A 72089-nucleotide genomic window follows, 5' to 3' on the forward strand; every position below is an offset into this window, starting at 1 on the left:
ATAAAAAAGAGTGGATGAAAATAATATTTCTTTTTTTTGGCTTGAAGACAAAAGTAGTTGAGAGTTAAAACTATCAAGAAATGCTTTTAGACAGATGTTTATATGCTTGCGAGTAACATTTTAAAATGTTATAAACATAGCTTTAAATGTTTAGATATTAGCAGTGAAAATAGAAGTTAGACAATATTGAAAGGTTTTTTTCTGTTAAACTACTTGGGGGACGCGCTCGGATATGATAGCTCGGGGTACCAGAACATTTCTCTTTTTTTTAATGTCAATTGTGATAATATATTATTAAGGTGGTCTGTATTTTTTTTCTCAAAACCCAATAGTATGAAGTTCGTTTGAACCACCTAATAAATACATAATTAGTAAAAGTAAAAAAAAATACATATGATGCTAACTTTTCTTTTTATGATATTCACTATTACCAACCCTATATATTAATTCCTACTAATTAAGTTGACTAAAGCCACTAAGCTGTAAGCTTCTATATTTTCGAACTTGAGAAAATGAAACATATTTCCAATATATAGGTTCTTAAAGAATCACTCAGACGTCTTAGTTATGAAAATAAAATAAAGAAATAATTAATGACCATTACTACGAAAAAAAGTGCATCTTAAAAAGGATATGGCAGCCAAATATATATATTATTATTCTATTCATATGCATCTTCTGGAACGGTTTCGTATATAATGTAAAATGTGTGAGGCTATGGTACCATGTATAGCACATTTTGGTGCGTACTACATATCTATATCTTTATTTTTAAAGTCTGAATAGTTGATCTGAACAATTCTTCATGATCTCTACTGAAATTTTTAAATATACCATTATTCAAAAAATAATAAACCAAAACACAATTTTTTAGTCAAAATTATAAAAATGACATGGCCGCATCCCCTAGAAGCGGTCACTTTTTACGTGGTCGCATCTAGGCAAAGTGGGCAGATTTTTGAGCCGCTTCTAGGGGCTGCGGCCACCCATTTTTTTTTTCTTTTTCTAGAATGTATTTTTTTATTTTGTTTTTGTTTTGATTTATTGTGTTTTTGGTTTTGATTTATTTGTTGTTTTTTGTTGTTTTAAAAATAGTTGTAATTGTTTTTTTTTGTCTGTTATTTTGAAAAGATTTTACTTTTGTCAGAAGAAATTAACATGTCGTTACGTTTAAATTTTACTGTGACGAAAAAATGATAAAAGATAAAAGCGAAATAGTACGATAAATAAACTGTATATGACAAAATAAGCATTCTGATATAACAAATCACAGTATCTGACATCACTATAGTAAAAAAAATATGAATACTACAACCTAATTGTCAGAAGGAGTGAACGGCTGATAACCAAATGGTATTGTGATAAAAAATGAAACCAGCGGCCACTATTTATAGGGTTGAGGGGTGGTCGCATCCCCTAGAAGTGGCCATGGCCGCAGCCCATAAAAGCGGCCCAAAAAAGTGGCCGATTTCTGTAGATGTGGCCACCAAAACAGTGGCCGCTTTGCCTAGATGCGGCCATGACATTTTTATAATTTTGACAAAAAAATGGTGTTTTGGTTTATTATTTTTTGAAGAATGATATATTTAAAAATTTCGGTGATCTCTATATGAAATGTTCTTGAAAACCAAATTTTATATTTTTTTAGAATTTTTTTACTATTTTATTATTAGATAGAAAATCACTTCTTTCGAATGGTCTAGAATCTTTAGATCAAGTGAATATATTTGTACATATTTAAAAATAATAAAATTTGGCATCCAAGTACATTTTCATAAGAAGATCATGTTGATAAAAAACTGATCAACTATTGAACTTTGAAAATAAAAATATGAATACATAGTACGGAACAAATTACGCAATGCATATTACCATTACCTCACTCATGTTTAATTTATATTTGGTAAGTGCATTAGTGCCAGGGGCGGAACCAGGGGGGTGCAAGGAGGGGCCAGGCACCCCCCAACTGAGGCGGAAGTGCTTACTGGAGTGGTTATTTTTATGTGGTTTTTTACAGCTGCATACCGATTGGCACCCCCCATGCAGTTGTTCTTTCGTCTTTCGGCAGCTCGCCCCCCTCCCCCAAGTTCAAGTCCTGGTTCCGCCCCTGATTAGTGCATTCAGCATGGTATAATATGAATAATTAACTTTTTTGTACCGGAATAATTATTTTGGTAAATTTCCTGTGGATTTATTACCAGAAAAAAAAAACTGTGAACGCCTAATTAATTAACAATAAGATGTCATATCAAAAGAGCCCATAAAAGTAGCTAGTCACACAAGAAGGAAACAAATTGAAATACAATCCTTGGCCTAATTAAAGTCTTGATGCAGTTGTTTCTCTCTCTCGCAAACCCTATAATAAAGCAACAGTTAACAAGAAAAGGGAAAAAAAAGGAAAGAAAAAACAAAAAAATAAGGCAGTTATTCTTCAAAATCCATAAGCCGGGTATATTGTTTTTATATATATATCCACAGAAGCAGATCAAGACCATTAGAGAAGAGAAGACGGTGGTTATAGAGAGACGAAACATGGGTCTGAAGGTTCATGGAATTTTCTTATTTGTTTTTGTGTTGTGGGTATCGGTAGTTGTTTCAAGTAGAAGCGTAACATATGATGGAAGAGCTTTGATCATAGATGGAACAAGGAGAGTTCTCTTCTCTGGTTCAATCCATTACCCTAGAAGCACTCCTGAGGTTCCTTCTCTCTCCCTCTCTCTCTTTCTCATGAAGTGATGTCATTGCTCTTTTTTTATATCTATAATACATTTGCTTGTAATTATACAACATTTTTACTTCCTAAAAGAAAATGGACGTTTCATTTTATATATATACTAACTCTCAAAGAGGTATTAAATTTGTAATATATGTATATATATATATAGGAGGTTGATTTGGGTGAGCCATGACTCACCAAGCGTTTGTACTCCACGCCGTATTTTCATTTTGAAAGTCCAAACGACCAATCCGAACTGTTAGATGTGATCTCTATATTGAAATGTGCCTGGAGACCAAATTTTATATTTTTTTGAATTTTTTTTACTATTTATTAAGCATTTTTGAAAATTGTTGTTTTGCTGTGAACAGTAAAAAACAGTAAAATTTTCTGGACCATCGGATCATTAATTTTAAAAAATGCTTAATAAATAATAAAACAATTCCAAAAAATGTAAAATTTGGTCTCCAAGTACATTTCAATATGAAGAACAAGATGAACGGTTCGGATCGATTGTTTGAATTTTCAAAATGGCTAAAATGAGCCATGGCTCACCCGTTGGTGAACCATGGCTTGCCTATTTGTTGATGGGAGGAAGTATATCATGCATCTTCTCGTATATACATGATTTTTTTTTTTTGAGAAGATATATATACAGGAATTGGAATGAAAATATAGTTTTTTCCTCATATTATATATCATTTTATTTTTTTCTATAGAATGAACATACTGCAACTTGTGTAACGAAGGGGCAATGCAATATATATATATATATATATAGAGTACTACTTCTCATATTGTCATATTGCCTAACATGTATAATACCAAAACTTGATTTGAACGAGGAGAGTTTACAATGTCGCCATGCAACCATGCACAATGCCAGTTAAGAGAAACTTTTGCATTGTCATGCATGATGCATCCATAATGCCTGGTAAGAGAGAGAAACATTAATTGCATCCGATCATGCATCCACAATTTTCATGATAACAAAAAAACATGAAGGTTCTCATAAAGATTCCTCAAAACAAAATTTAAATCGCCTCCATAGCAGATATGGAGACAACCTTGAATTACGACATTAAATGTAAACCCATATATTGATGTTATTGTCTCATTATTAATCATTAATTTGTGTCCGCTCAAATATGTGACTAGGGATATCTCCATTTCACAGATAAAGGAGATATATTAAAGAGAACATATATGCATCAAGAAGTAACAAAAGGGGCCGGGCCAGCAATTAATATTAGCTGATAATTTCTAATAATGACGTTTTCTATGATTAGACCAAGTCTAGTACATCATAGATACGTAAGTCAGCTTCTGGGCCCACAGATTCAGTGACTGTGTGGTGCATGTCAGACAGTGGAGAGGGACTCAACTTGCAAAACCGTCTCTACTTTTCATATCTATAAGAACGTTAAAATAAATAAAATAAACATTCTTAGATACTAGATAATGACTTGAAATGAATCTTCATCTATCATTTTTTTTATTGCACTAGCTATTAATTATTGAAAGTTTTTATTTCCACAGGTTCAATTTTTGGCATTATATTAATGCAGCAACTGTAATTGTCATGATAACTAAGGAAAATGATCTTGTAATGTAAAGTATTTTGTTAGAAAAATTTGGAGATAGATTGACAAAATTGAAAATTCTGACAGATGTGGCCATCGCTCATAGCTAAAGCAAAGGAAGGAGGCATAGATGTGATTCAAACCTATGTTTTCTGGAATGGTCATGAACCCATTCAAGGCCAAGTGAGTGTACACATTAAAAGTTTTGTTCTCAATTCTGAATCATACTTTTAAAAAAAAAAGTTTAACATTAATTATTTCAAAATTTTATCAGTTTAATTTTGGAGGGAGGTTTGATCTGGTGAGGTTCATAAGGGAAGTACAGGCTCAAGGGCTCTATTTAAGCCTTAGAATAGGTCCCTTTGTTGAAGCAGAGTGGCAATATGGGTAAATTGTTTTGCTTCTTAATTTAGAAATAATTTCTTTTATATGTAATAATTAGAGTGGCTTAACAATCTACTCTCTTTTTTGTCTGCACAAAATTTATGAATATCCTTTAATTTCATGTAGAGGCTTCCCATTTTGGTTGCATGATATTCCTGGCATGACATTCAGATGTAACAATGAACCATTCAAGGTAAAAATATCTCATACCCGTTTTGGCAAGAAATTCCCAACAATTATATCATATAATGTTCATGTCCAATCTTATTTTTTTGCAAAACACAATAATAAAAAAATGGATCATGAAGGATGTATGTCTTAACATCTCTTGCAGTTTTATATGGAAAAATTTGTGACAAAGATCGTTAACATGATGAAAACAGAGAGACTTTTTTATCCACAAGGAGGTCCAATCATCATTTCTCAGGTACAAGCCTTTGAAAATAAAATTTTCAATAGATTTTATTTAACAGTCCATTATAGATCCAAAATAAGCAGAACAACATAGTTTGCACCATTCTTTAATTAAAAAAATTGCACTATGCAGATAGAGAACGAGTATATGAATGTAGAGCAGGCATTCCATGAACTTGGGCCTCCATATGTCAGATGGGCCGCATCCATGGCTTTGGGCCTAAAGACCGGGGTTCCTTGGATGATGTGTAAACAGGATGATGCGCCGGACCTAGTGGTCAGTCATTCCCTTCATCCCTTTATTATGTATTTATTGACCCTTAAATCTTAATTTACCCCCTACAAAATATTAGCATATATCATGAATGCACCAGCAAAGATGAAAGAATCACATTTGCACATAATACTTGTTTTTGTAGGGGTATACATGATAATTAATTTTGAAGGATGGTGTTTGATACTTCGTCACTTTGAATAGTGTGCATGGAAATTGCATGCTTTTAAACAAAAGAAAATAAATATACAAAGGATGGTTTACATGATGGACCTTGTTAGTTAAATATTAAAATTTAAGATCAATACAACATTACAATTTTTAGAAAAGCATTTGGATAAACATGCTCCCAAACTAATTAATCCAAATGAACTGCTTAAGGGTTACAATTAGCAGCTTTCTACATGCTATCATTTTATGCTCTGTAATGGAAAAAAATTTGCACATATTATATATAGTATGCTAAGTTATGCATAACTTTAGGAAATATGAAATTTATGAACAGATCAATGCGTGCAATGGACTGAGCTGTGGCGAAACATGGTCAGGACCAAACTCGCGAAACAAGCCTTCACTCTGGACCGAGAACTGGACCAATAAGTAAGTGAAAATTCGTTACTAATTATTTTGGCATGCTTGACATATATTTCATGAGTGAGGCTATTGTACTATGCATAGCACACTTTGGTCCATACCATGGATATATACAAGGGCGAACCCACATTCAATAAATAGGGGTCAATTATTTACCCCATTCATTTTCATTTTTTTTTAATTTATATCATGTTTTTAATATAGTTTAAACTGAAATGTTACGGATAGTGTGAAATTGACCCCATTCGTAGTAGAATTTTTTTATATATTTGATCCTCATTCATATTTGACTCTTATAGTTTAAAAATCTGACTCCGCTCTTAGATATATATCTCCATTTTCAAAGTCCAAACACTCCATGCATGCCGCTCAGCATGATCTCCGTATGGAATTGTGCTTGAATTCTGAATTTTACATTTTCTAAAACTTTTTACTATATTTTTAAATAGGTACAAAATCACTTGATCTAAATACTGTGGACCATCCAAAATTAGTGATTTTCTACCTATCTAAAAAAATAGTAAAAATTCTAAAAAATGTATCTTTTGGCCTCCAAGTACATTTTCATATGGATCATGATGAACAGTTTGAATTGACTATTTAGACTTTGAAAATAAAAGTATGGATCTGTAATACGGACCAAAGTGCGCTATGCATAGTACTTTAGCCTCACTCTTATCTTCATTGAGTCTAAAAAATGTGTTCTTCATGGCAAGCATTATGTGAAGATGTGATTTCATAAAAGATGTTCTTATTGCATTTTCCTTGTTAATGTGCCTAAAAGATAACGGGAGTGTTGTTTCTATATGCAGTTATAGCTTTCAGAAATATGGAACAGAGCGAAAAATCAGAGCGGCTCAAGATCTTGCATTCACTGCAGCCCTTTTTATTGCAAAAAAGAATGGAAGTTATGTTAACTATTACATGGTATGAAAAATATATTACAAACATTATGTACCTACAATAGAAAGCAGATTATTCAGCTTGAAAATTTTAGAACTAGGAACTGATGAAAAGGACCTATGTGCAATATATTTGCAGTACCATGGTGGGACTAACTTTGGGAGATCTGCATCTCCATATCAGACTACAAGCTACTATGACATGGCCCCGCTTGATGAATACGGTAAATTATCAAATAACAATTAAAGAATTATATATACAATTATCAAAAGTCTGAAGAACAATGAAAAGCTATTTGAAATGTTTAATATGTATATTGTTTTTAGGGCTTGTTTGGCAACCAACATGGGCACATCTTAAGGAATTGCATGCCGCTGTTAAGCAGTCGGCACAGCCACTACTTTATGGAAGATACTCTACCTTGTCGCTTGGCAACTTAACCGAGGTAAAAGTTGCTTACCAGAAAAAATCGCCTTTTTATTGAAGAAAATGGGGGTCTAACCCACATTTATATCATTAACTGGGTCCGTTACAAAAGGGTGGTAACCACCAATTAAAAGAGATTAAAAGAGGGTCTTGCTCAAAACATTTGAGCTTGATCCGATAAGTAAATTGAGAAGCAAAAGCAGTAAAAGAAAATTCAGTAAATTATGCAGAAAATAAGCTAAAAAGGTTGAAAGTTCGGTATTGGTAAGATTCATCTCTTCCTCCTACTATGTCAGTATCCAGTAACTCGTACCAGTAATGGTACCAGCTGCTGGTACCGGTTCTGCAGGTGTCAGATTGCTGCTGGTACCATTAAAAAATCGCCTTTTTAATGATTCATTTCTTTATATATTTATATTTCATGCAGCTTGTCTTAAAAATGTCATTGTTTTTTAAAAAAAAAGGAAGCAAACTTATAATAGTATGATGTATGTTGCAGGCACACGTATTCCAAACAGGATCAAATTGCGTTGCATTTCTGGTGAATGCCAATCTGCGTGGAAAAGTAGATATCCAGTTTCGTAATAATAAATTTGAACTGCCAGCTAGATCAGTTATTATTTTGTCTCAATGCAATAAGATAATCTTCAATACTGCAGAGGTAAACTGTTGTTTTAGATTCTGTCATGTTAATTGACCATTCACTTAACATATATTACTATTATTACAAATAGGGACTAAACTTTCTATCTTTTATAAGGTGACTGCTCAAAGTTATACAAGATCATCAAAAGTATTGCAATCCCTTAATGATGCTAGTAAATGGTCATGGATTTCTGAAAGAATCCCTGATTTAACCGGAGCTAAATTTGCAAATAAGTTACTTGATCAATTGTCGACAACTAAAGACGCAACTGATTATCTTTGGTACATAACTAGGTACAACATAAAGCATGCAAATATAAAATTAGATAAATCTTATGCTCTAAACTGATCTGGTATGGTATGAGCATGTACCTGTACCAGGTGGCATGGCAATTACTGATTTTCTGAAGGAATACAATATTTTAAATGCAGATACAATAGCACGTCAGCAGGTGGCAACCAAGTACTTCATGTTGAATCAGATGCACATGTCATACATGCATTTGTTAACAACATGCTTGTAGGCAAGTATTCTATTTGATAAAGAAATACATATATACTTCCCATTGAGACTATAAAGAGATGCACCTAGCACTATAAAATTTAACCGAATTACTGTCTTATTTTAACTTGATTAGACTAATGGAAGATGTAATATATAAAAATAAAACCCAATACTTAAAATATATAACAAAAAGGACTTAAAAGGAAGAATTAGACATAATTACTTTTGCTTAATATTCCCCAACAATTTTTTCGGAATTATGAAACACATTTCTCATGATAATTTACAGGCAGTGCACACGGAAATGATCAAAATCCAAGCGCAACTCTAGATGCAAAATTTGTGCCAAACAAAGGAGAAAATACTATATCATTGCTAAGTGTTATGGTGGGCTCGCCGGTATGAATAGTTACTCACTTGTACCATTTATAAATAGAATTCCTGAAGACTAGACAGGTATGGTACCAGTGCAGTTCTATTCTTGGGTACCTGACTACAAATGGGTACAAACAGGGGCGGACTCACTGTAGCACAGGGGGGGTCAGCTGCCCCCGCTGGATTTTCAAAAATAGTGTTAAAAATATGCTTTTCGGACCTCTGCCCCTCCCTGGAATTCAAATTGCCCCCTATAGCCTATTCTGAAATTCTAATAGACGGAACGGAGCCCATATAAACTCTGAGCGAAACAAATTAGCGGAGCCCGAATAGGGGCTGATCCCAAATAGCAAAAATTAGTTGAACCAAAATTTCCTATAAATGTTGAATTGTTGATTTTTTTCAAGTAATTTAGGATTTTTATTATATTGATTGGTATTTTTTTTTGTTATGTTGAATTGTACCCGATAAGCTATTGGGTTTGAACCCAATAAGCTATTTGCATCCGATTATTGCCCCGTCCTGACAAAAATCCTGTGTCCGCCCCTGGGTACAAACTGGTACAATACACACAAAAAAATAATTGTTTTTGCCATTCCTGGTACCTGTAGGTACCCATTAACAGGACAAACATACAACTTATATGGTAATCTCACATGTCAAACATACAACTTATATGGTAATCTCACATGTCAGTAAACTTTCAAGTACAATCTATACACATGTAACATTTATTTCTATTAAAGGATGGCGGTGCTCACCTCGAAAGAAAATATACCGGGCTCCACACCGTGAAAATTCAGGGTACTGGAAGAAACTCAAATCTGATTGACCTAAGCAACCAAGCATGGAGTAACCAGGTATGCAAAAATATAATAAATATACTTCATAAAATTTGTAGTAGATAACCTTTTAAAAAAAATTCAGTCTTAAACATGAGGTATTAAATACAGGTTGGAGTATACGGCGAAGAGAATAAATTCTACTCTCCTGAAGGATCAACAAAGGCTAATTGGAAGGGAATATTGTTACAGAACTCCAGAAATCAACCACTTAGGTGGTACAAGACTACCTTTGACATGCCAGCTGGCAGTGGTCCGTTTGCGCTAAACCTTACAAGTATGGGGAAAGGAGAGGCCTGGGTCAATGGAGAAAACATCGGCCGGTATTGGGTCTCCTTGATAGCACCAAATGGACAACCTTCTCAATCTCTGTATGTAGAAAACAACTCATATGTACATTTGTTTGATTATTTCATGTGTACTCTAGCAAATTTTGAATACCACATGATTTTAAAAACATCGAACACATTAAGCGTAGCATTACAATCTAAAGTTAAAAAATGTCCAATGTTTTTTTCACGCTTGCCTTTCCTATAGTGAAATAGATGCCCTTTTACACATATACCCTTCCACTATTTATTTATTGCACAGATCACTTGCATGACTGATCATCTGCTTTCAATTTTTATAGGTACCATGTTCCACGGTCATTTCTAAAACCTTCTGGTAACCTCCTAGTTCTTTTTGAGGAAGAAGGTGGAAACCCGTTAGAGATAACAGTCAATACTATTTCAATCACACAACAACGGGGGATCATGGATGAACAACCGATACCAATATATTTTTCATATCAGTTAGAAAATGTAACAATTGGGTTATAAGGATTTTACATTTTTACCTCCTTAATTTGCTCTTTGGTTGAAGTCAGGAACTATATATATCTATATACAGGATGTAGATATATGCTATATGGTTGGTATTTTACAGTATCACCTTTAAAAAAAATTTCTTATTCCAAAGTATTGACGTCGGCAAGTTAGATTTATATTACATATTAGTTGAAGGTATCTTTGGGAACAAAAAAATTCCCAACCCTAGTTTCATTCAAATTTTGAAGAACAACACATATTAGCACCTGCAATCTCTCTTATGATTAGCTAATCGTACCTGATGTTAGATGATTTCTTTTATATTGAAAAATAATTCAGCATCTTTAAGTACCCAAATGTAACTTGGCAAGTGCAATGTCATTGAATGTTGTATCTTAACATACCAAGAATCTGTACAAGTCAAAAAAAGAAAACAAGATGCTGCATCATTTCTGATTGGTAGAGCATGCAGTACTTTTAGAAGCAGTTTATGCTAATTTCCATTTTATGATTTTGTCCTCTGTCATTTCTTGAAATAATTTTTATTCAGTTTTTATTTTTTTCCGAATTTTCTACATAAGTTTTTTGTACCACACCAGTGAACTACACTGGCCTTAACTGGTACTGTCATATAAAAATAGAGAAATGATAGTGTTAGAAAGAATGCACCGTATTTGCGCCAGAAGTTGCTGGACATTTATTGAAAACAATGAAAAATTCAAATTTGACTCATCAAATTCTGCTGGTCTGAAACTGAAATGGATTGATGACATAATTTGAAAGAACAAAGTAATCTATTTGAAAGTAATAAAATATAGATTTGAAATACTTAAGTTCTATTTCAAGACGATGAAAAATTTAAGTTTATCAGAGTTTTTTACCGAAAATTAAGTGTGTTTTGGTGAAACAGTGTGAGTTAATGCTGTTTTTTTAAAAATAAAATTATGAACTTTTAGAGTTCTTATATAAAATTTACAGCTAAAAAAAGTAGTCTCCTGATTCTTTGAACATGCTCCATTGCTTGGCCTACAAATAGAACACCTTTTTGACAAGAAAATTATATTTACAAGTCAAAGCAATTACAGAAATTTGGGATCCATCTTATCTCTTCAGTTGTGGGCCCTTCACTCAGAGAACGGATACAGGTTTGCAGATCCTCATCCCTCGCCAACGGGTAGACCTGGTTTCCATGTGCAATTGCGGAAATTATGCAGATAAGACAGTCACGGTTCGTGGTAAATGCAATGGTATTACAGTTGGATTATTGAATCCAAACTCTCATTCTAGTTCCTAATTTTGTTGCTACATCTCAATTAATCAGAAATTATTGAACATCTTCTTTTATCTTGGATTTACAGTTGGATATTTTCACATTTTGCCATGTAGGGAATAAAAACCAAATCTGAAATGAACATGTATATCAAATAATTCAAAACAAAAACCAATTAATTAAAACCAAATTAATTTGATCAGCGCATGCACAATTTTACGGTGGAAACATTGCGTGGAGCAAATGCAATGACGAAGAAGAGTGTTGCTGCAGCTGACACACATAATCACGCATTGTTCTTCGTTGCTGGGACTCCAGCACATTCCCTTCAACAGTGACGAAGAACGATGGGTCACTAACTCACTATGTGAATCCACAACGAAGTAAATTACAAAACCAGTTGTTCGCACATTCCGATAAAAATAAGAGGCAGAGACTGCATCACTTCTAATTGGTAGTGCGGTACTTTTTTAGAAGCTATATAGTTTATATTTTATGATTTCGTGACCTCTCATTTTTTCATGAACTAATTTTCTATTCAATTTTCATTTTTGCTGAATTTTCTACACTAAATTTTGTCACACGCCAGTGAACTACACCAGCCTTAATTAACTGATGCATGTTTTTTTTTTGAGAAGATATATACAGGAATTGGAATGAAGATATATACAGAAGATATATACATGATGCATCCATAATGCCTGGTAAGAGAGATAAACATTGCATCTCATCAGGCATCCACAATTTTCATGATAACAAAAAAACATGAAAGTTCTCATAAAGATTCCTCAAAAAGGAAAAATTAAATCGCCTCCATATATAGCAGATATGGAGACAAACTTGAATTACGACATTAAATGTAAACCCATATATTGATGTTACTATCTCATTATTAATCCTTAATTTGTGTCCGCTCATATATGTGACTAAAAATATCTCCATTTCATACATAATGGAGATAAATTGAAGAGAACATATATATGCATCAAGCAGTAACAAAAGGGGCCTGGCCAGCAATTATTTAGCTGATTTCTAATAAATTAATAATGATGTTTTCTATGATTAGACCAAGTCTAGTACACCATAGATACGGAAGTCAGCTTCTGAGCCCACAGATTCAGTGACTGTGTGGTGCATGTCATACAGTGGAGAGGACTCAACTTGCAAAACCGTCTCTACTTGTCATATCTATAAGAACGTTAAAAAAAATAAAATAAACACATTCTTAGATACTAGATAATGATTAATGACTTGAAATGAATATTCATCAATCATTTCTTTTTTTATTGCACTAGCTGTTAGTGAAAGGTTTTATTTCCACAGGTTCAATTTTTGGCATTATATTAATGCGGCAACTGCAATTGTCATGATAACTAAGGAAATTGATCTTGTAATGTAAAGTATTTTGTTAGAAAAAATTTGGAGATAGATTGAAAAAAATTGAAAATTCTAACAGATGTGGCCAGCGCTCATAGCTAAAGCAAAGGAAGGAGGCATAGATGTGATTCAAACCTATGTTTTCTGGAATGGTCATGAACCCATTCAAGGCCACATTTAATTTTTTGTTCTCAATTCTGAAGATATATTAACAGTTAATTATTTAAATGTGTACACTCACTTGGCCTTGAATGGGTTCATGACCATTAATTATTTAACAGAAGATATATTAACAGAAATTAAATGTGTACACTTTATCAGAAGATATATTAACATTAATTATATTAACAGATCAAACCTATGTTCATATATCTTCTGTTAATATATCTTCTGTTAACATTTATACTTTAACAGAAGATATATTAACATTAATTATTTAAAAACTTTATCAGTTTAATTTTGAAGGGAGGTTTGATCTGGTGAGGTTCATAAAGGAAGTACAGGCTCAAGGGCTCTATTTAAGCCTTAGAATAGGTCCCTTTATTGAAGCAGAGTGGCAATATGGGTAAATTGTTTTGCTTCTTAATTTAGAAATAATTTCTTTTATATGTAATAATTAGAGTGGCTTAACAAAAATTTCTGAACAAAATTTCTGCACAAAATTTCTGAATATCCTTAAATTTCATGTAGAGGCTTCCCTTTTTGGTTGCATGATATTCAGATGTAACAATGAACCATTCAAGGTAAAAATATCTCATGCCCGTTTTGGCAAGAAATTCCCAACAATTATATCATATTATGTTCAATCTTATTTCTTGCAAAATGCAATAATAAAAAAAAAATGGATCATAAAGGATGTATATTTTAACATGTCTTGCAGTTTTATATGGAAAAATTTGTGACAAAGATCGTTAACATGATGAAAATAGAGAGACTTTTTTTATCCACAAGGAGGTCCAATCATCATTTCTCAGGTACAAGCTTTGAAAATTAATTTTCAACATATTTTATTTAACAATCCATTATAGATTCAATATAAGCAGAACAACATAGTTTGCAGTTTGCACCATTCTTTAATTAAAAAATTGCACTATGCAGATAGAGAACGAGTATATGAATGTAAAGCAGTCATTCCTTGAACTTGGGCCTCCATATGTCAGATGGGCCACATCCATGGCTTTAGACCTAAAGACTTCCTTGGATGATGTGTAAACAGGATGATGCGCCGGGCCCAGTGGTCAGTCATTCCCTTCATCCCTTTATTCTGTATTTATTGACCCTTAAATCTTAATTTACCCCCTACAAAATATCAGCATATATTATGAATGCACTAGCAAAGATGAAAGAATCACATGTGCACATAATACTTATTTTTGTAAGGGTATACATGATAATTAATTTTGAAGGATGGTGTGTGATACTTTGTCACTTTGAATAGTGTACATGAAAATTGCCTGTTTTTAAGCAAAAGAAAATAAATATATAAAGGATGGTTACATGCTGGACCTTGTTAGTTAAATATTAAAATTTAAATCAATACAACATTACAATTTTTAGAGAAGCATTTGGATAAACATGCTCCCAAACTAATTAAGCCAAATTAACTGCTTAAGGCTTACAATTAGTAGCTTTCTACTTGCTATCATTTTATGCTCTGTAATTTTTTTTTTTTGCAAGTATTATATATGCAATGCTAAGTTATGGTTCTTCAATTTGTTGAAATCAAGTTGATGTGCTTTTTTTGAAAAAAAATGTGGGTCATGCCCTCATTTGATTTCATTGATTGAATTACAAGGGTTTTGTAATTACAATAAGATTGAAAAAAGCAAAGCTCAAAACAATTGAGCTAATACAGTAAGTATAAAGGAAAATGAAAAAAAAGCTGGAAAGGAGTTACAAAAAAGGCTAAAGACCTGATAAATAAGAACAATAAATTGAACTAATTTCTATTTAGTTTTAAATTTTTCTCAAATTTTCTACACTAAATTTTGTAACTAGCCAGTGGACTACACTGGCCTTAATTGGTACTGTATAAAAACATAGAAATGATAGTGTTAGAAAGAACGCACCATGTTTGCTTCAGAAGTTGCTGGACATTTATTATGATGTGTTACAATTGATTTAATCTTAAACTTAATTTATCATTTATCATAAAGTTATTATAATTTTATCATTAAAAATTTATATTGTTTATGAGTTTTTAATTATTGATAGCAATGTTTTTATTGATTTTCTCCAATAACTTAATATTGATAAATTTAAAATCCAAACATGACATGTATGTAGTTTTACAATAAGCATATACTAATTAATTATTTGCAAATATTATATATAGTTCTTGAGAAATGTAAATTGTGTGAGCCAACTAACCCTAAAGACATGAGGCATGTGGTACCTAATATCATACATGTTATACATTTGTCTCATACAAAAGTTGCATATTTTAAAATTCCAACCGCGTGACCATAATGGTTATTTGTGCATCTTTGTTAAGAAATATTAGTCACAAACAAGGTATCATCATTTCAGAAACTAATGGACTGTCCATTTCTCTGTCAATGTTAACAATGAAAACATATCACAGTCATCAAACAAAGATCATATGAAAAAAGTTATTAATTTCAACAACAAAAAATTATCTAGATCATCAAAAGGGTCCATATTGGCAGAAAATAAACTAATGCCTGATGATTTAATTGAAACAAATAGATGGATATATCAAATTAAAAGAGGAAATTTTATGTATCATATTTACAATATTTATAATATCATATTTACACTTATACATTTCAAAAAACTCACAAATTACTCTAGTTGTTGACTTTTCTATTAAATCTTATTTAAAATTTATAAATTACCCATTTTATTCTTTATTAAAAAAATATGTAGTATGTATTAAAAAAACATGTTGCTTTTTAACTGATATATTTTCGAAAACAAATGATTCACTTCTCTACTTGTGACCCATACACATGACATGCATGCATATATTTGTTTGTGTCATATGTAAGAAATGAACCATTTGCTCTCAAATCAATCAATTAAAAAACTAAATATTTCTCTTATATATGTTGTATATTTTTTTTAGTTTTAAATAAAAAGTAAAATTAATAGTTTATAAATTTAAAATGAGTTATAGTGGAAAGGTCAACAAATTGGATAAATGTGTGAGTTTTTGGAAGTTATAAGGATAAATATGATGCTATGAATTTTGAAAGGATAAATATATCATTTTGAGGTTTTTGAGGGGTATACAAGAAATTGTTGCCGTTCAAGTGATGTAAAGACTAATTAAAGATCATCTCTAAATGGAAAGATCTAAGTAGCATCGAGCTCATAGCTAGCTTGCGCTAATATTGCTTGTAAAAAATATCTTAGATCCTTTTGTTGATTAATTTATGTACTTGAGTCGTACAATCGACTCATACCAAGACCAATCTCTTTTATGTACTTGGCATAATGATACACGTTTTCTAATGACATCGAGCATTGCCCATAAGATAGTAGCGCGCTACCAAATGGTTATATCTAAATTCTGGGTAATCATCTGGCCTAAACGATTCTTCAACCAAACATATAAAATAGGAGAAATCATACAAGCACGACGTAAGAATATAGTCAATCTCATCCCTCATGAGCAAGAGAGAACTCCATTTGCCCGGTCAGACTAATGAGAACAGTAAGTAGTGCCAAACTCGAACTGGTGCACTAAACATGCCACGAACTCGAACCATGTAGCACAACACAAGGGCCTTGAACCGTGTAGCGTATATCAGAGCTGCCACAAGCTCAAACTGTGCAACCCTAAAACAATGCCACCGGGGACTGGAACCTCCGATGGGGTAACCAGCTCTAAGCATGTAGCTCCTAATGTAGATGGGGAAGCTCCTGAATCGGTCATACATCCGGACTCGAACCGGTGCACGTAAAAATATAAAATGAAACAGAAGATATATAGTTTCCAATCAAAAATTCAAATTTGACTCATCAAATTCTGCTGGACTAAAACTGAAATAGATTGATGACATAATTTGAAAGGACAAAGTAATCTATTTGAAAATAATAAAATATAGATTTGAAGTACTTTAGTTTTATTTTAAGACGATGAAAATTTTAAGTTTATCAGAGTAATTTCTTACCGAAAATTAAGTGTGTTTTGGTGAAACAGTGTGAGTTAATGCTGTTTTTTTTTTAAAAAAAAATTGTGAACTTTTAGAGTTGTTATATAAAATTTACAGCTACAAAAGTAGTTGTTATCTGATGTTATGTAATAACATATGACACGAATAATGAAAAATTAGATTAATCAGTTATCTTTCACTTAGCTTTCATCATGCTCCATTGTTTTGGTTCTCTCTGAGGCACTTCGTCAAACAGAACAACTGCGAAAATGCCTGAATTCTTTGAACATGGGCAGTGCTTGGCCTACAAATAGAACACCTTTTTGACAAGAAAATCATATTTACAAGTCAAAGCAATTACAGAAATTTGGATCCATTTTATCTCTCCTGTTGTGAGCCCTCCACTCAGAGAACGAGCTGGTTTCCAGATCCTCATCCCTCGCCAACGGGTAGACCCGGTTTCATGTGCAATTGCGGAAAGGATGCAGATAAGACAGTCACGGTTCATGGTAAATGCGATGGTATTACAGTTGGATTATTGAATCCAAACCCTCATTCTAGTTCCTAATTTTGTTGCTACATCTCAATTAATCAGAAATTATTGAACATCTTCTTTTATCTTGGATTTACAGTTGAATATTTTCACATTTTTCCTTGTAGGGAATAAAAGCCAAATCTGAAATGAACATGTACATCAAATAATTCAAAACAAAAAAAAAAAATTAACCAAATTAATTAGATCAGTCATGCATGGCTCACAATATTGAAAGAAATCGGTAGATTTCAAAATATAAGAAAACCGTAATGGTTTACAATGTCCGACGGGATGTTATAAACTATAACATTCAATTAAAAAATAATTTTCTCAAGTTTGAGTCCATATGTTATAGACAAAAATGTCCGGCTTTTTTTTTTGCATGTTGTTTTGTTAATTAGTGGTTTAGTTGATTTTGCTAATATGGACATTATAGTTTATAATGTTCGACGGGTTTTCTTATATTTCAAAATCTGTCAAAAACTATTGTGGATTTTTTTTATGTTTTTCCTATTTATAAAGAAATCAGCAATTTGAAAGGCCAAACATAATTTATTTGAGAGAACAAAATATAGATTTAAAGATGATGAAAATTTAAAATTTATTAATGTTTCTTACCGAAAATTATGAGCGTTTTAGTGACAACATTGTGACTTAATGCTATTTTTTTATGTTGTTTTGTTAATTTTTTTTATGAACTTGTCTATAATAGTTGTTATATAAAGTTTAGAGCTATAAAATATTGTGTATAAAATATTACGAGGACAATGAAAAATTAAATTAATCAGTTATCTTTCTCTTAGCTTCCATCATTCTTTTGTTCTCCCTATCGTCGAACAGAACAATTACGAAAATGTCCGAACTCTTTAGGATATGTTAGGTTGTCACAAAATTGTACGGAATTATATTTTTTGAGTACGGAAATCCGCAAATTATATTATTGGAACCTATAATTTGGATATGCTTGGAAATAGTTATGAAATATGCTAAAATGAATTTTCAATTGTATTGTAAAAATAGTTATGAGAAATCATAATTTGAGAAAGATATGAAAAATTATATGTTTTTAAAGACTTGTTGTCAATAATATATTTTTTTAATTAGTTATTATTGATAAGTTTCTAATAAATTATAATAATATAAAGTCTAATATATAAAGAGGAGGGTTCAAATGCCTCCATTTTTAAAAACTTAAATAACTCAAAGTTTAAAACTTAAACGTCAAAAATAAAACCGTTAGATGTGATTTATGTTATTTTCTCTATGTGTCCATAAAAAATTATCACATTTTGATTTTGCTTTTATATGAATCAATAAGTTGAAAAATCAACGTCTATAAATTATTCACATTAGTATACATTTTTACAAGCTCAAGATGACAATCAAAACAAAGTTAAAATGTCATAATTTTTTACGTGTGTATAGATAAAATGATGTAGTTCATATCCAATGGTTTTATTTTGAATTTTAAGATTTAAATTTTGAGTTATTAAAGTTTTTAAAAATGGAGACATGACGAAGGCACAAAAAATGAAGGTATTTGAACCCTCCTCATATATAAAATATGATAAAATTTTGGAAAATTATAAAAAGTAATAGTTGTCATGAAAAAAAATAATGAAGTTAATGGTGAAATAAAATAGTAAAAGTAAAATGATTCTGAAATATAATATATAAATTAAATAAAATAAGAAAATAAAACAAATTGTATCTGTCATCAAAATAAATGAAAACAAAACTGACAAGATGTAAAGGTAAATGACAGGTGAGAAAAAATAATTAAGTTCAAACAAGATTCTAAATAGCGCGCTATAGCGTTTTCAGATTATAAAAGCTATGGCGATATCAGCGCTATATCGCGCTATTTCACGCTATAGCGGTGCTATTTGAAAATAGCGCTGTTTTTTTAATCAGTCCGCTATGATGCGATAAACGCTATTTAAACCTTTGAGTTCAAAAGACCATTCCACAAAATTGACAAGATGTAAAGGTAAATGACTCAAATTTTGAGTTTGAATACGGACTGTGCCCGAGATCCCTCTAATATTCGTGTCAGAACATATCAGACAGTCCTGATCCAAACTCATATTTTGAGTTACCTTAGCTGATATGAATTCCCCACCAAAATTCCCGACGAAAATGACCTAAAATGGGGTAAAGGTTTTAACAGAGCATTCTTGGCTTCGTACAGCCCACAAATCATATGCAACGCTACAGTTTGTGAGCTGCGTTAAGTTAATACTACTCTGTTAAAATCATTACCTCTAAAATGGGCAGATCCGTATCCTCCCAAGTACGAGTCCGCGTCGTCTGCATAGAATCTTTTGAGTTAATACATCTCAGCCTTCTAATTTTAAAAGGAGCCCATCCGACTCTAGCCTATAACATAGGAGTCTTTAATATTAGTGCTGATCTAATCAACACGAATTTTAAAACTTATCGGACGGTCCAGATATATTAACTCAAAAGATTCTTTTTTGAGTTAATGCAGAGGATACGGGACCTGACTCAACAAAATTGAAGCGGACAGCCTAGATTTAATATCAGTCGATGCATGTTCGGGATGATGGAGGGAGCAGTTTATTTGTGCTTTGAGATTCGTGCCAAGTTAAAAATTTCGATCTTGGTCCGCCCGATTTAATTGTACTCAGTCAAGTAACCTGAGGGATGTGAATTCAAAATGGGCAGTGCTTGAGTTACAAATAGAACACCGAGAAGAAAATTATATTTATCAAATCAGAGAAATTACAGAAATGGGGGAACCATCTTATCTCTTCAGTTGTGGGCCCACTTGGGTAACAGATACAGGATTGCAGATCCTCATCGCCAACGGGTAGACCCGGTTTCCATGTGGCATTTGCGGAAAGGATGCAGATAAGACGGTCACGGTTCGTGGCAAATGCAATGGTATGTTTTCATGCATTTAATTCATAAATGTGGGCCCCAGAAACAAGAATTCAAATCCCATAAAGTAACTCAAATTTTGAGTTTAGGTCCGAACCGTCCGATCTGTTTGGGCCGTAAAGTCCTGGATTCTGATCGAACAGTCTGGATCTAAAAATAAATTTGAGTTACTTTAGGGGATCCGTACTGCAGAAACGAATCACATGGCAGTATGGCACCCGCTATCCATGTCGCGCCAAAAACAGATCCCATATCCATTTTTAGGTGCTAATCCGCTCCTGTTCTATGAACACACAACACAACGACAACCAATGTACATGATCTTTCGAAAAATGCGAACTGCAAACTATTTTTGATAGTGGCGCGTAGCCGCGCCCTACAGAGGATCTCTCTGCAACAGTTTAATATTTGATTTTTTAAAATTTTAACGATCAATCTGAACCGTTCAATATAATCTCCATATGATTATATACTTGTAAACAAAATTTCATATTTTTAAACTTTTTACTATCTAAAAATCAATTAATCTGAATGTGTACTAGCAAACAAAATTTTATAATTTTTTTTTTTTAGATAAGTAGAAAATTACTTGATCTGAAAGTATCATTGAGATTCATGCAATTAAAAAAGTTATTCATTGAGATTCGTGTATAAAAACTTTGAATGGTTGGAATTGAAATAACAACACCCTATTATTCCATTGGAATAACAGCAGATTTATTTCCCTACATACAAGCCTACTGACTACTGACGAGTGACGACTGACGCGTGCTTCCGTTCAGACTCCCCCTTTCTCTCTCTCCATTAAAAGGCTTCATCACTATAATACACAGAAATCGTTCATTTCCATTCCAACACCATCTGGGTGCACCAATGGCGAAGCGAAGCAATACTAACAACTCAAAACACAGTCTCTCATTACCTTTTCTCTTCCTCCTTTTTCTTTTCTTTCCATCCCTATGCTTTTCCAGCAATGTGACCTACGATGGCCGCTCTCTCTTCATCTCAGGCCGCCGCCGCATCATCATCTCCGCCTCCATTCACTACCCCCGTAGCGTCCCTGCTGTACATTTTCTCTGTATATCTTTCCTTGAATGCGTCTCTGTGGGTTAGAGTTGTGTTAGAACTTAATTTATTGTATTTTGGAAAATTGTAGATGTGGCCGGGACTAGTGGAGGCAGCGAAGGAAGGAGGTGTAGATGCAATTGAGACTTATGTTTTCTGGAATGGGCACGAGCCCTCTCCTGGCAATGTGGGTCCCAATTTCAGTTTCTCTCTGCTATTATTATTTTCCGTTTTGTTTACGCCACCTTGAAGATATGGCGTAAAATCCCACCTTTTATGAGGGTATATTTGCAAATGTCAATTTTTAGGAGTTGTATATAGATTCTAAGCTAAAACCCTGTTTCAAATTTCAACCTTGCTTCTCTGTGGGCTTGAAAGTTTGGTGACCTGAAATTTGCATGTATGTCCTTTTATTACATAAATTTTACATATATGCTATTGCAAGATCTGTATTTAGCACTAATGCACCACCTTTTTTGCAAAGACATTTAAGAAAGTTTTATGGTATTTTCAGTATTATTTTGAAGATCGCTTCAATTTGGTGAAATTTGCTAAGATAGTTAGAGATGCGGGTCTCTACATGATCCTTCGAATTGGACCATTTGTTGCTGCTGAGTGGAATTTTGGGCAAGTTTTGAATAATACATCCTAACATACTCTTTATTTCACATCTGCCATTAGCTTTGAACCTTTGTTATCTCAATAATTTCTATCAAATGCAGAGGAGTTCCGGTTTGGCTACATTATGTGCCCGGTACCACATTCCGAAGTAATGATGAGCCCTTCAAGGTTTCATGCTATAAAATGACAGCTTTTATTTTATTAATTATTTGTACTTTTAATGCTTTAATGGAACAACAAACCATTTCTTCTACTACTTAATGAACTACATTTTGTTTAATGTTGGGCATTGGCTACAGAATCATATGGAGAGATTCACGAAATATATAGTCAGTATGATGAAAAGTGAGAAATTATTTGCTTCCCAAGGTGGCCACATTATCTTAGCTCAGGTCTCTCTCTCTCTCTCAAACTTCAGTAAATGCATATGTCATTTGGTCAAATTGTTAATTAAATATCAAATAATCCAGCCGTGCTTGTCTATTATCTATCATAAAATGGGACTATGAATTTTAACGGTATCCACATTAGCTAATTGCAGATAGAAAATGAATATGGTGACATAGAAAAGGTCTATGGAGATGGTGGTAAGCCTTATGCCATGTGGGCTGCCAGCATGGCACTCTCACAGGATATTGGTGTACCTTGGATCATGTGCCAACAATATGATGCACCTGATCATGTGGTAACTACATATCACTTTGTTTACCTATTTATTTAGGTACTTACTTTCCTTTTGTTTTCACCTAGAATTCTTCACAACTGATAGTGACTTTTTTGATAATATGAGAAATGTTGCATTTTCATGCAAGAAGAAAAATATCACTTTATGTCCTGAAAACCAAATAAAACATCACAATTATCTTAAATATTAACTAAATAAAAATAATTTTGCTGCACCTTTTAGAATTTTTGCAGAATATACACTCAAAACCCTGAGTTATTCCTACTTTCTCATTCTTACTACCATATAATTACCGAGATGGGGGTAACTTTTTTAAGAATTAAGGAAATATTCTTGGCAAGTGTGATAATTAGAATAAGTTTTTCCAGAAGCTATGTTATTAACAATTAGAGTAAATTACAAAATGGTTCTCTAAGTATCACTCATTTAACATTTTGGTCTTTAAAATTTCAAAAGTATCTAATTAGTACTAAATTGCTCCTATTTATTGAAAAAAAATACTTTTTAATCCATTGCACCATCAATTTAGGAAGGCAAATAGTATATCTTGTTGCAAAAATAATAAATACGACGACAATACAAATATTACGATCCACAACATCACACATCAATTAAATGGGTACTAAATCTATGTCCATGTCATTAGGAGTCAATTAAAAAGTAATATTATATACATCGTAGCATGAATATCATCATGACATGGATGTTAACGTGGATTTCTCAAACTTTTTGACCGGTGACAATAATACGACCAATTGGGTACAAAGTGAAAATTTTAAGGATTCAAATGAGAAATGAGTGATACTTTAGGGACTATTTATGCAATTTACCCTAATATTTAATAATAATTCATTTTCTTTTAATCGTTATGCAAGTTTCTATTCATAAAGCACTCTAAAATGTTGAGTGTAATTTGCAAGAAAAACAAAACTTTAGTATGACTTTTGATTTTTATTATTTACCCTGGGACCATTGCAGATAAATACTTGCAACTCATTTTACTGTGACCAGTTTACACCGAATTCTCCAAATAAGCCTAAAATTTGGACAGAGAATTGGCCTGGATGGTAAGCCACAATAATTTATTTTCTCAACTTTATTTAGAAATGGTAAAAAATGTAGAGGTATTTATCTAGTTAATTATGCTTTTAGGTTTCAGACTTTTGGGGCAACCAACCCACACCGACCCCCTGAAGACATTGCCTTTTCTGTTGCGCGTTTTTTCCAAAAAGGCGGCACGGTTCAAAATTATTACATGGTATATTTGTAACTTTTTCTTACAAAATATTTATGCATATTCTTAATATTTTTTTTATTTTTCCTCTTACAGTGATTTTTTTTTCCTTTTTGTGGTTTTTGTTTGAAGTATCATGGCGGAACAAACTTTGGTCGAACAGCTGGAGGACCTTTCATTACAACAAGCTATGATTATGATGCGCCAATTGATGAATATGGTACGTATATATATATATTCTTTCAATATAGGGAATATTGTGTCTTTCCTATTTGATTTAATTTTTTGCTTTGCCATTTTCGTGCATCATTTTGGTGAAAAATTAGGGTTGGTGAGGCAACCGAAATGGGGGCATTTGAAGGAACTTCACAAAGCTATAAAACAATGCGAAAATACCCTTCTTTTTGGCAATTCTAAACTTCTCACTTTTGGCCCTTTACAAGAGGTAAATTACTTTGATATCTGGTTCTCTTTTTAGTTTTCCGATTTCTCCTTTTTTGACTGATTGCTTTTCCAATTTTTTTTTTGTTAGGCAAATATCTATACTGATCATTCTGGGGGATGTGTTGCATTTCTTGCAAATATGGACGAAGAAAAGGATAAATCAATTGTTTTTCAAAATAGGGCTTATAATGTGCCGCCTTGGTCAGTCAGTATCTTGCCAGATTGTAAAAATGTCGCATTTAATACAGCAAAGGTACTCTTTCTGTTGATTGATTTTTTTTCTTAGATTTTATGTTGCTGAGCTCCTCATTGAGCTATCCTTTGCACAGACAACCATCAATCTTGTTTTCCTATAACAGCCTTGAACAGGTTTGTTGATAGTTGCATAGCTCATAGAGAGGATATGGCCTTATAGACAAAAAAATGAGATTAACTTTTCAACTTTTTAGGTCTAATACTTTGTTCTTCAAGGTCAAGGGTTTTGACCTAGTGTTATGTCAACAATGAAAGGGTACAATAGTGTTATGTTAACTGGTTTAACTCCATCTCTGGTTATATGTTAAAACTATATTTTTACATAATTTTTCAATAATTCTACTGTTTGATAAGTGATGTGGAACTAATTATTTCTGTGTAGGTCAAAACCCAAACTTCTGTAGTTGAAATGATTGATGAAAATTTGCAAATCCCAGAAGGTTGGAGTATTTTCCAGGAGAAGGTTGGAATTTGGGGTAAACCTGATTTTGTAAAAAATGATTTGATCGATCATATCAATACTACCAAAGATTCTACAGATTATCTTTGGTACACCACAAGGTACACAAATAACAAGTAACAAACCAACTTTTGGTCTAAAAGAGTGTATAAGTAAAATTGCCTGAAGAAAAGGGCGCACAATTTAATGTCATCTTCTAAGTTAAAATTCAAGATTTGTGCCTTTTTATTTTGAAAAATGGCTTACACATATTATTGCCAGCTCTTTAATTTTTTTTTTCGATCTTTTATTATTGCAATGACAGCTTTTATGTTAAGGGAGGTGAAAAGATTTCAAACCAATCTCTTCTCATAATTGAATCCAAAGGCCATGCTGCACATGTTTTTGTCAACGGAAAACTCCAAGGTTTTTTCTCTTTACTTTCAAAGCAGTATTTTTCTCTCCTTCATTTGAATGTTTAGTTTTGATAATATTTTCTTGCCATTTAATCAAGAGTCTGATAACTAACACGAAAAATCTGTGACCAATCTACAGAATATTTACTGCTTGTATTGATCCTCTTTATATGCTTCTAAATTTAGGTAGTGGATATGGAAATGGATCGGAGAGTAAATTTAATCTTACTACGCCGGTAACCTTAAAACCTGGGAGAAATGACCTTGCATTGCTAAGCATGACAGTTGGGTTGCAAGTAAGTGACTTTCCTGAATTACATCTGAACTGATGTGTTTCAATAGAAGCCCTTGGTACAATGAGATCAATTTCTTTCAAAATAAAAAAAAGAGAAAGAGAAAGAGAAAGGAGGTAACTTCACTACAGATCAAACTACCTCAGAGTTAACCTTGACATCTGGAGGCTAATGCTACAAAATGTTCTTGACTAAGATGGATTAAATTGTTGTATGAATTAACTTATTAATATTTACATCATTACATGAGATACCTACTTGTGTTTACTTGTATTGAATTAATCTTCAATTTTTTGAAAGGTCAATATCTTCACATGCTGAAAGCATCCATAGTAAAACTAATGAAGTCCAAACTTTGAATTATTTGGATTCACAATGCTATTAGTGTTCTTTTGAGAGTAGTCTATATTCTAATTTTCCTTTGTTTAATAAACACAAAAAGAATGCAGGGCCATTCTATGAATGGGTCGGAGCAGGTCCCACTAGTGTAAAGATTTGTGGTCTGACAAGCAGGACCCTTAATTTATCTTCACATGAATGGGCCTACAAGGTATACTTAATTGTTATTTTATTTTATTTTTATTTTTATTATTACTTCTTCTATTTGAGAAACTCTCAATATTGATATAAAATATCAAATTTATGATTCTTTTTCAATGTTTTTGAAAGATCGGATTAGAAGGAGAGCATCTTTCTCTTTTCAGTCCATATCAGAATGGTGATTTGAACTGGAAAACATACTCTCAACCACCAAATAACCAACCTCTGACATGGTACAAGGTAATGGTTTTATATATCCTTTCACTTGTCCTCAGAAGCTGTATAATATGTATGTTAAGTCATATCTTAGCAAGAACATAGAAAGTGCCATAGTATGGGTCAAATTCATGGGATGGATGAGTTGATAGCCAGTATGTATACAAATTCAGCAGTGCATATCTTTACTATAATCGTACACTTGACTGTTTGGTGTCTTATTGGTGTTTTAGGGTGCATTTTTTCCTCAAATATATTTGAGTATACAAATTCAGCAGTGCATATCTTTACTATAATCAACACTTGACTGTTTGGTGTCTTATTGGTGTTTTAGGGTGCATTTTTTCCTCAAATATATTTGAGTAAAACAGGTAGAAGCCAGTGAAAACAAACTTACTTGATTGCTCTTACTTTTAAAGAGAAAAGTTCAAGTACCTCTATTTTTTGTGCCTCCATTTTGTGAAAGCTGAAGGAGTCAAATATCTAAAACGTGAATAACAAATAACCTGTTAGACAGATCCATAATACGTTATATATTGTGGTACTTCGGGTTTAGTTAAATGGTCATGACAAGTACAAAAACAATGCACAGAAATAACCAGACGAGTAGAATTTTATGAACTTTTTGATGTCCATCAAAAAATAGCTGCATGTAGTGACATGATTTTGTGTGTGCACACAAAGAATGTGACATAGATCATATAATGGGTCAGTAATTTCAATGGACTCTGTATAATTTTCAAAAGGAGGCATTTTAGCCCTCCTAATTTTTGAATGGAAAATTAAAATTGTAAATATGCATATGTTGCAAAACAGGCAAACCAGTCTACCAAGCAAAGCATTTTGCAACAATAGGATGCTCTCTGATTATAAAGTAGTACTTGGTTTAACCTTCAAATCTTTTAAACAATTTGCCTTTTTTTTTTTTTCTTTTTCTTATGTATATTTCAGGTAATAGTTGACACACCAACAGGCAACGACCCAATTGGTCTTGACATGCAACACATGGGAAAAGGCCAGGCTTGGTTAAATGGGTATCCAATTGGGAGATATTGGCCAAGAGCTAGTTCTCCAAATGACAAATGTACCTCAACTTGCAATTACCGAGGCAAATTCTTCCCTGACAAGTGCCGTACTGGTTGTGGTGAACCCACTCAAAGATGGTATAATGTCTTCTCAATACCATAATATTTTTCTAAAATATAAACAGGTATAGGGCTGAGGATGCAAGTAATTCAGGTTTTTGTGTACAACTAACTTGTATATTACCAGGCATGAAAGTTATGACCATCATGTAGTTGTACCATGAGTGTATATATATAACTAGGAGATGTTGATATCATACTGGCATTGGTATCAGGGTTGAGTATGAAGCTTCTTGGTATAAAATATTATAGGATAAATTATAATTGTAAAATTCCTTCTCTTTGGTCAGGTACCATGTACCAAGATCATGGTTTCATCCGACTGGTAAAAACACACTTGTAATTTTTGAAGAAACTGGGGGTGATCCGACAAAAATCAGTTTTGCAAAAAGGCAAACAAAACATATCTCTTGATAGTTGAAAAGGTATGCAATGACAAGTGTACTGTTGAAATAGCAATAAGATATACTTGTCAAGATCTTCTGTTTAATTGGGCTTTTATGAGATCAACTTTTTATTAGTTTATATATTTTTCTTTTGTAGGTCTGTTTGAATGCAAATTTGGGGATGATTCGTGCAATTGTATTTCCAAGTCTCTAGCTGTTCAAGCAGTTTGTTCCTAGAAAACTTTGAAATTTTGATTTCAATTAAATTTGTAGAATTAGTATTGACTATATCAACGTCTGATAAGCATATTTAATTTAATTTACTGTCTTAAAACATTGCTAGAATTTTCTTAGTTCTCATTAACTGAGGTGGTGTGTTTCTTCTCTGAACAATTATTTCAAACATATTTTTTTTTATATTAGTAACTAGTAACCCACAAAATTCTTGCTTATTTTAGTCTAGTTAGCTGAATAAATTAAATCACTTTCAAACCAGAATTAATTTTTTCTTAACAATTTTGCCTCCATGCTCATCCAGTCAGAGATTTATCACCAATTTTTGCTACTTGTGTCCTATGGTGGTTGTATATCATGTTATGTCTTTAGGAAAGAGACAAGGGTCATAATTATCAAGTAACAGGCTCATTCCTCCTACCTCTAAAACTACTTTTATTCATGACATCACATTTCAATGCTTACAATTATGATTTTCTCAGAGGCTAAGTATGGTGACTATTCTATTTTATTGAACTACTTTTTGTTGATAGCGAATATAAAATGTTTGATCATAGCTTCTTAAACAAAATTCAATATGGTTCTTACTTGTACGGCAAAATGTATTATCATGATCATTTGAACCATCAACCATCCTAACCTCCTTTAGCTTTGGATAATCTTATTTATTGAAACATTTTTTATATACTCTACAAGCTTATAAGTTTGCATGCTTTAATTGCCTTCTTAGACGCAAACATTGGCGCTCCATGTCTATTTTAGAATTCAAGATACAACATCTGTACTTTCAGCTTGCAAAATAAAATATAATAAAACTTTTTATACTCAAATCTCAATGATTGAAGTGTAGTATAGCAAGGTCCTAGAGGGAACAAGGAAAAGAAAGATGTTTTTATAGAAGAAAAAGAAAATTTGCATTCACATAAAGGCATATCAAATCTAGACAATTTTAGTCAGGTGTGTCAAAAAGATAATAATTTAATATCCTATGCGTATAGTGTGGTGGAGGATCACTTGATAATTAAATTACTAATTTGATAATGATAGCAAATTTTCAAAATTAAATTTGTATACGGGCAATTAAATTGTATGTGATTTATTTATTATTTAGTGATGCATCATTAATCGTTAATATCAAATCATTGAAAGTTTAAGTCACTTGACATATGGAGAATTAATACATACATCAAATTTCATTGTTATGTAGATCATGTTTATAACGTTGAATTTTAAATTTAAATTTTATTTTTAAAACTATTAATATAAATATTTATCAATTAATTATCTCCTTAAAATTATTTTTTTTAAAAGAAAATCATTTTTTTTTTCAAATTTGTACTGGGAGCTTCTTAGAGATAATATCAGTGTTCTAAATAGCGCGCTATAGCGTTTTTGGACCCTAAACGCTAAGCTATGACATCAAAACTCGCTATTTGAGCTACAGACGCTATAGCGATAATAGCGGTCCGCTATAGCGCATAGCGTGTAGCGCAAATAGTGCGCGCTATGTAACATGAGCTTTTTTTTTTTTTTTTTTCAATTTATATGGGCTTTAAATAAAGGCTCAGATTGGATTTGAACCATGATTTTTTTTTTGCAATTGATGTACTAAACTTTTTATTAAACTATTAATTATTAAATGAGAGATCCATCAAACGAAATCAAATAAGGAAGCTACAGCGCGCTATGCAACATAAACTATTTTTTTTTCTTTTCAATTTATATGGGTTTTAAATAAAGGCTCAGATTGAATATATTAAGATATTTCTTGAAATAACAAAATGATACTTACTATATGGTAGTTTGAATATTTTGAATAGATTAAGATAGTTAATTATGCCATGCATCGATGTCATGCCGCTCGTCCTTTCCTTGTCAGTTATTTCAACTACAGGTGCTGCTGGCCATCCGGTCTGAGGCCCAGTTTCCTTCAATCGATCGTAGAGCTGTATGGTAAAAGAAACAAAACAGATGAATAAATTTGTTGTTTTATGTCATTTCTCTGGAGGTTGTTGTTTTATGTCATTTCAAACTGAGCATATTAGTTAACTTAAATGTTGTCTGCTTATATTATTAAATCTTATTTTCTTATAACTAATTATCTTTAAATTGGACCAATTTTGACAAAAATCTGTTGCCTCAGCTCTAGACTAGCAGGACCTCCATAACTCCCTCACCAACAAGTTTATACATTTAATTAAGTATGCTGTATGCCCTAATGCGTCTCTACTTGAAAGAATGAAAGGTCATTACAATGAGTAAGGTTAGATTTTTGTAGTACTCTTTTTAAAAAATTTAACCTCGTGGGTCCATGAGCATAGCTGGCTGTTTGGAACTTGCTATAATGCATGAACTACGAAGTCATATTTTTTACTCGTGACTTTATACTAAATAAATTCGAAAATTTTAAAATTTTGCATGTACACGCATCACTCGTAAAGTAGATTGGTTTCAACGGTTTGAATTGTCTCATTTAAAGCATCGTAATAAAAATTGTTGATAATACTCATGCTGGCTGGATGGTAATACTCAGCCTGGTCTGGTATCTCAAGACAGGTGACCGGCCTATCACATTCTTCCTACTTAAACCAAGTTTAAGATGATGGACTATTCGTAAATTGAATTGAAAAATGATCAGAAATATTGAGTGGTATTTATAAACATAATAATACTGCATGCCTGTGATAAAAGATCCAATAATAAATAGTAAATCACATCATAACATGTGTCTTTGTGTACCTTGATAATAACGCAAACATCGACATTGCTTCCACTTCCAAAGTCATTGAGGATACCAGCATATATTGCCTCGATCGATCGGCAACTAGTTCTATATATACCCTTTTCTCTTTGAAACAAAGGACCTGAAAGGTACATAACAAGCAATGTTAATTCAACAATTTACTAGTTTGGCTCCAGTCAATGTCCAGTACATTCCAGCTATTTCATTGGCCTGTTTGTTGCTTGCTTGCATATCCTAGTCAGACTTGCTAGTCCAAGTCAAGCCGAACCTAGCTATACTGTACACTGTTGCTTTCTGATATTTGGGGGGAAAAAAAAAAATTGAAGTATCTTTCCCTTCTCTATAAATATGCATTTACCAATCCTTAGTTTGTTTAACCAGTACCTATGTACTCATAGATACACTTGAACCGAGGGAGAACGAGATATCCATGGCTTCTCAAGATAAGTACTATTACAGTGCTTTCTTTATCAGACACAGATAAGCATACTCTTGCCAACCCCTTTTGTAGCCTCAACAAAACGCATGTCACTGCCTAATGGACCAATGTTGTTTTATTAAATGATTATTCGTAATTTGATTCGTTCGTTAATTAACTAAAAAATTTAATTAGTCAAAATTTGTAATTTGTTAGTTAATTAATAATTTAAATATTTACGGGCTATAACACTTATCACTGAGACAAACAAAATCTAAGCTTCCCAATAATATACATGAGCTAATGTGATGCGCATTATAAATTGCTAATCCCTTGAAACTTTGAGTGTAGACAATTGCAAATCCCGGAAACTAGTGGGTGCATCTTACTTGCAAGATTGTGTGCATCCAAGTTCCAAAAGGCCAAAACTATATATAAAAGTTCAAATCCCAGAAATTAGGAATGAATTGAACACCATGGAAGTGTGGATATAAAAGTGCATTCCTGGCAGTGATTTTTCTCCTTGGGTCTAACTGGTCTGTACACAAATAAAAAAAAATTAAAAAAAAAAGATTGAAAAGAGCTGAACCATAGTGATGAACTCTCATGCATTGCAGGCACTTATTTATCACAATTTACTTGAAAGAAGAAAGACATAAAGCATACTGACAAAAGCTCAATTCATGATGGTTCCAATGTGGGTACAAGCACTGCAAGGTACTTTAAATGTCTCTGTTAAGGTCCATCTTTAACTTACAAGACCAGATAGAATTCTTCCAGAAATTGTCGCTGTTAAGAGTACTCAAATACATAGATGCCCGGAAAAGATAGGAAGTGAAAAAGAAATGAAAACTAAAAATAATATAGTACATGAGGATGCCACTGGGGAAAATCAAGCTTGTAGTCAGGTAAGAAAGCAACTCCTAACCATGTCACTGGGGTCCCCAGTAACCTTCATTTATTAGTTCAGTCAGTTCAACCTAAACATAAAATATCCAATATCAACATACTATACTAGAAAACTTTAACATTTGCTCAGTCCAAGTTCTGCTGAGAAGGCCATGCACATACAGCATTACCAATACAATCTAGAAACATAATTGCAAGCATAATGTAGTCTTATAAATCCAAAACAGAATTTACAAGACTCACATATAAGGAAAACAAATAAGCAAGGAGACAAAATGTAGAAATATGATGTCATCAGAAGTCAGGAATAAGGTCGTCGCCGGATATCCCATGGTCTAAGAGAACAGGGTCAGAGGGGCAGCCTAGGTCAACCCATGCAGACCGGGTGCAGATAACTGAATCTGCGGTGAGCCTGCAGTGGGCACGTGTATGCAAATTTAAGCAATGCAGTGCATATGCAGAACTGTGTCCCAATTCACTTGATCCTTTGCGTTCAAACCAGCAAATTTTCTGCCCAGACCCCGCAACTTTTACACAAAATGATTGACAGCGGTTGATAAACCAAATGCGCCCGTCCAACTCTGCATCGCTGTCTGTTATCTCCACCCAATCAAGCGTGTCTCCACTTATCTCCATCCTAAAGAAAGGTATAGAGTCTTGCCCTGACAAAACACGGGGGAAATAATGTGGATTGCCGACCACCACAACTTTTCCTTCAACCTCAAGAGGCTCGAAGTGGACAAGATGGCGCTTGAGGCTCCCACCTGTTACAAGCTGCCAGCTAAGATCTTCAACCTTGAAAATTAGGGTGTGTAATGTGAAAAAGCAGTACACAGAGCCACCACATAAAACCATCTTAATAATGTCGCCTATTCGACCATGTCTGAAGACATAAGGATGCTCCTCCCAGTATGCACCCCCAGGTCGGATCATGTCTACCCTCACAATATTCCCCCTACAATGAACATAAATAACAAACCCCGGACTGCCCTGCGTTGTGGTACAGAATGCAGCATACCCGCTTACACAACAAGAGCCCGGCAAATCCATGCGGGCCCCAGTAGAAGGATTCAATAAAAATACTGGGTAGTTCGGGAATCCCCCAGCAAAAGAAAAGTCTCGTTCGCGCCCTTGCAAGAGCAACCATCCATCTTTGGAGTACAATAAGCAAAAGCTAGATTGTAAATCAGAATTCGCTACTAAAAAGCTTTGCCGTGTCGTCATGTTCCCGAAAATGTGGTTATCTTGACTTGGCCAAGCATTAGCCATGTAAAACCAAGGAAGATGGCTGTGGAGGGAAGGTACAAGGGGGATTGCCGATAAAACGGGGGCGCTCAATTTCCACTCCTCAAAGACAACTCCCAGTGCACATCGCTCATCCTTTTCCCTCGCCAGTTTCATCAGCTGCTCAATTGACGGAGTTGGTTTTGGACGACGATTGCTGGGACGCAACTTGATGTTTCCTGTAACTTTCTTTATCTGTCAAGCGAAAACCGAATAGTCATTAGAACAGACGTAAAATTACAAGGGACATAAATATATATCAACCTGGGATCTGAGAACCTTACTAGCTAATCCAGTATGCTACATAATTACGTATTGATACCAACTCCACAAGTTTCAGTACCAGAGAATGAACCACCCTCATGCACATAATTACCTGTTTCATGCACATTGATGGTGCTTGGAAGTTTTACGTTAGGTTTTTCACATGAACCACCCTCATTTTCTTGCAGTTGCTGTTGCTGCTTCCTCTTTCGATGAGTAATGGAAAATGCATCGGCAAATGTCCCATTAGTACGTAGACACCGAGTTATCACAGCCTTGATGACCTGTACCATAGCTTTTGTCGGTCTCCTGAAGCACATTGTGCTAAATTGAAAGGTACAGAAGTTTACAGCTTTGAATTAGTGGCCATGAATATCAGTTCCAGTATAAGTATTTTTCAAACAAAACTAAGAAAAATAAATACTATGTTAGAAATTAACTAAATTGTCAATATAAAGGTGAGGAGTTGTAAACTTCTTTCATTTAGGAGACATCTAAACTTCTCCAGCAGAATTAATGAAGATTCTAGCACCCTTCATAATGGACTCTTTAGATAAGGATTAAATAATGTAGATTAATCTAGAAAATTGTAAATTGGATGTAAATCAGTTAACAAACCAGCATAGAAAAGTATAAATAAGTGTAGGCGCCAAATGTTAATGTGTGCCATGAATTGAGAAGCTAACAGACACAAGAGAGTTTGTAATTCTTTTGTACTTGTACTCCTTTATTAAATGAAATTTAATCACATTTTTGTGTGCATTACCGACTATACAAATTTCAATTCTTTCTCCTAACCCCCCTTGGACCGCTAGGACTTTCTACATGGCTTAATTAAGTTTTTCTTCATACAGAGTAACTTTCTGTTGCTGACAAACCACTAAATAAATTTGGGAATGCTACTTCCTAGATGTACGGCGACAGAGAGAAGAACAGTAAACCAAGACAATTCAATAACAAACTAACGTGTTGGGCCCAAAACACAGTACCTTAACCCCTTGCGGCTCAGGTTGGTAAGTCATTCGGTTTGACAAATATACTGGGATTAACTTAATGCCGTATGGCTCTATCTACTTGGGCAACACTTTTCCTGGAAGACCATGACCCAAAATAGTCAGAGCTCAAAAGGAAACAGCATAGTACAACTGAGAAATTACCTTTGTCCCTGTTGCACGATTAGCATATGATAGTCGGGGTCGACATCAAACAATATATCTGTATCATCAGAGTCAACTTGTGGAGCGGCTGGAGTATTGAGAACCACCTCTCCACATGGTGCATAGCTGGAGTAATGAGAGGAGGCGGTGCCAGCCGGAAGAGGCATAGCTGAGTTCCCCTCGAGCGCCTTGGGCCCATGGAACAGCATGCGGCGGGACCCTGAGTACACTGAGACTTGGCCTCCCTCCTCTCCGAGTGCTTCCAGGGCTTCGGGTGTGAGGCCAAACGGGGGTGGAGCGGCTGCTGCCTGAGCCGATGAGAAGTAATGTGTCATCTCCGGCCTCGATTCAGTCGCCATGAGCGAATCCACATCCATCGTCTAAACTTTTGAGATTGAATGGGCGAATTCAGGTGTAACCGTAACCCTCAAACGGAGGCTATAGAAAGATTGGGCCCGTCTATTCTAGAATACGTATCCTCTGAGATATCTCAAACTTTGCGTGACTTTATAGGCACCGGACACGTCGGTCACGCAAAAGTTGAGATATCTCAGAGGATACGCACTCTCTATTCTATAGATCGGTTGTGATCAGTAATAAACTAACTAATAAGTAATAAAACAGGGAAGTGGACAAAAGGGTAGCTGATATGGGCAGCGGTGGTTAATGACCCAATTGTCCCCGGCTAATTTGACCTCTTATATTTATATTTGTGAAATTTATTCTAATTAACCTTTTATTAATTCACTAACATTGATAAAAAGATTTACTTAATTTGCAGAATTCTAAAAATTTAGTGCATTTATGTATTTAAAAAATTTAAAAGTAAATACGAAAATGATTAAAAATGGCGATAATAAAATAATTTATAAATCTTTCATTTCTTAGGACTTTATACTGTATAAGTTTAATATTTACAAATTTAACACTTGAACATATCACTTACGAAATAAATAATTTTTAATAGATTGAATTAAGTGTTTAAAATTGATTGATAGGTTTTAAAACTAAAATCGCCAATTATCTAAATGTACATGTTCGACAGCCGGAATTAAAGTTTCTTAGCCTTCCTTAAGATCTTAGGTAGGCCGAACAATAGTTCCTTAAACAGACTTAAAAGTTTCTCCTTAACTCCTTAGTTAAGTCATCATCTTCCTTTTCTTAGAAAATCATTTCTTTTGACTAAATTTGTACCATCTCAAACAAATATACCTTTAAAAACGAGCTCCTTTAGAACCTTCATCTTTCTTTTCATTTTTTTATTGTTTTTCTTTCTTCCCAGGGCATGAAATAAGAGACGTGCTTCTCTCCGACGAATATTAATAGTGATCAAGCGACCGATGCTCCAATCCGACAGTTTTACTACGTTCGCACCGAGATGCTCTCTTCAATGACACTCTAATTGCCGTCTCTTCTCAAGTCTTCTAATCTCTCTCCAATGTTCTCTCCGGCGAAGATTGATGAGAAACAGTGTTAATTAATTGCTGAAAATTTTTCCCATCGCGAAAAGGTACTGATTTTTTCTATCCTATCTTGTATTTTGCATTTGGCAAATCATTATTTACTTCCTATTTTTGTGTATGTCTAGATCAACTTAGATGGTAAAGGTATCTCAAATATATTAGCACAGTTCGTTCTTTTGATCGAAATTGATCATTTTTGTATTGGGTTTTGATTTATGAATTAGAGAGGCTATTTGGAGCGTGGCTTGAACAAAATTTTAGAATGGAGCAGAATATGATACCAGAATATTAATTTCTCAAAACTAACATTTAGACTTGAAAACTAATGATTTAGAGCGGCCAAAATTTGGTTCTAATAGAAATCACAATTTGGCCTATAATTGGTTTCATATTTTTTTTTATTGGTAATAATTTGGTTTATTTTCAATGCTTGTAATGTGCGATATATCATATTATCTGTTTTATATGTTATGTTGGTTAACAATCCTCGTATAATTCTTTGTAACTGCAGGAGCTACATACAAGAGCTAAAGAAAGTGATAGGATGCAGACTGGATAATTTTTTAAGGTAATTGGTTTGTATTTATTAGTTGATAAATTTCAATTAATAAACTGGCACATTCTGTAGTCCTAGGACTTGCGGCTATTTTTATTGATATCCTAAAAAAAAACTTAATTTTAAAAATGCCTCTGTGTGTAGTTTTTTTTTTTATTTATGCCCCGACCGCCTTGGCCAGGGGCGGCCCAAAATACGCAGTGAAGCTCCCCCCTCACGAGCGCTCCATGCCCCAAGTGAGGCGCCCCGGGCAGAGGCGGGCCATAGCCCTAGCGAGGTGCCCATGGCACGGGCGGCCCACAACCCCAGTGAGGCGCCCCTTACACGGGCGGTCCACTATGCATCCCTATAAATTCAGTTTTTTTTCTCTCCTGCCATTCTCAAACACACCGACGTCCTGTGCAGCACAGTAATCAGCGAAAAATTTGGTGATTTTTGGCGATTTTTAGGCGACTGCTACAGATACGTTATTTATTTTAATTGAAATATTTTTAAATTAGTAATTAGTCATTGATTACTGTATCGTGAGTCTATAATCACGGTAGCAATTACTGTATAGTTACTGTAGTAATCACTGTATAGTTACTGTTGCATTTACTGTAGCAACAGGTATATTTTTTTTGTTTTTTTGCATTATTTCCTAATTAGCCATTTATTACTGTAATACTTATAAAATTATTTTTTAAATGTAGTTTGTTAAAGAAAGATGTTAGTTGCATTGTATGTGGGCGGCAAGCTACAAAAGGGTGAAGATGGCGTGCAGTACACGAAAGATGCCGCATTTGGCTTCGAGGATAATGAAAATACCACATTTCAGGAACTTAAGCAGCTAATATACGAAAAGACTGCTGTGAACCCCAACAGGTATGAAATATAATTGGCTACACGGATTGACAACTCACGTGGGGTGGGGGGTAGACCTTACTTTGTGAGGTATCCACTAACAGATGCAAATTTGTGGAGAGTTGTGTACACTCAAATTGCGGTCAATGGGGTCCAGGTAATGAACATATATTCGAAGAGGGTTCTCCGAGCTAGGGCTGGACCTTCAGGTTATGACAATTCAGGTTATGACAATTTGGGTTACCACCAGCACTCTCCTTATGACAACCAGGGGTACCACCAGCACTCCCCTTATGACAACCAGGGGTATCACAGCCATTCCCCTTATGACAACCAGGGGTACCACCAGCACTCCCCTTATGACAACCAGGGGTACCACCAGCACTCCCCTTATGACAACCAAGGGTATCACAGCCACTCCCCTTATGACAACCACAACTCCCCGGAAAATACTGAAGAGTTACCACCACCACCCAGACAGACACCCATAATCCCTAGATTTCCAACTATGCCTGAGTCAGGACCGGTACCCATTAATCGAACTGATATTAATATTGATGTTGATGCTATTGATGTCATACCAGAAAGGGAAATGAAAACGAGGGATGAATACCAAGGGTGACTGTCATCTCCCCGACCGGGAGATGAAATGTATGGGTCTCAGGTCGCCATCTCTCCGCTATACCATGCATCAGAGACTGACCGATCTTACTCTGCGGCATCATTGCAAGCTGATACAACCCAAGGTTCAAGAGGCATCGCTGCATTTCTTCATGGGGAACGAACAGAATCTCAGATCTGCGGTGCCTCACCGTAAGCATGACATTATCCTGTATTTATTATCAATTTGTGAGACTCAAATTGTGTCAATTTTTTAGTACTATTTACATTAAGTATAAAAATCACGTACCTCAACAGATGCCAATGAGACGCGGTGCTTAACATGATGGGTCAATAGAAGAAGACTAAATGTGTCAGGATCATGCACGCCATCTGTAAAACCGGCCTGAGACGATGGATCCGCTCCAATCAGATCCTCAAATCCCCTACCAGTCGTATCCTCATATGACGACGGACCCTCTCGAGTCGGATCCACCGGGGACGTGCTCGCTCCAGTCGGATCCACCGAGGATCCGCCCGCTCCAGTCGGATCCACAGCATCTGGACTCGCTCCAGCTGGAGCTCGTACTCCCCACCGTCTATTTCTGAGCATACTACATTTACAAAAAATATATATTAATCAATCACAACTTAAGCAATTCAACAATTATGGACAATTAAAACATATGATGTTTTTTCTAAGATAAAAAAAATACAATTGATTTATAGTTTTTAAGTATTAATGAAATTTTTTTTATTGACACCCATTTTACAGTTCAAATCCTACTGTCAGATAATATAACATAATAATTATATAACTATAATATATTATAACAATATAACTATAATTTATTCTAACAATATAACTATAATATATTATAATATTATTATAATAATTAATAATATATATTAACAAAATAGGATATTAATTATATAATTATATGTTAATAATAATTATTCAATATATTAACAATATAAAATATTAATTATATAGTTATATATTGTTAATAAGATACTAATTATATAATATTTATATATTCATAATATCTATAATATATTACAATATTATTATAATAATTACTTAATATATAATTATACAACATAATAATCATATAATTTTTAACCATAAACACTAACCCAAATTTTTTATTAACATCTCACAATTTAAGCAATTCGAGAAATTGGACCATAAACCCTAACCCTAAATTTTTAACCATAAACTCTAACCCAAATTTTGTATTAACATCCCACAATTCAGGCAATTCGAGAAATTCGACCATAAACCCTAACTCTAAATTTTTAACCATAACCCCTAACCCTAATTTTTTTATTAACATCCCAATTCAAGCAATTTGAGAAATTCGACCATAAACTCTAACACTAAATTTGTAACCATAAACCCTGAATCTTGAAGGATGTGAGACTATTTTTCATTTTCAAAACAAATGTGAGGAAACTTTTGTCATCCTGAATTGGTCAACTAATCTTCTATAATATAATTTATTTTATAGAGATTATACATTAACATTTTATAACATGCATGCAAAAATATCAAATTCTTTTACTTATAACATGCATGCAAAAATTTATAATATACATGCAAAAATTTATAACATGCATACAAAAACTTATAACATTTTATAACATGCATGCAAAAATTTATAATATACATGCAAAAATTTATTTTATAGAGATCATACATTAACATTTGATAACAATCAACACCTAAATTACGAAATGAAGAGGGATCAAATTCTTTTACTTATTTTTTGTGTGTTTATTATATATGTCACCAACTAATCTAATCGAACAATTACATTTAATCAATCGAATCGAACAAATACATTTACTCACAATCACAATTGCATTTAATCGAATTCAATTGCATTTAATCGAATTCAATTGCATTCAATCACATTCAATCACATTCAATCGAATCGAATCAAATCGAACGAATCGAATCGAATTCAACAATTATATAACTTAATTACATTCAATCGTCGAATCGAATCGAATCACATTCACAATTAAACCCTAACCCTAAATTAAACTAATCGAATAGCAAAAAAAAAAACATACATTCAACAGTCCTGGCAGCGGCTCAAGGGAGGCAGCGGCGCAGTAGTGCAGCGGCTCGGTGGTGCAGCAGGGGAAGGGCAGCGAGCGAGGGAGAGGAGAGGTGTGGCGGTGGGGAGAGAGGGAGAGGAGTGCAGCGGCCGGCGCCGGCGGAGAGCAGTGGCGGAGCAGCCGAAATTTTGTTGGTTCTGTGGTGCGGAGTTTAAAGACAGAGAGAGTGAGAGATAGAGAGGGGATCACGGGTGGGGAAGGGTTTTAGATGCCTAGCGGAGCGCCTCCCTCACGGGCGCCTCACCATGCCTAGTGGAGCACCCCTCTCACGGGCGCCTCACTACCTTTGTAGGCCGCCCCTGGTCCAGACGGTCGGGGCATAAATAAAAAAATACACACAGAGTTATTTTTAAAATTAAGTGTTTTTTTAGGATATTAATAAAAATGGCCGTAGGACTTGTGAAAATCTTGATTAGATTATGTCAGATAGCATAATTTGAATCGATGTTTTATGAAAAAATTGCAGATCATAAACTATGGATGAATGTAGATTAAAATTTGAGAATTTGCATAGTTTAAAAATATTGTAGATTACAATTTGTGAATTTGCATATTTTAAAAATATTGTCACAAGTACAGTATTACCATTTCTATATTTGTAGTCAAATTGGAAATAACTAGAGATATACAAAGCATCTATTTTTTTATGAGCATGGAACAATATTATGGACCTCCAATTTGTATACCATGAAAATTATGTTATGAATCTTAACACTCCATCAATTCTGATAATCTTGTCCGATTGCAGATCCTTGTACTAGAATTTCACAAAATGTAACACTCCGCCAATTCTGATGATCTATCTTGTTTGATTGGACATCCCTAGTGAATCTTATAAAATAGCGGAGCTGGATGGTATTATAGATGGAAGGAAACGAGAGAGGCGCAAGCATGCTTACCAGTATAATACTGTAATATATTTGATCCATTTGTATGGACAATGAAATGTGTGCAATTATGAATGTTTATATAACAATATATATAATTTAATCTCGCTCTTTCTTAAAAAAGAAAGACGAGAATTCTATCAGAAATTCTCGATATTTTATTCTATTTTTTATGAATTCAACAAATTATAAAAAGAAAATTCTAAAGATTAGAAAATAATCTTTCTTTCTTAAAAAGAAAGATATAATTTTCCATATCTATCTTTCTTAATATTTTTTATCATTTTTTTTTTCAGTTTTTTTTTTTCCTTATTGACAAATTCTATTTGATCAATACAATATTAAGATGATCGTCAATTCGTCATACATGTATCAAATAAATTCGCAATGTATTCACTTGCTTAGTAAAGGGGTGTAAATGGATCGGATATTATCCGATTTCGTCTGAATCTGAATCCAAAAAATTACTTAAATTACCCGATTCACATTCCGTATCCGTATCTGTATCCGAAACTATCTGTATTCGTATATGTATCCGAAAAATTATAGCGAATAAGAATACGGTTAGATTTTTAACTATCTGTATCCGACCGTTTACATCCCTAAACTACAACAAATATAATCTATATTATTAAATTGCATATTCATACTAATGATTTATTAAACTGCATGTACATATATATTTTGATCTTGATGAACAATATAACACCATAACATGAATAGTGACCAATGTTTTGATAATATGATATATATTTTGCAATCAAAAACTTATTATGAAAAATATTAGATCTATATGGATGAAAAAAAAATTATATTTAGATGTTATTCCTTATTAGAATGTACATTAGTAATTTATTTTTCATTATCTAAATTATATTCATGTTTGATCCGTATTCATCCGATATTCAATCAGTATCCGTAGTGTTTAATATCCGATCTGTATCTATATCTGAAACTATCCGTATCTGAAAGATTACAATGGATACGAATACGGTATGATCACTATCCATCTGTATCCGACCGTTTACACCCCTAGCTTAGTTGCTTGTACACTGACAGGCTACATCACCAAATAGATGAAAATTAATTTGCAGGGAATCGTCCGTATGAAGAAAAAAATAAATTCAAGTTCATGCAGATGGATTTTAACCTAAATGGTAAAACTTGTTGAAACGATTACGCTAATAAATTTATTGTAGAGTTATACATTAACTTGATACTCTATAGATAGTGTTAAGTCTTAAATTTTTTAACTATATCATATCATTTATGTTTTCATTTGTCTAATTCATTTCTTTTACATCTTATTTATTTTATTTTGATTGAATAACTCTTATATCATATTTTTCTAATTTATTTAAAAGATGTGTACTTGACTTGTCTCAGATTATCATGTAACTCTTGTAATAATATATATTTCTTTTTATTTCTCTCCTGGACTATTACACTGGTAATAGTCTCATCTAGCGGTCAACATAATACATCATGGCTCATTTCGGCATCTTTATTTTTCATCACTTTTTGACAATTTAACTTTGTACTAAACAAGATTAAAAAATTTACAAATTCTATACGTAACACATCACTCCACAAATAGATCGGCTTCAATATTTTTGAACTTTTTAATTGAAATCACTTCAATAAATTTTGAAATTAAGTTCACAAAATCACATCAGCTTAAACTGGTAATACTCAAACCAATACATTCCACACATTTACATCACAAATTATCAACCTCCGAATTCATTTAGTACAAATCAAACGGTCAAAAAAAAAAAAAATTAACAACTATTACAATGATTCACCTTTCATCACTTGACTACTTGACTTTACACTGTATAAACTTAAAAGTTCACAAATTTAATATGTGAACACACAGACTTATTAATAAACGAATAAATTGGTTTGGTGCTTAATTTATAATAAACCTCCCTTATGTAGAATTTCAATTACAGGAATCTGATTATACCTAACCTAAGTCTGCTCTATTCTAACGAGAAGGGGGATCTGGTACCTGGTATGTTCCAAAACATCTGATATGCAAAATCTGAGAATTATGACGTTTTTTTGTTTGTTGTAAAATAGCTAATTTAGAAATACAGTTGCAACTAACCAGCACCTTTATTCCAATCTCGAAAACATTAAATTGTTTTACCAGTACTACTGGTACTACCAATTACACCATTAACAAAACAAAGAAAAATGAAAATTTTGGATTATACATCTTGTGACAATAAGTTATGCTACATCCATACAAATAATTTTTGACACAGACAAAACCAGCCTGTAACCCACCTTTAATTAACTCATTAATTATTTTTTCTTGGTGCCTTATTAAACCTTTTTCGGAAAAAGAAAAAACCATGTCAACCAATAAAAGGCCAACTTGTGACAAAAGCTATACATGCAAGTAACCAAATCGACTTCCCCTGATACTTTGTGAGTTCGTTTACTGATCTCTTGATAGGGTATATGACATCAGCCACAGTTTTATCAATATTCTTATCTTTGCTCTTCTTCTCTATTGAATTCTCCTTTTCTTTTGTTATCGTAACCTTACCATCTTTGGTACTATTTTCTACGGTCTCATCTTCTGAGGTGATTTCTCATTCAGTTCTTTACTGGTGTGAGATACAGTGTTTTCAATCATAGTACTCTTCACTTGCAGGAGCAAGCACCCCATCTTCAGTTATATTGACATAAGGGCTATGATTAATGGTAGATTCAAGTGAAGAATGCAATCCAACAGCCTCCATCTAAATAAAATAGAATATTAGGGACCAAAGTAAAATTTCATAAACTATACTGCTTCAAAATGCATATTGTCTCATAATCCCCTTGTACAACTTATTACATTATTTCGTGCTTCTTTTATATTCACCAATACCCTAATAATAAGATATAGAGCAATACAAAATTGATAATCAAATATAAGTCCCAGAACAATTACATAATAATATTCACGTACCTGCTTTTGACAGTGCATGAAAGGGCTGTTGTGAAGAACAGAGAGAAACTCATTAACAGCTCCAACCCACCTAAAGAAACTCATTAACAGAGAGAAACTCATTAACAGCTCCAACCCACCTAATGAAAGGGCTGTTGCAAGATCTGTATTTAGCACTAATGCACCACCTTTTTTGCAAAGACAATTAAGAAAGTTTTATGGTATTTTCAGTATTATTTTGAAGATCGCTTCAATTTGGTGAAATTTGCTAAGATAGTTAGAGATGCGCGTCTCTACATGATCCTTCGAATTGGACCATTTGTTGCTGCTGAGTGGAATTTTGGGCAAGTTTTGAATAATACATCCTAACATACTCTTTATTTCACATCTGCCATTAGCTTTGAACCTTTGTTATCTCAATAATTTCTATCAAATGCAGAGGAGTTCCAGTTTGGCTACATTATGTGCCCGGTACCACATTCCGAAGTAATGATGAGCCCTTCAAGGTTTCATGCTATAAAATGGCAGCTTCTATTTTATTAATTATTTGTACTTTTAATGCTTTAATGGAACAACAAACCATTTCTTCTACTACTTAATGAACTACATTTTGTTTAATGTTGGGCATTGGCTACAGAATCATATGGAGAGATTCACGAAATATATAGTCAATATGATGAAAAGTGAGAAATTATTTGCTTCCCAAGGTGGCCACATTATCTTAGCTCAGGTTTCTCTCTCTCTCTCAAACTTCAGTAAATGCATATGTCATTTGGTCAAATTGTTAATTAAATATCAAATAATCCAGCCGTGCTTGTCTATTATCTATCATAAAATGGGACTATGAATTTTAACGGTATCCACATTAGCTAATTGCAGATAGAAAATGAATATGGTGACATAGAAAAGGTCTATGGAGATGGTGGTAAGCCTTATGCCATGTGGGCTGCCAGCATGGCACTCTCACAGGATATTGGTGTACCTTGGATCATGTGCCAACAATATGATGCACCTGATCATGTGGTAACTACATATCACTTTGTTTACCTAATTCAGTAAATGCATATGTCATTTGGTCTAAAAGAGTGTATATCTAGTAAAATTGCCTGAAGAAAAGGGCGCACAATATAATGTCCTCTTCTAAGTTAAAATTCAAGATTTGTGCCTTTTTATTTTGAAAAATGGCTTACACATATTATTGCCAGCTCTTTAATTTTTTTTTTTCGATCTTTTATTATTGCAATGACAGCTTTTATGTTAAGGGAGGTGAAAAGATTTCAAACCAATCTCTTCTCATAATTGAATCCAAAGGCCATGCTGCACATGTTTTTGTCAACGGAAAACTCCAAGGTTTTTTCTCTTTACTTTCAAAGCAGTATTTTTCTCTCCTTCATTTGAATGTTTAGTTTTGATAATATTTTCTTGCCATTTAATCAAGAGTCTGATAACTAGCACGAAAAATCTGTGACCAATCTACGGAATATTTACTGCTTGTATTGATCCTCTTTATATGCTTCTAAATTTAGGTAGTGGATATGGAAATGGATCGGAGAGTAAGTTTAATCTTACTACGCCGGTAACCTTAAAACCTGGGAGAAATGACCTTGCATTGCTAAGCATGACAGTTGGGTTGCAAGTAAGTGACTTTCCTGAATTACATCTGAACTGATGTGTTTCAATAGAAGCCCTTGGTACAATGAGATCAATTTCTTTCAAAATAAAAAAAGAGAAAGAGAAAGAGAAAGGAGGTAACTTCACTACAGATCCTGTACAGTTTTTTAACATCAATATATCTTAGTGGAAATCTCCACTAACCTTCAAAAAAAAAAAAAACTTCACTACAGATCAAACTACCTCAGAGTTAACCTTGACATCTGGAGGCTAATGCTACGAAATGTTCTTGACTAAGATGGATTAAATTGTTGTATGAATTAACTTATTAATATTTACATCATTACATGAGATACCTACTTGTGTTTACTTGTATTGAATTAATCTTCAATTTTTTGAAAGGTCAATATCTTCACATGCTGAAAGCATCCATAGTAAAACTAATGAAGTCCAAACTTTGAATTATTTGGATTCACAATGCTATTAGTGTTCTTTTGAGAGTAGTCTATATTCTAATTTTCCTTTGTTTAATAAATACAAAAAGAATGCAGGGCCATTCTATTAATGGGTCGGAGCAGGTCCCACTAGTGTAAAGATTTCTGTTCTGACAAGCAGGACCCTTAATTTATCTTCACATGAATGGGCCTACAAGGTATACTTAATTGTTATTTTATTTTATTTTTATTTTTATTATTACTTCTTCTATTTGAGAAACTCTCAATATTGATATAAAATATCAAATTTATGATTCTTTTTCAATGTTTTTGAAAGATCGGATTAGAAGGAGAGCATCTTTCTCTTTTCAGTCCATATCAGAATGGCGATTTGAACTGGAAAACATACTCTCAACCACCAAATAACCAACCTCTGACATGGTACAAGGTAATGGTTTTATTTATCCTTTCACTTGTCCTCAGAAGCTGTATAATATGTATGTTAAGTCATATCTTAGCAAGAACATAGAAAGTGCCATAGTATGGGTCAAATTCATGGGATGGATGAGTTGATAGCCAGTATGTATACAAATTCAGCAGTGCATATCTTTACTATAATCATACACTTGACTGTTTGGTGTCTTATTGGTGTTTTAGGGTGCATTTTTTCCTCAAATATATTTGAGTATACAAATTCAGCAGTGTATATCTTTACTATAATCATACACTTGACTGTTTGGTGTCTTATTGGTGTTTTAGGGTGCATTTTTTCCTGAAATATATTTGAGTAAAACAGGGTTAGAAGCTAGTGAAAACAAACTTACTTGATTGCTCTTACTTTTAAAGAGAAAAGTTCAAGTACCTCTATTTTTTGTGCCTCCATTTTGTGAAAGCTGAAGGAGTCAAATATCTAAAACGTGAATAACAAATAACCTGTTAGACAGACCCATAATACGTTATATATTGTGGTACTTCGGGTTTAGTTAAATGGTCATGACAAGTACAAAAACAATGCACAGAAATAACCAGACGAGTAGAATTTTATGAACTTTTTGATGTCCATCAAAAAATAGCTGCATGTAGTGACATGATTTTGTGTGTGCACACAAAGAATGTGACATAGATCATATAATGGGTCAGTAATTTTAATGGACTCTGTAGAATTTTCAAAAGGAGGCATTTTAGCCCTCCTCATTTTTTAATGGAAAATTAAAATTGTAAATATGCATATGTTGCAAAACAGGCAAACCAGTCTACCAAGCAAAGCATTTTGCAACAATAGGATGCTCTCTGATTATAAAGTAGTACTTGGTTCAACCTTCAAATCTTTTAAACAATTTGCCTCTTTTTTTTCTTTTTCTTATGTATATTTCAGGTAATAGTTGACACACCAACAGGCAACGACCCAATTGGTCTTGACATGCAACACATGGGAAAAGACCAGGCTTGGTTAAATGGGTATCCAATTGGGAGATATTGGCCGAGAGCTAGTTCTCCAAATGACAAATGTACCTCAACTTGCAATTACCGAGGCAAATTCTTCCCTGACAAGTGCCGTACTGGTTGTGGTGAACCCACTCAAAGATGGTATAATGTCTTCTCAATACCATAGTATTTTTCTAAAATATAAACAGGTATAGGGCTGAGTATGCAAGTAATTCAGGTTTTTGTGTACAACTAACTTGTATATTACCAGGCATGAAAGTTATGACCATCATGTAGTTGTACCATGAGTGTATATATATAACTAGGAGATGTTGATATCATACTGGCATTGGTATCAGGGTTGAGTATGAAGCTTCTTGGTATAAAATATTATAGGATAAATTATAATTGTAAAACTCCTCTTTGGTCAGGTACCATGTGCCAATATCATGGTTTCATCCGACTGGTAAAAACACACTTGTAATTTTTGAAGAAACTGGGGGGTGATCCGACAAAAATCAGTTTTGCAAAAAGGCAAACAAAACATATATCTCTTGATAGTTTGAAAAGGTATATAATGACAAGTGTACTGTTGAAATAGCAATAAGATATACTTGTCTATTTTTTTTTTTTTAAAAAGGATCTTCTGTTTAATTGGGCTTTTATGAGATCAACTTTTTATTAGTTTATATATTTTTCTTTTGTAGGCCTGTTTGAATGCAAATTTGGGGCTGATTCGTGCAATTGTATTTCCAAGTCTCTAGCTGTTCAAGCAGTTTGTTCCTAGAAAACTTTTAAATTCTGATCTCAATTAAATTTGTAGAATTAGTATTGACTATATCAACTTCTGATAAGCATATTTAATTTAATTCACTGGAAACATTGCTAGAATTTTCTTAGTTCTCATTACTTGAGGTGTTGTGTTCCTTCTCTGAACAATTATTTCGAACATATTTTTTTTATATTAGTAACTAGTAACCCACAAAATTCTTGCTTATTTTAGTCTAGTTAGCTGAATAAGTTAAATCACTTTCAAACCAGAATTAATTTTTTCTTAACAATTTTGCCTTCATGCTTATCCAGTCAGAGATTTATCAGCAATTTTTGCTACTTGTGTCCTATGGTGGTTGTATATCATGTAATGTCTTTAGGAAAGAGACAAGGGTCATATCAAGTAATAGGCTCATTTCTCCTACCTCTAAAACTACTTTTGTTCATGACATCACATTTCAATGCTTACAATTATGATTTTCTCAGAGGCCAAGTATGGTGACTGTTCTATTTTATTGAACTACCTTTGTTGATAGTGAATATAAAATTTTTTATCATAGCTTCTTAATAAAATTCAATATGGTTCTTACTTGTACGGCAAAATGTATTATCATATGATCATTTGAACCATCCTAACCTCCTTTAGCTTTGGATAATCTTATTTATTGAAACATTTTTTATATACTCTACAAGCTTATAAGTTTGCATGCTTTAATTGCCTTCTTAGACGCAAACATTGGCGCTCCATGTCTATTTTAGAATTCAAGATACAACATCTATACTTTCAGGATTTTTTTTTTAAAATAGAACTGTTTTTAATCATTTTAATGGAACAAGCACTATTTGGGGTAAAATTATAAAAAAAGACTCCACCAGCAAAAAATTATTTTCTCTAGCCATTTTCGAATTACCGATAGTGCTAATTTTAAATAAAAGTGAAGATTTTTGCTCCGCCGATTCTAGAAATCGATGGAGAAAATGGTTTTTTTCCTCCGCCTGGGATTGGTAGAGAAAGTGGTTTTTTTTTCCTCCACCAATTGCTATGATCGGTGGAGTCTTTTTTTTAGCTTTCTCATGTATAGTGCTTGTTTCATTAAAAATTTTAAAAATAATTTTATTTTGAAAAAAATAATCTACTTTCAGCTTACAAAATAAAATATAATAAAACTTTTTATACTCAAATCTCAATGATTGAAGTGTAGTATAGCCAGGACCTAGAGGGAACAAGGAAAAGAAAGATGTTTTCCTAGAAGAAAAAGAAAATCTGCATTCCCATACAAGCATATCAAATCTAGACAATTCAAGTCAGGTGTGTCAAAAAGATAATAATTTAATATCATGCGTATAGTATGGTGGCGGATCACTTGATAATTAAATTATTAATTTGAAAATGGTACCAAATTTTCAAAATTAAATTTGTATATGGGCAATTATATTGTATGTGATTTATTTATTATTTAATGATGCATCTTTAATCGTTAATATCAAATCATTGAAAGTTTAGGTCACTTGACATATGGAGAATACATACATCAAATTTAATTGTTATGTAGATCATGTTTTTAACGTTGAGTAATTATTTTTTAAAATTATCAAAATTATTAATATAAATAATATTAATTATTTCTCTCCTTAAAAAAAAAATCTTAATAATATATAAAAAGTAGGAAAACCTTGCGTGTTGGTATTGATTTGATAGAGCTTCATTGAGCTTTATTCTAGGGTAAATAGCGACTGCATAAAATACCGAATTACATAAAGCTATAAACAAATTAAAATAAGTATTATAGTTATAGTCAATTGGATAAGAGAGATATGCTATTTTTTTGAAAGAAAATGTTTTTTTTTTTTTAAATTTGTACTGGGAGCTTCTTAGAGATAATATTATTAATTGCTGCAAAAAATTGGCGTTTATATGGTCATTTGTTTCTGTTGTCATTCTCGATCCACATCGTAGGACCTTGAAGTTTTTTTTTTTTGTCTGAATTGTCTGATCTTAAATGAATTAATCAGATTATTTTATCTTCATAAAAGAGTACCTTTAAATGACTTCAACAATCGATTTTGACGCAATTTTTTTTAAATTAAATAGTCCAAACAGAAAAGGAAATCCTACCATCCGAATAAATAATACAATATATACGGAGTAAGGTTATGACTATGATAGTATGATGAGTGAGTCTATGGTACTATGCATATTACGATTTGGTCCGTAATACGGCTTAATATTTAACTTTTTTAAATCCTAACGGTCGATCCGAACCGTTCATCTTGTTGTCCATATTAATATGTGTTTGGAGACCAAAATTTACATTTTTTGAATTTTTTTTACTATTTTTTTAGATTTATTGAAAACCACTGTTTTTGGATGGTCCAGAATTTTCAGATCAAGTGATTTTCTAAATATCTAAAAAAAAATAGTAAACAAATTTCAAAAAATGTAAAATTTGGTCTTCAAACACATATTAATATGGACAACAAGATGAACGATTCGGATCGACCATTAGAATTTTGAAAACTCGAATATTGAGCTGTAACACGGGCCAACCCGTGATATGCATAGTACCATAGACTCACACTAGTATGATTCACTACCAAATTTTCAAAAAGAAAAAAAAAAAAAAAGGCTATGATACTTAGCGGTGCCTAGATCAAGTATCGTATTATGGATTTCTATTTCGTGCTTAAAGTTTAAACCGTGGATTTGAATTACTCAACACAAGCTTCTTGGAGATTAAATTTTATATTTTTGTAATATTTTTACTATTTTTTAAATAGATAGAAAATTACTATCTCTTAATGGCTCAGAATCTTTAGATCAGTTGATTTTCTAAAAACTTCTAAGAATATCTAATATTTGATTTTGAAATTCATTTTCATATGAAAATAAGCTGTTTATTTAAACTTTAAAAGGAAAAAATAAATCTATAATAAACCTTAATCTGCACACTACAAAGTACCATAACATTACTATATATATATACAAGTAGCATAACGTTATTATATATGAGGAGGGATTGGATGACACCCTTTTTTGGTGACATCGGATGACACCGTACATTTTCAAAATCCAAATGGTCGATCCAAACTGTTCAACTTGATGGATATGTTAAAAATGTGTTTGCAGATCAAATTTTACATTTTTATGAATTTTTTACTATTTATTAAGATGGGTACAAAAATTCAACGGTCTGAATATAGCGATTTTGTTAAATACTTAATAAATAGTAAAAAAAAAATGTAAAATTTGATCTGCAAGCACATTTTAACATATCCATCAAGTTGAACGGTTTGGATCGACCATTTAGACTTTAAAATTTTTGAAAATACACGATGTTATTCGATGTCACCAAAAATGGGTGTCATCCGATCCCTCCTCACTATATATATATATAGTAAGGCTACGCTACTTCCCGAATTAAACGTACTGTTTTAATTCGCGTTCATATCTCTAGTTTCGAAGTCCAAATAGCTGATCCAAACCGTTAGATGTTTAATATATATTAAAATGTTCTTGGAGACCAAATTTTACATTTTTTGAAATTTTTTTACTATTTATTAAGATGGTTTGAAAATCATTGTTTTTATTAAAATTATGCACCATTAAAAAACAGCGATTTTTAAATCATCTTCATAAATAGTAAAAAAATTCCAAAAAATGTAAAATTTGGTCTCCAAGCACATTTTAATATAGATTAAACATCTAACGGTTTGGATTGACTATTTGGACTTAAAACTAGAGATATGAGCGCGAATTAAAACAACCTGTTTAATTCGCGAAGTAGCGTAGCCTTACTCATATATAGTAAGGCTACGCTACTTCGCGAATTAAACGTGTGTGTATATATATATACACACAGACTCATCTTTACGAAGCATCAAAAGAATATTTTTTGAATGGAAGGTCATAGCCTCAAAATCTGAATAGAGAAAATATTTGTTATAATAATATGAGTATGAATTTGAAAGATAAAAACCTCTCTCTAATTTTTTTTTTTAAAAAAGCATCTCCTTTGATACTGTACACGGTTTACCAGTGAATTGTTTCTGACTAGAAGAGTCGAGGCATGAAAAAAAGACCAACATCTTAACTTGTATTAAATTTTCTTTTCATTCACCGGTGCGGTATATACTAATTTTTAACACGAAACGAAACAAAGTGTCAAAAAAATCATTTTCAGTTGCAGTTATTGGATTTGACCTTTCAGAAAAAGGAGAAATACTTCAGTTAACTGTACTACATGTGATTTTGCGTGTTTAAGTTACTTTGTTAAAGTTTTATGGCTCTTATGCCATTTATCATGCATTGCCATAAATCACAAAAGAAAAATGAACCATGAATTATCATAGGAGCCTCAACGAAATTCCAGACACAAATTTAAGTTTTAGCTTTCAATATCACTGATGTTGCGGTTAATGGAACGTGGAGGATATAATTAGGGGTGACAAAAAAGCTCCTAGCTCGATCGGCTCGTTACTGGACTGAACTGTTAACAAGTCAGCTCGTCATTAGCTCGGTCCAGAATTAACGAGTTTAAGCTGGAGCCTAGCTCGCGAGCTAACTCGGTTAGGCATCAATTTGTAAATTTGTATAAATTTATGTGCATTTTATACTGTCTAGCTCGATCTAGCTTAGTTCAACTCGATCCAAAAAGTTTTTAAAATTTATTTTATTCTTAAAATAAGATCCAACTAGACCCAGCAAGCCATCTCGTGAGCTAGCTCGAGCTGGCTTGTTACAATTTCAAGCTAAGATTTTATCTCTGATGCCCTAGGTCTAGCTCGCTCAGCAGTAGCTCGGTCCAGATTAACAAGCTGAGCTAAGCTAAGACCTAACTCGGACCGAGCTAACTCGTTGCCATCCCTAGATATAATCCCATTTTTATCTCAAGATAAAATATTCGATAGTGATTCCTCAGCATAAAATAATGTGGAACCAGACTTTCAAAAATGTCAAAAATTAATTTCGCTTGAAATAACACATACTTTCAAACAGAAACGGAATCAAACTTTCAAACTATAATTATCAAACGTGACTAAAGTCAATTATATATAATTTTCATGCTAAGAATGGAGATCAGTTTTACATATTTGTGACATTATATGAAAAATCATGTATATATATAAATATTAAAAAAATTCAAAAATAAAGGTTAATTGACCCTCATTCATTGAACCTACATCAGCTTTTGTTTTCAAACAAATTTTTAAAAAATCCAGTTCACAACTTAGAAATTTATTTCATAAAAAATACTATAAATCTGCCTTCATCCCACATCAAAATAAATCAATCGATTGTCAATAACCTTTGGAACAAATTGTGAACTAATTTTTAAAATTTGTCGATGAAATTGTAATGTCTTCTATTAATTACCGACAAAATAATCTCTAGTACTTGTAAAATTTATTATTTGGTTCTTTGCCGACAAATTGATGGGTACACGGTACACTCAAAATCTTCCTCAAGTTGGTGTGAGGCTTTAAATCGTTTGGTTTCATTTCCTGTAATTGTGACTTGTACTGCTTGATTTGACTATACCATTTGTTCTGACTTGTTCTTAGTTGCCTCTATGCTATTTAATCAATCCAGGGAGCACATATTCAAATTCAAGACTATCAATTGTAGATAGTTAGTTTTCAATATTTTTGTTCTTAGAAATTAAAAAATGTTTTTTCTAAAACAAAATAGATTGTGTGTAAACGGAACGGATTCGAAGCGGATAATGTTAATACCATATCCGTATCCGTCTTTCAATGAGCGGATACGGATACAGATAGTAAACAGATATGGATACGGAGCAGATAATCTTCGGATACGGAACGAATAATTGTTGGATAATTGAGTTATGCACTTTAAGATACAAAATAGTGACTTATTGTTGTCTCCAAACAATGACTAAAACCAGTTTAACAGAGACTAAAAGCATACTACATTCACGGGCTAAAGTCTTGAATGGAAAAGAATGGAGATAAAAAGAAAAAGAAATTACATTATTGTAGCACTATCACCAGTGAAAAAGAGATTAAATTGAAAACCATATCGTATTATCATTTATACCACAGCCAAGACTGAAATGAATATGAAATAATATATAACAACTTCTATCCGGAGCAATAAAGTCAAAAATGGTTAGAGTAATTTCGGATCCAGATAATTACGGATACGGATATTCACCTTCATGAAATTATCTGTATCCGTGTCCGCCATCTTTTCATTATATGCAAAAATTATCCGTATCCGTTTAATTCGGATACGGAGCGGATTGTCTATATCCGTTTACATGCCTACTTTTTTTAGATAATGGAGCGGATTATCCATATCTGCATATTTTAGAGCTGCTACTGAACTAAATCAATGGTGTGATCTTTGTATTTTTTTTTTTTTTTTTTTACGGCGAAGATGCGCTGGAACTTACAGAAATTATTGAAGCTAGTAGATATACCGATGAAACCGAATTATTAATTAGTCTCATCTATAGAAAATAAAAAAAATCATCTTGTTTCTAATAATTTAATTTTTTTTTCTAAAAATAAAAAAGTTGGTTACGTTTAGTTGAGTCCACCTGAAAATTTGGCGGGAAAAAATCCAAATTATGTCTTCGTCAAATTCTAAATCAGGTCTATTTTGTAGTGGGTCGATTACAAGGACAGTTTTTGAGGATGATATTTTAATTTTTGTGGTTTGTTCCTTTGATGTAACCTGTGATGTGATAACACGTCCTTGACTCCTTGTGCATGTCAACCTCAAGCAATAGCAGTTACAACTTTTTTTTCCCTTGATTGAAAGCTTGCAACTTTTGTTTGAATTTTTTTCATAAACCATAATTGAAAAATGGATTCTTAGGGAACCAATATGATTACAACTTTTTTTTCAAAAATCATAAGAACCGTGGGAACGTCACGGTCTGGCATTTTTTTTTTTCAGACCGTGTGCTTCTCACGGTCTTGCCAAAAAAATTTTATTTTTTTTATTTTTTTTTTAAAAAAAACAGATTTTTTTTTTAAAAAAAACAGATTTTTTTATTAAAAAAAACAGATTTTTTTATTAAAAAAAACAGATTTTTTTATTAAAAAAAACAGATTTTTTTTTTCAGACCGTGGGGTTCCCACGGTCTCAATTTTTTTTTTTTTTTTTTTTGTTATAAAACAGAATTTTTTTTAATTTTTTTTTTTTGTATTAAAATATTAGAAATGTTGAATATGTTTCTTTGAAAATAGATGAAATACAATATAATTTGATTTATTAGAAATACTGCAATAAATAATCCGGATCAATATTTTTCAGGTCGGATTTTTCGCGGCTGTAAGAAAAATTAATATATTTATTTATGTGTTATTAGAAAAAAATAAAAATGCTTAGATTCTGAGTTATTGATCCCGATTCAAAAGTCACTTCTAGGTAATCCAGAAAATATTGTGATCCCTCTAGGACATTTAATTTATAAAAAGTTATATCTATTTTGAGAATTCTTTTTGAATAACAATTATTAAATAACTTAAAAGTTATTATTATTTTCAAAAATAGATACAACTTTTCATAAATTAAATTTACTAGAAAGATCACAATATTTTCTGGATTACCTAGAAATGATTTTTGAACCGGGATCAATAACTCAGAATCTAAGCATTTTTATTTTTTTCTAATAACACATAAATAAATATATTAATTTTTCTTACAGCCGCGAAAAATCCGACCTGAAAAATATTGATCCGGGTTATTTATTGCAGTATTTCTAATAAATCAAATTATATTGTATTTCATCTATTTTCAAAGAAACATATTCAACATTTCTAATATTTTAATACAAAAAATTAAAAAATTAAAAAAAATTCTGTTTTATAAAAAAAAAAAAAAAAAAAAAAAAAAAAAATTGAGACCGTGGGAACCCCACGGTCTGAAAAAAAAATCTGTTTTTTTTAAAAAAAAAAAAAAAAAAAATTTGGCAAGACCGTGAGAAGCACACGGTCTGGAAAAAAAAAAAAATGCCAGACCGTGAGGTTCCCACGGTTCTTATGGTTTTTGAAAAAAAAGTTGTAATCATATTGGTTCCCTAAGAATCCATTTTTCAATTATGGTTTATGAAAAGAACTCCTTTTGTTTCCCTTGATTGAAAACAGTTACAACTGTGCTTACTGTTTTCATAGTTGAAAAGGTTGAAAACTTGAAATTAGATAGGAGGAGAAAAGAATCTACAGACTACAGAGAGACTATGATACTACTTGATTGAATGAATCCCAAGTACAAAATTTGTATAGAGATTGATTAATCGTAGACTGAACTGTTATGAATTGATTGGTTTGATTTACAAGAATGAAGGCAGGATTTATTAATGAGAAAGATGGAGTTCCCGGACCTTTTTTTTTAGAAATCATAAATAAAAAATAGGTTTTATCAAACCAACTTGATGGCTTTGCTTTTTACAAAAATCATAAAAACCAAGATGTCATTTCAGTCCGTTTTCACAGATTTTGAAAAAAAAAATACGTTAAAAAATTGTAAAAATATCTCGGACTGAATTGCCATTTTGATTCCGAAAAAAAAAAATTTGGACCGATAACATTTCAGTTCTTATTATTTTTGTAAGAAAAAAAAGTAATCATATTGGTTTTATAAAAACCTTTTTTTCTAATTATAGTTTATAAAAAAAATTCCAGATGGAGTTCCAGCCAACTTTCATTTAATGTTCGTAAAAGGATTTATATTCAAATTTTGAATTCATATCTTTCACTAAAGATAATGTTGTATTTTTGTTACTAGATCAAAATGGATTTTTGAAGCTTAAAATTTTTAACTATAAAGATATTTTTTTTGTTAATTTTTGTTTTTTAGGAAGATATGAGAATTGGTTTACATTCTTGGTAGTTTCTGCTAAACTTAAAAAAAAAACAGAGAGAATTGGTTTGGAAAATTTGAAAGAAAATATTAAAGAGAATTGGTTTACATTTTGAATCGCATTTTCTAATAAACAACACATTAATATATAAATTGTTGACAGAATGTAGATTAACAAGTGACCACTGTTGTTTCTTAATTACTACGCCTCCTCCAGTTTGTGCCTGATTGTGACATTTAATGAGAAGTTTTTGAGTCTCCTGTTATTATTGTTGAAGCGACTCTGTTGTTAATTGTTATTGATGTTGGATGATAAATTTAATATAGACATATATGTAAAATAATTATGTAATATATACTGTTAATTTTATGCTTAATTAAAAATAATTATTGTAGTTTATAATACATTAAGCATTAATTTTGTCATATAGTGTGGACAAAAAGAACTTTAAATGTAATTTTTTAGGATCCTGATAACAATCTCCGTAATCTCAATCCCCAAAAAATCCCGCACAAACTGCTAAAAAAGTCATGGGGGGACCGCTCAATCATTAATACTCCGCAAAAACCGTTAGTATTTAACTTGAAGCATCAAAGTATTTATCTTGAATTTGCAAAATATTAATTCCTATGCAATGATCTCTATTTATGACTGAATAAATCAATCCATCAATTGTCCCCGCACAACTGGGAACCATTAAATAAACAATCCTCTCACCCAATGATAAATACTTCTCAGACATAATGATAAATACTTTATGCTACATGGATAAATTTTTTATGTTACATGAATAAATACTTCACAGACATAGCTGCAACTTTTAGTAAAACATCAATGATAAATACTTTATGCTACATGGATAAATTTTTTATGTTACATGAATAAATACTTCACAGGCATAGCTGCAACTTTTAGTAAAACATCAATGATAAATACTTCTCAAGCATAATGATAAATATTTTAGGCTACATGGATACATACTTTATGTTACATGGATATATACTTCTCAGACATAACTGCAAATTTTAGTAAAACATCAATGATAAATACTTCTCAAGCATAATGATAAATATTTTATGTTACATGGATAAATACTTCTCAGACATAATTGCAACTTTCAGATGTTTCAGTAAAACATCAATAATAAATATTTCTCAGACATAATGATAAATTATTGTTACATGGATAAATACTCTACAGACATAGCTGCAACTTTTAGTAAAACATTAATGATAAATACTTCTCAAGCATAATGATAAATACTTTATGTTATATGGATAAGTACTTTATGTTACATGCATAAATATTTTATGTTACATGGATAAATATTTTATGTTAGCGGAAATTGTTATTAAAGGAAAGTATAATTAATGCATGGATTGTTATTAGAGGACAGCATAATTAATGCAGGGATTGTTATTAAATGACAGTCTAATTTAATGCGGGGATAAATGGAAATTATTAGCGAAATAAATGGGGGGATAAAGGCTGTTAAGGAAGTTAATATTGAGGAGAAAGAGTGCGGAGAAAAATGGAGGACAAGTGTGAAGGAATTAGTATAATTATTCAATTTTTTAATAATAATGATGGGTTGAATTGAAAATTATAAATAACTAGATAGTTCAATGGATGCTTTAGTCATATATTATAGGTTTGGTCTCTCTAATACAAGATACTGTGAACTTAATTGTTTTTTTTATTATTAAACATTTGTGTGTGCAGGGCTGCACAAAAAGTTCATAGTTTGTTATTCGATTTGAGTTTGATTCAAAAAAAGTTCGCAATTAATTTGATTCAAAATTAGTTCGTTCTGAAATAAATCAAACCAGTTCGGTTCGAATCTTATTCAAATCAAATTCAAATTGAGTATAATTCGTTCGAAATTGATTCGCAAACTATTTAGATTCGAATATCAAATAATGCAACTAATGGGTTCAACTATCAATTTAATAATGGATAAACCAAACTTATACCAAAGCTCAAAATTGTTAATATAATAATAACTTATAAAAGGAAAATGTTTCAGCAGCGTAACAAATTAACACTGAAATAAGTTTCATTGACTAGGTCCATGCCGTGATTTTAATCAATCCAGCAGCGTAAAAGGTAAGAGAATCTTAAGCTGACTCATAATCCATCAGTGTGAATTCGGAAAAGGTAAAAGGAAACCGTGTGAATTTTATTCCGTTATAGCTAGGGCTATCAAAAAAAATTGTAGTTTGTAATTCGATTGACTTCGATTTGGAAAAATTATAGTTCGCAATTAATTTGATTCAAAATTAGTTTGTTCTAAAACAAATCAAACTAGTTCGGTTCGAATCTTATTCAAATTCTAATTCAAATTAGGATGAGTTGGATTCGGTTCAATTCTTTTGCAGCCCTACGAGTGTGTAAGAGACTTCAAAAAAGGTAGAATCAAATGAGATTCTACGAAGAATCTTGTTACTGTGGATGAATCAAATCAATAGCGATCTCATGCACAAAAAAGATGTTGGTTCAAATAAGATCCTGACGGTGGTGAAGATGATTTTCATTGGCCCTGACACTCAATCATGATATAAACTAAACGATAATGCCATTAAATTAAATGATAATGTTATTAAGCTGAATTGTAAGTGTATTGTTTGGCATCGAACAAATTTTTTTTTTTTATAAATAATAACTAGAAAAAAGAATTTTATAAAATCAACATGATTATTTTTTTTTACAAAAAACACAAGAACTGAAATGTCATTTCGATTCCGAATTTTTATTTTTATTTTTTAGAATTGAAATGACAATTCGATCCAATGTATTTTTACAATTTTTCAACGTATTTATTCCTCGAAATCTGTGAAAACGGCTGAGACCGAAGTGACATTTCGGTTCTTATAGTTTTTGTAAAAAAAAATAATTGTATTGGTTTCGTAAAAATTATTTTTCTAATTATGGTTTATAAAAAAAATTCTCGAACAAAATCGGTTCATGGTCCCTTCACTACTAAAATTTGCCATTTTTTACCCACGCGCTATCAAATTTTCTGGTTAGTGATCAGACAAGTCATATTAAACTAAACTAAGGTTAATAATATAATGATGATAGAAAATCTGAAGGAACTAGAGTTTAGCAAGAAAGAGACATCAATCTTGCTAATAATATAATTTGTTATTGGGAGAGAAAGATACATCAGAATATTTAGAGACGAAGCATGTAATTTTATGCACTTAGCGAAGCAGGTGGAAAGACACTGGAGATACAACTCAATTACAGACGCTTAAGAGGAATTGAAAACTTAAAAAGTTTAAATTTTTTTACCTTTTAAGTTTGTAGATTTTTTTTTATATTTCTATCTTAGTTTTTTTTTTTCTTTTCATCTAATTTTTCTTAATTTTATTTATGCTCAAATATTTTGAGCATAATTGTATTTTTAATGCTGGTTACATATCCCTTATAACTGCAAAATGATTAATGAAAAAGGACTAGATCCTATTTTTTTTTTTTCTAAAAAAAAATAATGATGATAGTAACAAAAATAATATCAATATATGAGCTCTTGTCTAAAAAAGAAATATTGTGAAAAATAGGAAAGACAATAAATAAGAGTGGGACTACGTCACTACGATATTGGTCCGTACTATGTCTCAATAGCTTTATTTTTAAAGTTCAAACAATCTTCTGAACCGTTCAATATGATCACTATATGAAAACGTGCTTGAAAATCAAATTTTATATTTTTTTTAAAAAAATTACTATCTTTTTTATATACATAGAAAATTACTTGATCTGAAAATTCTGAACTATTCGAAATCAGTGATTTTCTACCTATCTAAAAAGATAGTAAAAGTTTCTGAAAAATGTAAAATTTAGCTACCTAGTATATTTTCATATAAAAATTGTGTTGAGCGGTTCCAATCAATCATTTAATCTTTGAAAACGAAGATATGAAGTCGTAGTACAGACCGATATGCGCTGTGGATGCCATAGCTTCAGTCATTAAATAAAATATTATCGTCAAAACATTATTTACCTGGATACGCATTAAAATTGGATTTGGGATTGCAACTGATTTATTTAGAAAAAGAAGAAGAAGTTGGTAAGCATTTAATATGGGAGCACTTTAATGTTTCTCATCTTTGAATACTCATTACAGATTAATATCATACAATTCAGCTAATTAGGGGCGAAAACGGAGCCAGATTATCCGGCGGATATCTGCTCCGTATTTGTATATAATCCGAATCTGGATAGTTCGGATTCGAATAATTTCCGGATACGGATTCGGATAATTTTTAAATATTCATAGAAGATCTGAATACAGATTCAGATTCGAATACGGACTCCTAAACGGAGCGGAAATCTCGATTTTTCGGAACCCAATAATTTGGCCGGACTCCAATAAAAGAAAAATTAATATTTGCTATAGGTAGAATTTGAACTCATGCACTCCCATCTCAAGGTCGTTGGACTAAACTTTAAATCACTAGACCACGACATGTTTTGTTACCATTCATTTATTTGATATATATATTATATGAATAGATTATCTCTCATCTCTCCATCTACTTATAGTTATCATTAATATTTATATTTAATTTTTTAATTAATATTTATATCTTAGAAGTTCATATATCTTAATTATCCGACCATTATTCGTTTTATATCCGTATTCGAATCTGTATCCGTAGACTATCCGTTATGTATCCGGATCGGTTTAAAGCAGATTTAGTTTTGAATTTTGATATTCGTTTACTATGCGTATCCGTATCCGTATCCGCTCATTATCCGTCGTATCAGCATTATCCGCTCCGTTTTCACCCCTACTTCAGCACGTTACCTTATTATATTTTTAGTATCTTCCAATTAGAAAATACATAGAATTATATAGGCCACCTTTTTCAAATTGTTATATTAATAGATTGTCCAAACATTATAAAAAAGTATCAATAAAGGAATCTTGTTTTTTGTACGATTATCATTAGACTGCAAAATCATTTTTTTCTGTCTTACAAAATTTAGCTATTATTGTATCCCCCCCCCCCCCCCCCAAAAAAAAAAAAATTATATATATATATATATATATATATATATATAGGGTCTGTCTAAATTGCTGCTGGCAGCATTTCAGCAGAGGTGCTGCCGGGGCTATATTCAGCCGTGTGATGTCCAAACAACAAATCCAAACCGTTAGATGTTTAATCTATATTATAATATACTTGGAGACCAAATTTTACATTTTTTGGAATTTTTTTACTATATATTAAGCTGGTTTGAAAACCGCTGATTTCAGTAAATTTCTGCAGCATTGAAATCAGCGGTTTTCAAACCAGCTTAATATATAGTAAAAAAATTCCAAAAAATGTAAAATTTGGTCTCCAAGTAGATTATAATATAGATTAAACATCTAACGGTTTAGATTTGTCGTTTGAACATCAAAAATTAGAAAAAACAGTGGCAGCACCGCCGGCAGCAAATTAGCCACAGCATATATATATATATATATATATATATATATATATATATAGTATTTTCTGTTTAAAAATCGACCAAGGTACAGAAAGTACTGTATAAAGTATTTCTTTTAAAATTAACAGACCAACATCCAATGAATAATTGTTGAACCTGTAAATGAAGCAACTGTGCATACAAAAAAATACTTTTCAGCAAATTAAACAGGGAAGATACATAAATGTTCAAACATAGCATTAACATCAGTACTATGAATCTGGGGCTCAAATCACATGTGGATACGAGTTATAATGTGGGGTTTATTTTAGGTATACATTTGTCATTTTTGATTAAAGAACAACAAAAAACACGAAGGCCCAAAGTAACAGGCAGCCATCTGAAGTGTTGTTGTATGCTCACTACTGTCTTGGCACAATCATGTGTCTTGTGTACAGGTGCCACAGTTGTGTTGTTAATTTTGTACCATACAAAGTTAAGGCATCAGGAGCAGATAGGTGAGGGCTCCTACCTGTCCTTTTATGGAATTCAAGGTGACAGAATATTTATGTTTAGATTTGCACCGTCAGATCAGAATTCACACGAATATTCGAGGGTCTCTCTGCATTCCACAGAATTCACACGAATATTTATGTGGACGGTCCAAATCTAAATAAAAATATTATGTTACCTTTAAGTCCTAAGGAGGAGATATATATTAGAGGGAAACAGAGTAGATCCGATGGGCATTAGACCTACTTTAGTTTCAACGGGTTCACTCACCGTCAGATTGGCTTTAGGATTCGCGCTAGAATTTTTGTGTCTGCTTTAATATTCGTGTGCACAAATCCTGAAGCAAATTAGACGGTAGATCTGTCCATCGGAACCAAACTAGGTCTGATGGGCATCGGACCTACACCTTTCCCATATTAGAGTGAGGCTACAGTACTATGTATAGCGCACATCGATATGTATTACAAATTTATATTTATATTTTTAATTTTAAAGTTCAAATGATCGATCTGAACCGTTCGACATGACTTATGTATGATAATATATTTGGAAGACAAATTTCACGTTTTTTAGAATATATGCTATTTGTTTAGATAGGTACAAAATCACTTGATCTAATGATTCAAAGACCATCCAAGTAAAACATTCAATAAAAAATTCTTCGAAATTTCTAGTATTTTATATCTATTCAAAATAACAGTAAAAAATTTCAAAAAAAATATAGTTTGTTCTCCTGATAAATATTCATATGGAAGTTATATTGAGTGGTTCTAAATTTTAATTGATTGTTTTAACTTTAAATATATATGGATATATATTCATAGTATGGACCGATGTGCATTATATGCATAGTACTGTAGCCTCACTCTACATGTCATATGTAAATTAGTAATATTGATAATTATCCTCCTGCCATCAATACTTGGCTCTGGCTCTGATGAGCTACATATTATTAAAAATAAATTTTAATATACTAGAGCCATTCATGTTACTATATTAACAAAATATTTATTTAAAATTCCTTTGCTGAGAAAAAACTGATGTTTTGATTAATATTTTTCTATTGTTTGATCAAGTTGAACATTTAGATTATGTTATTTTTCACCTCTTGGCGTTATGTATAGGATTCATCTAAGAATTCTAAAAAGATTTGGGTGAAAAGTGAAAATGGTTTATGACTTGTCAGACAGAGTCTGCCATGTATCTCATGGAGGTGCAGATTATTTATACAACCAACACAATAAATAGACGGGTCCACGTCAGCTGCCACTGGCTAATGGCAGGATTCTATCGTGGTCCATCTGAACCGTCTGATTTAATCTTAACCGTCTTTAAGAGGCTTTTGTTATATTTATTTTTGAAGAGATCCACTATGCCGTACTCTCATTAGCAGGACCGCATCAGATTTGGATCCGAGATCGCGCAGCATCGCGTGCATCGTGCGATGTGCGTTGCTTTAAGATGCGTGCATCTGTTTTGAAATCTACAAAAAGAAAACGGTATCTTTCAAAAATACTCCATTTGGGAATAATTTCAATGAGAAAAATTGTGTTGAAAGAATCATATGATTTTTTTTTTTTAATAAAATTAAAAAATTTCTTTGTTTATAAGATCGTTCGAAATTTGAAAAAAATAATTTTTCGTGGATATTAAATAATTGGTGACTTGACCTGCATCCTTTACTTGGTGGATATTAATGATTCTTGTCACAAATAAAAAAGAAATTGTGTCTCCATGTGCTTAGAAGATTTTACTTAATTTATTTTAACATTTTAAGATGTTATGACTATGTTGACCATGTCTTTTATAAAAAAGTAGAAACATTGCAGCAAGAATTCTGTTGAACATTTTGCTTCAATTCGGAATTTTACAACTGTATTTTAGTCAATTAAATGATGACAAATGCTGAAATTTTGCAGCAAAGATATGACTAGACTATATATATTAAATATGCCTAAATGTGCCAGTTAAATTGCTTTAATATATATATTTTTTTTGTTGCTGGACATTATATGAATAAATGCAGATAAAGTTGAAATGAAATCAGATAAATACTCTTATTATGAATACATGTAGATAGACAATTTAAGGCAATAAATTTGAGGTCCCATATAATTATTTTTATGATCACACTATATATATTTTGGTTGTTTTTATTTGCAATATAAAGTTTGTTTCTACTTCATTTATAACTTGATAAGAACATTTAACCACTATTTTTCTCTCTTGAAATAATTTTTCTGGACTGGAGGATTACATGTTTAGTGCTAATAAATATTTTCATTTTTTAGTAGGCAAATTAGTTCAATTAATTTTATAAGAACATAAACATGTGAAGAAGCAAGAATCATGCTAAAAATGTACATTCAATTGGTGAAAATGCAAGAATCTACCTGAAAATATTTCAATATTGTTTATATGGCCCTACAACATGTCAAATGTGAAATTTTATACTATTAGTTTGTCTTTATAGTTGTTCATATTCTTGCGGTAACATTTTGGCTTCTAATTCGATGTCAACATGTATAAAACTTATGAAATAACAACTTTTGATTTTTTGTATAACATAAAAAAAATTACCGAGTCTAGACCATTTAAAAGAGGACCTTTTTTTTTAAGTTAGCGGCTTTGATGCCTACTAACAATTCGATTGATAAAAAACATATTTACAATAAGTCAAGTGACTATAATTTCTAAATCTATTCCTTTAATATTCTCACAAAATCCTCTAAATTACTCTAATCGCCCTTAATTACCCTCTAAATTCTTAGATCTACTTTTTAACTATATCTACTCTTCTAATCTTACATATATACACTTATAATCGCTCTAATACTTTAATCTTCATCTCACTCCACGACTGGATCTGTTCTTTCGACCGCCGTCGCACTTCGACAACCAAATCTACTCACCGTCACACTCCGATCAAGATGAGGACTCTACGCTCCAAACTCCAATGATACCGCACTCTCGGCTCCACTCAGTTCCCTTCTCTCTCTCTCTCATTATCTTGTCCGCTCAAAGAAATAGAGCCGAGTGAAAGAGAGAGGAGGGCATAATGCGTCGGAGATGAGATTTATAAGTAGTGGAAATGACGAACAAATATGGAGTGTGAGTTTGAGAGGAGGAGAGAGGAGAGGGTGGCGGCTTTTTATAAGAGGACTTGTAATGAAAGAGACAAAAAATATTGTCATTTGCATATTACATCTTTATAAAGTTTAAATTTTAGGATGGAAAGAAAATCTGCTTGATCTAAACACTAATTTGTAGCAAAATAAAGCATGAGTGCAGAGAGTTGTGCATTTTTCAAATTATTCTAATAAATCATAGTTTTGCTCTGAAAATAATTTGATAGGGTTAACTTATGGTCATTTCTCTTGAAAAATGCATTATCATTTATTCATTGTAGCCTTGTAGGTATATCTGGGGAGAAAATTGAAACTTAATTTTCAATGCCAAATCGACATTAGCCTTATTTATGTGGTAAATCATAATTAAAAAAAAAAGATTCATATAATGAATGCTTAATGCAAATGAGAGTGATATTTCTAGTAGAAGCCTATTTTTTCAAGTAAAGATTGGATGTCAAGTCATTCAATTATTTAATACATTTGTTATTACAATAAATGATTTTTTTTTTATCTGGATTTCGAACTTATTACTTCTTACATAGAGATCATGTGCATTTGTCGCTAGATCAAATATTGGTTCTTTAAGTACAAGCATATTGCTGATATGATTTTTTTGCTTTTGCAGCAAATGAGTAAATGAAATTCAGATGTACATGATTAAAATGTGAAATGCTGTAAGTTTGATTATTATCTTTATATGATCACCAATTTTCTTTTTTATATTGCACAAGAAATAGGAATCAATAGTATTTTTTTTTAAAATGCAAGAATGGATGTGTGTTAATTTATCCTCAAAAAGATTCATTGATGGACATTTCAACCTTCTTTTTTCTACACATTAGTTATTATGTCTTCTTCTTCTTCTTTTTTTTTTTTTTATTTCTGATAGAGAAGACTTAGCCAATAATGTTTTGTTTATTATTTCTAAATTAATTAGTCCTAAGCCACCTTGAGATTTTTTTCCCACAAACAGTTTATAAATTAATTACTGTATTGCCTCCTCATCAGATAATTTTTTTCCTAATTTTATTTATTTAAATTCAGATATTTGTGAGCATTCTAAAATGATGATAATTATAATAAATATCTTTTAGGGAATAAATAGTTATTATTTTCTTCTACCAAGAGACCATTGTGAGAGATAAGCTTCAAAGCTTGCTTGACGTGGAAGCAGATAAAACAAAAGAAAAGTTGAAAAAATTGATTTGAAACAAAGAAATTTTTGGGTTGAGATTTTAAGACATTTAGGTGTAGTGCGTAGCTACCTGTCTGCTCAAAAGTGACTAGCCAACCGAATGACCGAATCCTATGTCTAATGGCTCAAAGCAGCGATACTGATCTGTCACTACAGACATGAACCTGAATCCTCTATGGACCCCTCCCACCATGTACGGTATGTACCATGAAGCATTTCTAATGAAAATTTATTTGGGCAAACATTTTTTTAAAAAGAGGGTTGAAATATATTTATTTTTTTGGTCTTCATCATGCGTTTAGTTTGTAATTTTTAATAACAAAATTTATAAATTTTATATATCAAAATAAAACTGTTAGATGTGATATATATATTATTTTCCTTGCATGTACATAAAAATTATTACTTGTTGATTTTAGTTTTATGTGAATTAATAAGTTGAAAAATTAATGTGTAGAATTTATCAACATTTGTGAGTTTTTCAAGCTCTCGATACTAATCAAAATAAAATCGAAATGCCATAATTTTTGACATAATGCATGGAGAAAATGTTATAGATTATTTCTAACTATTTTATTTTGACATTTAGGTTTTAAATTTTAAAATTTTGTAATTCTAAAAATAGAGACATAATAAATACAAGAAATAGAGATATTTGAACCATTTTTTTTTAATTATCACAAAATATTAGATAATCCATCCAACAAACTATGTAAACTTCCATATAGACCATAGAAAATAGAAAGTATAAACATATGAAAATTCTTATGTTTTAAATCTTCTGTCATTTTCTGTTACAGGTGTAAGATGCATAATTTTAGGTGTTAATAAATTCCAACCATCAATTATTTTATTTCTAATAGAAAATTGTGAAAAAGAATGTATCAATAGAAATTTTGTATGAGAATGACATCTATAGACGTTTATGACGAATACGGAGTAGATAGTGGTAAAATTATATATATATATAGAGAGAGAGAGATGGACTACGGTGAGTTGCGAAGTAAAACGCGTTTTTACTTCACGTAATATCTTTATTTTTAAAGTTTAAAACGTCGATTCGAACCGTTAGATGTGATCTCCATATTGAAATGTGCTTGGAGACCAAATTTTATATTTTTTTAAATTTTTTTTTACTATTTATTAAGCCACTTTGAAAATCTGAAAATCCGGGTGAACAGTAAAAACAGTAAAAATTTCTGGACCACCGGATCGGCAATTTTCAAAATGGCTTAATAAATAGTAAACAAATTCCAAAAAATATAAAATTTGGTCTCCAAGCACATTTCAATATGGAGAACAAGATGAAGAGTTCGGATTGACGTTTTGAACTTTAAAATCGCAAAATATGAGTGTGGAGTAAAATAGTCGCTTTACTTCGCAACTCACTGTAGCCTGTCTCATATATATATATATATATATATATATATATATAGAGAGAGAGAGAGAGAGAGATAGGCTAATGTGCTTTCAGTAGCATATGGGTCGAAATACACACGGTCCAAATTTGAAATTTCAAAATTCAAAAAGTCGATCTGAACCGTTCATCTTGTTCTCCATGTTAATATGTGCTTGGAGACCAAATTTTATATTTTTCTAAATTTTTTTACTATTTATTAAGTCACTTTGAAAATTGTTGATCCAACGGTGGCTTAACAAAATAGTAAAACCGTTGGATCAACGATTTTCAAAGTGGCTTAATAAATAGTAAAAAATTTCAGAAAAATGTAAAATTTGGTCTCCAAGCACATATTAATATGGAGAACATGATGAACGGTTCAGATCGACCTTTTGGATTTTGAAATTTCAAATTTTGACCGTGTGTATTTCGGCCCATATGCTACCGAAAGCACATTAGCCTATCTCTCTCTCTCTCTCTATATATATATATTTGAATCTAGATACTGATCGGATCAAATATTTATTAAAATAATATAAAATTTATTAAGAAAATATTAAAGTTCATAATATTTATCTAATTACAATGATGAATAACATAATTTTTTCATAATATATACTAAAATAAATAGTACATATCTACTATTTGAATAAGGATAGTTAAAATGTAAAATCACAAATAATCAGATATCAGATATCTTATACTTATTTTTTCAAATATAAATCGAATACGGATCGGATATAACCTATATCATTTTCACCCCTACCTATAGAGAGCTTTCACATGCCCCTATAATTAATTTATTTTGGTTTGCGTATTTATTAATCCTGTGTCTCTGTCTGGTCAAATCTCCATAAATTTTAAATAACATAAAAAGAAATAAATATCCAAACTTGCAAAAACCTCAGATCTCATCATGACCAATAAATACCGTAGCAGATTACAAGATTGAGTGCAATATGGTAAACAATAATGAAAGGGAAATAATTTAGCTGGCAATTGGCATGCACTTCTTGAGCAGATCTATATAAAATATTGAAGATAAAGTTACAAATATTTATATTTGAGAGAATCCCTTTTAAGTATTCTTTCAAATCCTTGATCCCATCTAATGATCCAGTTGACACATGCTTAGATTGATTGCATATGAATCTATGATCGAAAAAGCCAATAAATACGGCCAATGGTCAGATTGACTGCCCATTAATCTTCTTTTCTTTTTAATAAAATTATTGATTGGCATTAATCTGACCTTAAAAAGGACTTGTTCAAAATATCCATTATCATAAAGTATGAAATCATAGTCACAATATTTGCAAATTATACTGAATTATTCGTGTTTTGGGTGATGCCGAATCGAATGCCGAATTATTTAGTTGACCGAATTAAACTTGAATAATTCGCAATTTTTATGACTTTTTTTTTTTTGTCTTTTGCAGGATTGAGATTTCTGATCCGGATAATTCCGAATAATTATCAAATTATACCCGAATTATTTTCGAATCATGAATTTTTAACCTCGCCGAATCGAACCTGAATAATTCATTTGTACGAAACTACGAATCATAGGTATGCTTGATAGATTGCAACAAAGGGGGTGCCACAGAAGAACAAAATAGCAATTAAGCATCATAATGTGATGCTATCTTGGAATGCACCTAGAATACCATAATAACATAAGAAAACAAGAGAAAGCTTATCAATTGTGGACCCCAGTTTATGTCATTGCTAAATATGTGTACCGTGCTCCGGCTGCACACGTGGAATTATTTACTGTGCTGAAGTCTACTGATATTTATTTAAAGGAGACATTGACTCTGTATAAAATAAACTTTTAGTCTGTTAACATTTTTTTTTTTAATTTGACTGTTAACATCTATTATGGGCTCACAATTGCTATTCCATATTAGACAAGGAAAAGATGGAGCAGGATCCTCTGTGGCCAGCTCTGTTGTGTCTATTCGATAGCATAGTCACAATATTTGCGAATTAAACTCAAATAATTTGTTTTTTTTTTCTGATGCCGAACCGAATGCCGAATTATTTGACTAACCGAACTTTGACCGAATTAAACCCGAATAATTCGTGAATATTACAAATTTTTTCCTGAATTTTACGAATTATTCGCGAATTTTTCCTTTAACTTTTTTTTTTGCTCTCTTGCAGGACTGAGATCTCTGATCCGGATAGTTCCAAATCATTTCTGAATTATACCTGAATTATTCCGAAATCACGAATTTTTGATCTCGTCAAACCGAACCCAAATAATTCATTTGCCGCTATGTTCGGTAGGGAGACTTTGTCTGAACAACAACAGTAACTACCAAACTAAAAATTATAATACATGAAGAGAATGTATTTTCCAAATTATTCTGTAATGTCACATCATCATATCCACATCTGTCTAATCTTATATTATATATCCCTACTTATTTAATGTTCTTGTATTTTCATATATTTTTTCTGGTGTAATAATTTGATGCATCCGAAGTGCAAAGAAACTCTAA

General features: G+C 32.1%; 3 protein-coding genes, 1 long non-coding RNA gene and 1 pseudogene across 6 annotated transcripts; 3 read left to right on the forward strand and 2 right to left on the reverse strand.

The window, feature by feature from the left end:
• The first annotated feature begins 2463 nt into the window (after positions 1-2463).
• On the forward strand, positions 2464-10666 carry MUM2 (Glycosyl hydrolase family 35 protein). The gene is made up of 17 exons (XM_078325415.1): positions 2464-2697; positions 4387-4482; positions 4574-4686; positions 4810-4876; positions 5018-5110; positions 5231-5374; positions 5877-5971; positions 6778-6892; positions 7007-7091; positions 7195-7313; positions 7794-7955; positions 8055-8233; positions 8372-8467; positions 8738-8843; positions 9566-9679; positions 9773-10032; positions 10293-10666. Exons 1-17 carry the CDS (start codon positions 2533-2535, stop codon positions 10480-10482), a joined length of 2199 nt encoding a protein of 732 aa, XP_078181541.1. The 5' UTR covers positions 2464-2532; the 3' UTR covers positions 10483-10666.
• A 10771-nt stretch (positions 10667-21437) lies between these two features.
• BGAL10 (beta-galactosidase 10) lies at positions 21438-28750 on the forward strand. 2 transcript variants are annotated; one of them, XM_078325414.1, is made up of 19 exons: positions 21438-21742; positions 21834-21929; positions 22257-22369; positions 22465-22531; positions 22663-22755; positions 22905-23048; positions 24027-24115; positions 24201-24306; positions 24415-24502; positions 24609-24727; positions 24815-24979; positions 25364-25542; positions 25746-25846; positions 26023-26132; positions 26572-26679; positions 26799-26909; positions 27837-28048; positions 28321-28455; positions 28574-28750. In XM_078325414.1, exons 1-18 carry the CDS (start codon positions 21551-21553, stop codon positions 28442-28444), a joined length of 2217 nt encoding a protein of 738 aa, XP_078181540.1. In that variant the 5' UTR covers positions 21438-21550; the 3' UTR covers positions 28445-28455; positions 28574-28750. The 2 variants fall into 2 exon arrangements, with proteins under 2 accessions (XP_078181540.1, XP_078181539.1); XM_078325413.1 differs by lacking the exons at positions 21438-21742; positions 22257-22369 and having other exon boundaries at positions 21864-21929.
• A 5315-nt stretch (positions 28751-34065) lies between these two features.
• LOC144575324 (uncharacterized) lies at positions 34066-35838 on the reverse strand. The gene is made up of 3 exons (XM_078325417.1): positions 35426-35838; positions 34381-34592; positions 34066-34199 (listed from the first exon to the last, which is right to left on the reverse strand). The coding sequence occupies exons 1-3, from the start codon at positions 35800-35802 to the stop codon at positions 34129-34131; spliced, it is 660 nt and encodes a 219-aa protein (XP_078181543.1). The 5' UTR covers positions 35803-35838; the 3' UTR covers positions 34066-34128.
• Positions 35839-44101: 8263 nt separating this feature from the next.
• Positions 44102-44948, reverse strand: LOC144575764 (uncharacterized). Its single transcript, XR_013518522.1, has 2 exons — positions 44870-44948; positions 44102-44657 (listed from the first exon to the last, which is right to left on the reverse strand). It is a non-coding gene; the product is annotated as an uncharacterized LOC144575764 (long non-coding RNA).
• Positions 44949-45925: 977 nt separating this feature from the next.
• LOC144575323 (beta-galactosidase 3-like) lies at positions 45926-48533 on the forward strand (annotated as a pseudogene). Its single transcript, XR_013518387.1, has 5 exons — positions 45926-46198; positions 46375-46484; positions 47004-47111; positions 47231-47341; positions 48269-48533. The product of XR_013518387.1 is annotated as a beta-galactosidase 3-like (transcript).
• The last annotated feature ends 23556 nt before the right edge of the window (positions 48534-72089 follow it).

This window comes from Carex rostrata, chromosome 24, assembly GCF_964058835.1.
Source record: "Carex rostrata chromosome 24, lpCarRost1.2, whole genome shotgun sequence".
In the NCBI taxonomy this organism is placed as follows: Eukaryota; Viridiplantae; Streptophyta; class Magnoliopsida; order Poales; family Cyperaceae; genus Carex; species Carex rostrata.

What these genes read in the sequence shown, in the direction of transcription:
- MUM2 (XM_078325415.1), top strand. Translation starts at nt 2,533, where the DNA reads ATGGGTCTGAAGGTTCATGGAATTTTCTTATTTGTTTTTGTGTTGTGG. An exon ending in ACCCTAGAAGCACTCCTGAG is followed by an intron (nt 2,698 to 4,386) that starts GTTCCTTCTCTC and finishes AAATTCTGACAG; the next exon opens with ATGTGGCCATCGCTCATAGC. An exon ending in ATGAACCCATTCAAGGCCAA is followed by an intron (nt 4,483 to 4,573) that starts GTGAGTGTACAC and finishes AAATTTTATCAG; the next exon opens with TTTAATTTTGGAGGGAGGTT.
- BGAL10 (XM_078325414.1), top strand. Translation starts at nt 21,551, where the DNA reads ATGGCGAAGCGAAGCAATACTAACAACTCAAAACACAGTCTCTCATTA. An exon ending in GCTGCTGAGTGGAATTTTGG is followed by an intron (nt 22,370 to 22,464) that starts GCAAGTTTTGAA and finishes TATCAAATGCAG; the next exon opens with AGGAGTTCCGGTTTGGCTAC. An exon ending in GCCACATTATCTTAGCTCAG is followed by an intron (nt 22,756 to 22,904) that starts GTCTCTCTCTCT and finishes AGCTAATTGCAG; the next exon opens with ATAGAAAATGAATATGGTGA.
- LOC144575324 (XM_078325417.1), bottom strand. Translation starts at nt 35,802, where the DNA reads ATGGATGTGGATTCGCTCATGGCGACTGAATCGAGGCCGGAGATGACA. An exon ending in ATCGTGCAACAGGGACAAAG is followed by an intron (nt 34,593 to 35,425) that starts GTAATTTCTCAG and finishes CTTTCAATTTAG; the next exon opens with CACAATGTGCTTCAGGAGAC. An exon ending in CATCAATGTGCATGAAACAG is followed by an intron (nt 34,200 to 34,380) that starts GTAATTATGTGC and finishes TTCGCTTGACAG; the next exon opens with ATAAAGAAAGTTACAGGAAA.